At 46.0% G+C, this 60,948-nt stretch overlaps 1 protein-coding gene across 1 annotated transcript; it reads left to right on the forward strand.

The window, feature by feature from the left end:
- Positions 1-33,898: 33,898 nt before the first annotated feature.
- On the forward strand, positions 33,899-39,360 carry KCNK18 (potassium two pore domain channel subfamily K member 18). The gene is made up of 3 exons (XM_009809475.2): positions 33,899-34,115; positions 35,211-35,357; positions 38,549-39,360. The coding sequence occupies exons 1-3, from the start codon at positions 33,899-33,901 to the stop codon at positions 39,358-39,360; spliced, it is 1,176 nt and encodes a 391-aa protein (XP_009807777.1).
- Positions 39,361-60,948: the final 21,588 nt, after the last annotated feature.

Consider the following 60,948-nt stretch of genomic DNA (forward strand, 5'->3'; position numbering starts at 1 on the left):
TAGTTGAAGATGGTGATTTGTTCTAGTGGGAATCAGCTCCATCTCCTGCAAGTGAGCCTAGACAATGATCCTCTTCCCGCACAGGTGAGCAGTATCCTTGAAGAACAGGACCATGTCTTTATCTGGAAGCTTTACACTGTCTTTGAAGAAAAGGATTGAAGTCTTCGACTCAGTTCAGCTTTCTGTGTGAAGTGGAAGATAAGGCTGTCATGTTTGTGGTAGCCTACATGTCTAGAAACAGTACTAATCCCACTTTCCCAAGGACTGATGCCCCGGTACATTTGTGTTGTTCAATGGCACGTGGGTCCCTAGATCATGATATAAAAGACATCGCATGGTGTGTTTTATGTGAAATTAAATGTCACAGGCTTACAGGAACAACAGCATGACAAAGACAATTTCTCTCTGTTTTACAAGCCCACAACACCATCATACATTGGTATGAAATAGGGATGCAGCTCTGTTTCCAAATAGGCTTCATCAGCTTTTATGCAGGTGTTGTGTCCTTCATGCCAGTGCCCTCTATATTCCTCTTCGAGCAAGCACTCTGCAAGACAACTGTTTAAAATAAATAAGCATATCCAGACACCTCTTTGAAATAAAGTATCTGATCAAGAGGATATACGTTATTCCTTGTAGCAGTTACATTCCCATGTTTTGCTATACTCCTGCTTACTAGCCTGATGCAGAATATAGAACTAGCTGCTTCTTAATTTTCCTGCATACTTTGCCAGTAATTGCAGTATTGTCTCCTCCAGATACTAAACTGAGCGTATTGGCAGGACTCAGCAGTGCTCTTCTGGAGGCCAGTAATAATGAGCATGGGTATCACACGTGTATCATGATTAATCACGTTGTGGTCATTATGAGCTGCCCCTTACAGTTATCAATCTGGACAGTAGATTAATGCAAAGCTTCATTGCCTGTATCATGCCCATGGCATATGCGAGCCATCTGAACAATGGTGAGACACGATTCTTTTCATGAGGGAAAACTGTGAATTAAGAGGAAATACTGTTTGTTCTCTGACAGCAGATTGAGAGCCTTTGGTTTCAGCCTCAGCTGTGTCACTGACTCCCTCTGTAACCACCAGCACCTGAACACTCAAACTCCCTCTGCCTTCATTTCAGTATTGGCTTTACCAGCTTTGCTTGGGCACTCATGAGTATTTACCACCTCAAAAGCTGTTAGCCCATAAGCCTTTACTGTCGGTGCTAAAGCTCTTGCAATCCTATTCATTCCCATAGTCAATACAAGGAAGCTTGAAGGTTTAAACAGTACAAGAGGAGAAGTTTGCAAAGGTGACTTGTTCAGGGTAGTAGATGTGATCTGTACTCTTTTCAGTACTTGGAGTTTTGACGTTGAAAAGCTATGCATCAAAAGCAAAAAAAATACTGCCATATTTTGGGTTAAAACAATTCAGTTCTTTCATTTTAAAAGCTTAAGTCGGATCAGACTGAACACAAAGCATGTCTCAAATACTCAGAATCATGGTCTCAAGGAGCCAGGGGAAGGCTGTACAGCGCAGTCTGGCTGAGCTGAGTCTGTTCCTTAGGTACCATCTAGTAACTAGAATGACATGAGACATCAGAAGCCAACCCTTCACTCTGGAGTGAGATCAACTCTGCCATCATCCCAACGCTGGTGTGGTATGGTGGCTAGTAGACACGGTGAAAATCTTGAAATTACATGTTTTGCTTTTTTTATTGTTGGTTTTGCCTTATTATCAAGTACTTCTCCCATGTGAAAATGGGAAATGTCAATGGAAGCCACAAGCACAAACCATAAACAAAATAAAATCTGGTTTGGAAAGGTGTGTCTACCTGGGTGCTTTGGTTGCATCCAACAAACAAGAGGCTAAATAGGGAATTCTTGAACTACAGGTTTTGAAGGTTAACTCATACCATAAAGAGAAATGTGGCTACAGTTTTTGGACTGAATGTGTAGCTTGAATACTCACAGGATTTTGTTACCTGAAATATGGTAGTATTTCAGATGGATACCTGAAGTAACGGTTCGATATACTTCCTAACACTTTGTCAGGGAAAATGATGGAAAAGGTAGGCAAAAAATCAGTGCAGTTTGGTTTGTTAAACCCTGTTGGAGACTGTGGGTTGGTTTAGGGTTACTTCACCTTATGGTGAATGCTTTACCTGATGGGTTTAAACACACTGCGAGGCTGAGCATCAAGATGGCAGACAACTCGGAACATGGCTAAATGCAAGGTAATGCAAATCATCAGTGATTAGCTGTATAGCTCAAATAATCTGAAAAGCCCTGAATTTCCAGGAATCTCTGAGGAAAAAGAAGCTGCACCAGGACTCATCAGTGTCTGATTTACCTTGATCTATAGCAGCAGCTTAAAAAAAATAAAAAGATTATTTGGATTTATTAAATAAAGATTGAGCAGAATGCCAAAAACCATCAGGATAACACAGGATTATACCATAAATCCACACTAACTCTGTGTTCATTCTTTTTATACTCTTCTCTCATGAGGTATATAGCAGAGTCCAATAGTGTTCAAGAAATGAGAATAAAAATAACTACAGAGCTTCTAGGATGAATACACGAGAGATATAGCAAAGTCTAGAATTATTTTGCTGGGAAGGAGAAGATGAAAGTGGAGCTGATTGTGGAAGTCAAAATTCTCAAGCACATAGCATCAGACTTTCTTTTTGTTTTAACACATAATGTGAGAGCAAACGTCAGGTTAAATTAAAAAGCAGCAAATTTAGAATGAAAAGTAAATGCCCAGACACATGTCTCATCACCTATGGGAGTTGCTGTTGCAAGAGGTTACTGAAGCAAATACCTTGGCTTGATTTTAAAGTGAATTGAACGTTGTTAGGATTACCTCATTACACAAGGTTGAAAACAGCGATCAGCGTGATTGAATCTTGCACCCTAGGCTGGGCACTGGTCACACAAAGGAATGATGCAGAAGCAGAAGCACATTATTTGGGCTTTAGTTTGTTCCCCGAAGTATCAGGAGTAAGATATTCTATAATATATCAGAAAGACTGATGGCACTGTGTAGGAAAGGCCGAGATTACTATATTTCAGACAGCAGTCAATATTAATACTTATTATTACCTTAAAAGTAAGGTAGAAAAAGTGGTAAGAAAAAAAGTAAGACTGTGATGAGTGGACAAGACAAGCCACTTGGCATAACCACATCATAGGGGAGGTGGGAAAGCTTTTAATGAAACCATTTTGTCTTAGGAGTCCCTTCCGTGGGAAAGCATGTTTTAGCTTGAGCTTCAGCGTTAGTGGGAAAAGCAAAGGCATAAGGATTATTGCCTCCCAAATACGCTTCTACGAAGCAAATCAACACTTCGCCACTAGTTTTGTGCAAGGTTGGGACTTTGGAGGTAGAAAAGTGCAAGACATATCTAGTATGCCATGAGGCTAAGGGAGCAAGCCATCTTCTGCTCGTACATTATCCAAAACGTGGAGGACAGGTCAGCAAGGGATGTTCTATAAAGCCATGTCTGTTGAAGTCTGGAGCACCGGCAAATGCTTTGGGACTGTGCTTTGTGTTTCCGCAGAGCACAGGCAAGGACAAAGAAGAGAAGAGAAAGAAGAAGAGATCTTTTGTACTGGCGGACTCCAGCAGATTCCTTTGACAAAGGGATCTACAAAATTTGGAAACCAAACTCCTTGGGCACCTTTATGGTAGAAGGTGCGTTCCACCTCCAGGCACAAAAAGAAGGATGATTTATTATGTTTTCAAGTTCCTAGAAGGAAATAATCCACATAAGAGAATAAGACATCCTGGAGTCCGGATCTGTGCTGGCTGAATTCTAACGTTCGCTTTTGCGTGAAAGGAGTAGTGATGGGCCCATAGTAGTTGCACTTTCAGAAAGAAATAATTTGGGCAGAAATACAGCAATAGCAGTCTTTTTAACATATCACTCAGTTTTCTATTAATGGATATAAAGGGGTTTATACATTGTTATTGTTTTGCTTATTAATTTATATAACTGAGAGATACAAATCTCAAATAATAGTATGTTTCTAAAGACTGGGATGTTTCTAGGATATTGTTTGGCCATTTCTATTGCTAGGATATTTCTACCACCCAATAACAGAAGAAAAATTAAGTTATATTAATAATATCTGGAATCCCCATACCTGTTTGTGCTCCTGATGGATTAGGTGCTGTGCAAAAAGACTGAGTATGCTTTAAGACATTTACAACCTGAACAAGACTAATTGGAGAAGAGAAGAAATATAGTTTCTTTTGTTTTTATAGATGGAAGAAAATGTTTTCTTTTATTTTATAGGTGACAAAAAAAGAAGCACAGAGAATGCTACGTTTTCCCAGTGGTGCTAGAGGGGCTGAATGAGATTCTCAGGGCAGTGCTCTAACTGTGAGACCATCCACCAAGCAAAGAAAAAAAATATTCAGGAAACAGAGGGGTTATTCAGCAGGAAGCTGAAAAATTGCCAAGGCAATTGAGTTCTAAGGTGTAGAAATGATGCTACCCACTCCCTGCCTTTTAATATGGCACATACAACATCCACGTGGTGTCTAGCTGTGAAGGACAAATGTTTGACATGTCTTCAAAGGGCATGTTCTTGAAACACTTACTCAGATCCCCACGTACCAGGTAGGAGAGGCAGAGGTCCCACCATAGCAACCTTTTCCAGTTCAGGAGGACGCACAGCTCTGAGGACCGATTCTAAGCTCTTCCACGGAGACACGGTGCTACTGATGTTATTAAAACTGCTCGTGATTTACACTCCTGCCAGATTAAGGTCAACTCCAATGACTGCTCAGTTAGCAACCTACTGCCTAGTTACTATGAAATTTTTCCATGCGATTTTTTGTCTTAGTTTTATCTTTTTGTCTATTACACCTTCATTTCCTCCTAATGAAGAGTGGAATTGGAACTTTTGGTGTCTGTCTCCTTTTATCATGGGAACTAATTCACTATTGTGTTGGCAGCATTCCTACTACTGTCAACGGGAATTATGTACTTTGAATGAGGCCATAACTGTTTAAGAATTATGCTATTAAGACAGCACAATGTGTTTTATTTTTATATAGAGCATTCCATATGAAGAGTCAAAACCGCTTTGTGGAGAAAAAGGATAATAGACTGTACTTCACAGAGTTGTTTGGAGTGGCGCTCCGATTCAGAAGGGAAAGGACAAATGACTGTACAGATGTGAAGAGAATAGCAAAAAAGCTGGACCTTCAAGGCAATAAAGCAGTCAGCAAGTTTCTTGACAGAACAGGCATGGCAAAGGGGAAATGGAAGATGAGCTACTGAAAAGAGCTTAATGTCAACTGGGCAAAAATGTAAAGATGTTGTAGAACTTCAGGCCGGAGTAACCCCCTCAGTCCTCCACCTGCCAAGTACGGACCAGTGCTTAGCCTTGAACTAAGCACCACAGGTCAGTGCCCATTTACATGGAACATATTTTCGCACTGTTATCTTATGATTCCACCTGCTTCTGTCATCTCAAGACAAGACATGCGTTGGGGAGATGCTGCACGATGCAGCCGCCCACAGAACGGGCCACCGCAGCATCCTGCCAGCACTGGCTGGGGGGCAGAGGAGGCAGGGCAAGGTGGGCAGCGCAGAGCTGTGCTGTCCCGTTTGTTCCTGCACAGTCTTTCCAGTTAGGGAAGAGCATCACCCACTTGCCCAAATTTGTTGATAATGTCTTATCAGCAGGTTGCTATTGAGTTAGGCTGCAAGCCTGAGTGCAGTGGACGGCCACGCGCTAGGTTGCCGGAAGGCTGCTCGATGTGAATAGTTGCTTCCTTATCAGACGGAGTGTCAGTTGTTGCGCTGCGGGAAGGCGCAGACAAGGGTCCTTTCAGGCAAATGAATGCCACATCTGGATTTCTTTTCATTTCATTATGTTCCTAACCTTTGTGTACCTCCCTCCCATCCGCTTCCTTTTTAACGGGATCCATCCAGTTGCCTGCAATCTGACAGGAATAAAAGGGACATGTGCTTGCATTGCAGCCATTTCCATGCCTGCAGCTTGTGCAGCGGGACGTGAGCCCGCTTCCAGGCAGCTCCAGTCCTGCCAGCAGCGTGGCAGACACAGCACCCGGCTCAGCCTGGGGTCAGAAGCCTTGGGAGCTGCAGGGAAAAACCGTAGCGGTGCTGAGTTTGCTGTACCTGACTACCTGCCATGGGTCTACGCCGGCTACAGTCGCCGAAGAAGCTGAAATATAGATGAGCCCAAAGGCTGTGTCTTCCTCTAGGCAGAAATCTCCGGAGGATCCGGAACCATGGCATGTGCTGCATCTCTCAGCCCGCCTTCCACCCCACTGCTTCCCAGGCACTTCCTAGCTGGTCTGCACGGCTGGGTGCTAACGCTTCTGCTTCTGCGGGTGCTTTTCAGCTGTGTTTGAAACCCTGCCTGCAGCAGGGCAGGTGGGCCATGCACAGCCGGCAGCACGGACCCTGCCAAAGGAGTTTTTAGAGCAGATGAAGTGTCCAAACAAAACAGTCCAAGCCAAAAGGATTTCACAGAAAGGGCCATACAGATGATCACCTCAAACATCTCCCTCGCACTGCGCTGTGTGAGGAAGCCCAGCTTGCTTAGGTTAACTCACCGGGACTCTCGCTGCTGCACCTTCGTTGGAGCTCAGTCACCCAGGATAACAGGGCTCGTTCTCAGAAATGCTGAGAAATGTTTGCACAAAGTGGCTGTTTGGTTAATTTGATCCCTAGGGCATGCAGAAAACTCAGAGAAACATATTTTGCCCAAGTAGATTTGCGATCAATAACCTCTTCCAGCTTTATTTTTTCCATAGAAGCAGCTTTTGGCATTTTCTATTTTGAAATCCCTGTCCAAGCATTTACTAGGCAACTGCAGTGAGGTAAAGGAAATGTTTATGGTTGTCATTTTTGCAGAGTTGAGATGGAGCATGGGCAGGGGAAAAGACTTCCCTAAAGTGGGATATTGAACTTGTAGCAGTGCTGGAGCGGAGCCTTGCAGGGCTTTGCTGCTCAGTTCCATGTTTGCAGCACTTCTGTCCTGAAGCCCTGAGTAAAACAATATAGACTAGTAACATTTGAAATAACTAATGCGAATCATTAAAAAAGTATTTGTCAGATGTTGGGATTTCCCTTTCCACTCTCTTTTAAAATAATATTTTAATATAGCATCCAGCAAGAATCCTCTTCCACTACATACAAAATTTAAAGTCTACTACTGAAATGAAATGTAAATAAAACATTCAAAGAGTTCCAATACAGCAAAGCACTTAAGTGTGTGTTTATCTTTAAACACATCTGGAGCCCCATTGACTTTGACAGGACTACTCATATGCTTAAAGATAAGCCTGTTTTTGTTGGATTATGGCACTGAGGACCTAAGTGCTGGGGGAATCATTTTCATGCTCTCCAGAAAGGGCTTTAAATCACTCTTGTTTAAGGAGAGCTAACTGGTTGGACGTAAACATACCTAACAAACCAATAGATCAAGATTAACTTTTATGCTGAGCCACTTGACATATCTCTAGAAATTACTTACTGCTGAAGTTCCTTCTTAAAGAAAATAACGATCCAATTATTTTTTAAATTAAATGGAGCTGTAGGAAAACCTTGATACCTCCGCATGGGAATTTTGTTTAAGAAAAATAGGAGAATAGAGACATAGCTGTGTTAAAGGGAATGCAGTGTGCACGTCTGAAGGGCAGGAGAGTTAGGTGGATTATTAGATTTCAGCACTTGAAAGGAGAAGCAGTGTGGTACATAATAGGACTTTGACAGATCATCTGCTGTTGGTTTTGCTGTTTTGCTGGTGATGCTCCGAGACCAACAAAACAGACAAGCAGCAGGGCAATGTGGCCCTAAAAAATAACAGTTGGCTCTAATACAGCATCTTTCATTTGTGGATGTTTAAGAGTCTAATCCAAAGTCCTTGAAATCAGTGGAAATGCTCTTATTGACTTCAAGGAGCTTTGCCTCAGCCCTGCACCGGTCATCTTGCCATGTTACACAGGCACTCAGGTCTGTTCAGATGTGTGGATCCGGCAAGGTCAGCGCTGCGCATCCCCTTGGAAGGTGCACGCGCACACACCGGGGTTGGGATCTTACCCCTGCCCTTGACATACACACCCCTGCACTTGAGAAAAAAAATGGGAACAGCGCTTCTGACCCAGAGTCTTTGTATGTTTTCACTTCTTCCTGGTCCACTGCAGGCCGTGGGGACTCCGCCACGCGATGTGGTCCCCACAAGCAGGGCGGCGGTGCTGCCTCCCGCCTCTCCATCACCTCCCACAGTCCCCGTGTGCCACTGCTGCCTGGGGCACCGCGGGGTCTCAGGACTGCATTGCAGGTGCAGCCCATGCACTTCAACTTAATTCCTTCCCGATGGTGCTTGAAATCATAATAACAAAGAGTAGTTGTTGGTGTTGGGTTTTTTTTTTGAGTAAAAAGCAGAATTGTTAATACTTCATGAAAACATTGCTTTTTAAGCGTTGCCACCTCTGCTCTGTGCCTCATTGGGAGTCTAGGTCAGGAAAGCAATGGGAAATAGAAGATAAGAAAGCCCTACCATCTAGGCCAAGCACAGCAATATAACATCGCTTCAGCAGTAATGACAATGGAGAAGGAACAGAATGCTGTCAGGGGATAATGGTGTCCTGCTGGCAGCTAAATATGAAAGCCAAAGCAGAGACATTTATAAAATAAACAAGCATCAGGGAAGATGAGACATTTATTACAGTGCAGGAAATAGTGATCCTTAACAATGGTCCTTTCTGGTTTCTCTCATTGTTATAGAAATAAAGTGGTGTAAATGAATGCTTTGTCTCATGTATGTTTTATTGTTTCTCAGGCAATTACCAGACTGTATTCGGTTTAGTCTAGGGGAGGGAATTGCACGTCATCTGATCGGAGCGCGGTTTATGGGGGCAAGCAGGCCAGGAGTAGACATGCTTGTTTCGTGTCTAAATCTGTGCAGTCTTCTGACCACCAACAAAAGCGAGAGGCCGGGCCGTATCACACCAATGTATGACATAAGCAGTTTTACATGATGACGGAAAGATGTGCTGCAGCTTGACGACGTCATTTAGGTGGCAGAGCCTGGTTAAGCAGTTTCTCCACCCCAGCCCTGCACATCATCATGCTGTGGCCACTTCTCCCAGTGTTGCCAACTACAGCAGTAAGTATCTACATGATGAAGCAGATGGAATAAAACCACCAGAAAATGGCTGGTTTCTCCCAGTCAGAGTCCTCTGCGTCTCTGTTGTATCAGCCACACAGGTTGGGGGTGTGCTGGAGGAACAAGTGCAGGGGGGTAACGGTGAGGTTGGAGACAGGGATAGGAGATCCCTACGTCAGGAGGAGTTCTGCCAAGGAGAGGGTAAGGAGGACCATACCTGTAGTCAGAGGGTAAAATTACGTTGCGACTGTGACATAAAATGCACTACCCTGACACAGAAAACCCCCATATGCTGCCATACCGTACATTTGCTCTCTATGGGGTATCAGTCCTGTGTAAATGTTTTGTAGAGAAAACAGCAGTGCATGCAGATTGGGGCCAAATCAAAGAAATTTCCAACTGCTCCTATCACTTCAGTGAAAAAACCTGCAAGAAAGATTATGCTTCTTGCCATCAATGTGCCAAATGGGGGGGGGGGGGAAAAGAGCAAGAATTTGGACATAATTAAGTAGTCAAGTTCCTGTCTGGAATGAGGCCCACGCTGAACTTGCACTCTTTTATTAACCTTCCGTAGGGCAAAAAAAAAGACATTAAAAACATGGTAGGGTTATGGTGACAGGTGCACAGATGAAGAAGAGAGAACACATATTTAAGTTGTCAGAGGGATGTGTGACTTAAAGCTATGGGATAAAATAAAACCTAAAGAAAGAAAATACAGTTGACCATCAGAAAACATTTTCTAGCAACCCTTTTTTTTTAATATTGTCTCTCTTTTCTGAGCTATCTGGTGGTATAACAACCTCTCAAGACTGCGGAGTAATTCTCATGGATTGGTTTTAAATTTAAAGCTGGACTGAAAAGTGTAAGAAAATACCACTGAGTGAGGACAGATTAGGTAGCCTAATAGACCATTTTCCTCTCTTAATTTCCATTAAGGTGCTTAGCTGGAATGTTGCTTGCAGCATATTAGTGGAAAAACACTGGAAACAGTCATATAGTGGATCCAATATCTCAAAATTATGTTTGTAGTAATAACAGTGATATAAAAATCCATCTCAGGTATTTATATAACTCTAATTGGCACCTGAGTGAATCACAATCTTTAATGTATGCATCTTGCAGCACTCCCCAGGAGAAGAGATTTGTATCAATTGTTTAAAAGAAAAGGCACAGATATAAACAGGGATTTGGTTGTCTGGTGTGCGAGGACAATCAGGAAAATTAATCTGAATTAACCGAAGCATGAATTTAATTTGGATCCTTCTGCCAAGTTACATTTTGCACATAATCCTCATTCAGAAGGAAAGTGTCTTCCACTGAGTGCAGAGTATTTGGCTCTCGCTGCATACCTGTTGACATCGATACCCATTACCAGTTTAGAATGGATTAGTTGCAGTGTCCAGGGACTATTAAATAGAGAATTTCTTTGCATTTTTTCTGTGCTCACGGTTTGACAGGCAAGCTGCCAAGCATTTTAGAATTAACTACACAGCAACATCACCTCCTCTACGGTGGGGAAAACAGAATTGGCAGGGCTCGGTTTGGTTATTCAGTCCGGTCCTGGGGAACCGTAACTCACATAGTACAAGCAGGATGCCACAGCTAGTATAGCACAGCTGGACCCTGGGTCAGAGCAAGGGCCAGCTAGCCCAAAAAGCAGTGTCAGATCAGTGTGTTAAATAGATCACGGATGGAAAAAAAATGACTAACAGTCTCGAGAAGACGGCAAGAGGTAGTGCTTTCAAATAACTTCTTTTTTTAAAAGAACACTTTCATACTTTCAAGTATCTGCCACATAAACCCCTCCAGTTCACCTTCTCCCGTGGCCACATCCTCATTCCGATGCTCTCTGCTCTGCCTGGCTGAAACATCTCTTCCTCTCCCTGCGTCCTGCTGCATCAGGCACCAGCCAAAGGTTGGGGGGTTATTGTAAGGAAGTGTTTCATTGGGAAAGTGCTGTTTGATGCTTAGTGTTTTTAGTTTTATTTTAAATTGTGGTGAATTAGCGCCAGGAAAAAATCCAAATGGATTTATTGGGGAAAAAAAAAGGGGGTGGTGGGGGGCAAACAAAAAGCTCTTCTGAAATGTGGGCGATGCCGACGCCCAACCTAACGCCGCTGCCCCCCAGGCTGCTGCTCTCGGGGCAGGGAGCGACCCCCCCATCCCAGGGCGGGGTGGGAAGGGGGGAACGGCCGGGGCTGCCCCCCGCCCCCGGCCCGGGGAGCAGCTCTGCCGGCCCGGGCAGCTTCCCTTCCCGCCCTGCTCCCGGCTCCGCGGGGCCGGGAAGCCCCGGGGGGGGGGTCCCGGGGCAGCACCCCCAGCGGAGGGAGAGCGGCGGGGCCCCGGGTCCCTCCGAGACGCCCTCGCCAGGGCGGCGATTTACCCGCCAGGACGGCGGCTGGGCGCCGGGACCGACGGCACCGGAGCCCCGGCTGGCATCTGCGCGATGCCTTGGCCGGCTCCGGGCCCAGGCGGCCGGGGCGAGGAGGCTGCGGGCGGCGGCAGGGAGCCGAGCCCGGCCCCACCGACGGCAGCCCCGCTCACCCACCTCCCCGCACCGCGAGCAGGCGGGGTGGGCGATACCCCGCCGGGACCGATGCCCACTCCAGGGCCGCCCTCTCCTCCCTCCCACGCGGGATCGGCCGTGGCCCCGCACGAACGCTGGGCCGCTCCTCCTCCGGCCGCGCCCTGCCGCGGAAGCCTCGCCCGCTCTGCGCTCCGGAGCGCGGCCCGGGAGGAGGCCCCGGCCCGGGGACGCCCGCCCCGACGGCGCCCTCCGGGCTCCGTCCCGGGGACCGTGGAGCGGCCGCTGCGCGGGGGCGGGGCGGGCACTGCCGGGCCCTCCCCAAAGGGCTGCCCCGCCCTCCGACCGCCTGCCCACGCGCGCTCCGCCCGCCCCGCGATCCACCCCCACGCGCGCTCCGCCCCCACGCGCGCCCCACGCGACCTATGCTTCCCGTTCCCACGCGCGTCCCACCCCACGCGCGCTGAGTCCACTCTGCTCAGAACACCCCCACGCCCGTCCCGCCCGTCCGCGGCCCACGCCCACGCGCGGTCGCCCCACGCGCCCTCCTCCCGTCCCTCTGAGATCGGGCGGACGCTCCGCGCTCTTGCCCCTCTGAAGGGGGAACGGCGGGTCCCGCCGGCCCCCTGCGCGGGGGGGGGGGGAGCCGCCGCCGGGATTTCCTGGCCCCGGTCCCCGTCCCCGGGCGCGTCCTCCGGCCGCCGGTTCCGGGGGCAGCCGGGAGGCACCAGGCCAAGCCCCCCCGCCCGCCTCCCCTGGCCCAGATGCTCCCGGGGCGGGCGGGGAGCCGCAGAGGTTTCTATTCAGGACACAGGCACAATGGGGACACAAAACCCATTTCTTTTCTTTTTTTCGTGCGTGCCACCTCCCACGATGGAGCGGGATTAGGGCTGCGAGTCCCCAGCACTTACGGTGATGGTCTCCCTGCCTCTCCCCGGCCAGGCTCGCTCTCAGCACACACGGTGATGGGCTCATGCCTCTCCCCGGCCTGGCTCTCCCGCAGCGCGGCCAGAAGCAGCCGAGGACAGTGAGCAACGCGACTCACAGTGCCTCGGAAAAAGCGTGGGCTTGGGTTTTGTTCAGCTGAGGGGAAACTAGGAAAGAAAAGGCAAACATCAGACTGAGTGCGTAATTTTTCCTTTATCCCGGCTAAGAGTAAAAAGCACGGGTTTTACGGCAGGAAAAGAAGAAAAAGAAGAAAAAAAGAAAACAGTGCGGGAAAGGAGGCGAATACAGAAAACGAGAAATACTGCTTTAACATGCTCTTTGACATCCGAAAGGAATTAATTTATCTTGAGTAAACACAATTTTGGAGAGATTTGCGAACCTCCACAACACATTTATTGACACAATAATGTGCCTCGCACGTGGAAGCACAACTAAAAACGTTTTAGGTGGCGGTAGTCTGTTTTTTGAAAGTATTGCCTCGCATCTAAAAACCCACTCTGATATTAAACAGCTTAGAGGCACTGAACAATTTAACGGAAGGATTTTTATTTTAATAAACTGAGACATTTGACAGGTCACTAGTTGCTTGAAAATCTCTCCCCGTAGCGGACCGTCGAATTTTACCTTCATTGAGAGACGGTTTTGCGAGATTTGCTTTTGTCTTTTTGCACAGCCGGTGTCAGGGCTTGTTTCTGAAAAGCGAAAACCACTGAATTTTTTTTTCCCCCATTTTTTCCGTAGAATTGTTTTCTTCTCTGTCGTCGATGGTCCTTGGGCACCGCAGCAGCACCGGGAGCGCGGCAAGGGACAACCGAAGAGAATAACCGAGTGTCTTTCGGGTAAAGGAAGGAAAACTCAAATACAGTAAATCAAATCGCGCCATCAGACGCTACAGATAATGTTTTATTTGTGCCGATTTAAGAGAGCGATCGGGCCGGCCCCGAGGGCCGTGGCGGGGGTGCCCCGCTGCCGGGCGGGAGCGCAGCCACCCAGCCCGGGCGCTTGCCCTGCGGCTGGGCCGGCCGGTCCCCAGCACCGGCTGATGCCTGGAAACGGCCTTTGGTTTCCAGGGTCTCAGACCGGAGCTTCGCCGACCTTATGCGTTATTTTACGCGTGGTTTGGAAACCCGGACTGAAGCGTTAATTCGCTCCCGAGAGGCGCTGGACCGCAGCCTCTCCCCAAACCCGGCTTCGTGACTCCTTCCGCGGGGCAGGCGGTCGTTACAGCGAGAGGACCCGCGAGCGGACACCGGCATCACCCCCCACGCAGGACCTGGCCCGGCACTGCCTTTCCCTCTGCGCCGCGCCGCCGGCGGTAGAGCCGCCGCTTCCCAGCCAGCGGCTCACGGGCGGGGGGGGGCACGGCCAAGCGCGGGGTTTGGGTTTGATTTATTTTCTTTATTTTCTCCCCAGGCTCGGGCAGGCATCCCTCGGATTTGCGGGCCCGGCCGGGCACACGTCGGGGCCGGGCCGCGGGTGCCCTCGCCGCGCGGGGGGAGCATCCCTCGGGGCCGGTGTCGCCGGGGCCGCCCGCGGCGCTGCGCCTCTCCCCGGACATCCCGCCGTAAAACCAGCAGCAACGCCAAGAGGCAGCAAACCCACTCTTGCGCCCTTTTCCAGCCCCCTCAGCTGGAAAACTCGAACGAGGGGACCCAAACTGGGGGACCCCGGCCCTTGCGAGGCGGCAGCTCGGTCCCGGAGCCGCACCATGGCCGGGGCAGCGGGCAGCCGCCCGGGCACCGAGCACCCCGAAGGGCTGGAGCGCTTCTGCCCCCGCCGGGGCGAGCGGGGCTGCGGGCCCCCCGGGGCTCAGGGGTCTACCCCTCCGGTGTAGGCAGTGGCCCCGTCCAAGGCGCCCCGGCTCCGTGCGGGTGCCGGGCGAGAGCTGCGGAGCCGGCACCTTCCTTGGTTCCCGTTCACACGTCGCCATCACCCCCACCGCAGGGGTGACAGTCTTGCTGCTACTACCTGCTCGCACCCTCTCTGCTTCCCTCGACGTCCCTCCGAGCCCCGCTCGCCCCCGGCAGTGGCCGCTCCCCCGGGGCCGGCGGAGGGGCAGCTCCCGGCGCCGCCGCCGCAGCCGGGCTGGCGATGGGCCCCTCGGCGGCGGCTGCGGGCTGGGGACGGCACCGGCACCTTCTCGCCCTCCAGCCGCTGCAGCGGGGAGCGGGGGGACAAGCGGCAGCACGGCACCCCCCGGGGTTACATCCTTTCCCTCTGGCTTTCCGGGATCCTTTGAGATCTGCTTGCTCGGGCATGGCGGTGGGGTTTTATTTTAGCCACACAAGTGCCTCTCCCTGGGGCAGAGCGAGGGTCCTTCCCTCACCTCTCGGGTCGGCATCTGCAGGTCTCTAGCTGCGGGAACGCCTGAAGGCAGGAAGACCCTCTTTCTCCCCATTAAATGTGCACGGGGGTGGGGGAAGAAGGCTTTTCCAGGGGGGATGAAGACGCGGAGCCCAGGGATCCGGCAGTCGGTCCCTTGGATAAAGCAGAGCCGGTTTGCCCCAGCCAGCCCTCGCCCCCAGCGATTAGGGTACCCCCCTGCACTCTGCCCCGACCAGAAGGGTGGATTTGCTGCCTCATTCCTTGAAGCAGAAACAGCCCTCTCACCCTCCTCCAGCCAGGCCTGGCGTTTGCCTGGCGTAGACCCCTAGGCTCAATAGTTCTGCTCCTGTTAAAGTCACGGCCATCTGAGAAGTGGAAAGTTTCCTTCATACCTTCACGGGGGCACTGGCGAGATTCAGTGACAGCTTGGAGGAGATGGAGCCCTCTCGTCCCCACCCAAGACGACACGGAGATGCCAGCACAGCCACGGGCAGGCCTTTCCCATGGCTCAGAAGCTGTGCCCCCAGCCCGTCCACCGGGCTTTGCAGGGAAACAGCAGTTTTCCTCCCGGGAGGGAGCACCACCCTGCCTTGCACATCTCAGCATGATATGTGTGTGTGGGAGTGTTCAGCTCTCCAAACAACTTCCCCCTCCCACCCCATTCCCAACCCAGTCATTGGGATGTCCTGATGTCTTCCAGTCCTTACTATACTCTTTGCTCCACATTCGCCCAGGCCAAACCTGTCAGCTCGGATGCTATTTGGAGGGGAGGAGGCAAACTTTACCCCCCAGAGTCCAGTGACTTTCCCTGTGGGGCCCATGGGAAAGGATCAGTGGTGAAGGGTGGTACACGCTGTGGCTGCCCATTGCTTGGACCTCTGTGTCCCAAGTCCCTGTCAGAGGTCTCCTGGGCAGGGACCTCAGCAGAAAATCTCTTGGAGACCTTCACTTTATTCCCTACCAGAAGGGGCAGCTCCCTCCCTTCCTTCCCCAGTGGATTCCGGGCAACAAGGATGAAAGGAGGAATTGGGCTAATTCCGCCCCCCCTGCTACCTGTCAAAACATCCACAACCCTTCCCAGCCCTTCCCACTATCATGACATATTGTGATGCTTCACTGCCTGGAGCTGTGTCTGGCTCCAGGAGGAGCCCTCTGGAATTCTGCGGCAATCCTGAGTGTGCACCCGGTGATTCCCATGCCCAACAGTTAAGCCACCGTGGGCATGCAAAACCTGGCTGCTGCTGTAGAAAAGCCTGTGCCAGGTATTTGTGAGTGCTGTGAGCACACAAGTGTGCTGGAGCTTAGAAGAAGGCTTGGAAGAAAAAATAAGGCTGTGATGGGAGCATGGTTTATAGACTCGGGCAACCATCCACCATGGTAACTTCTTCCTGTGAACTCTTATAGGTGAGGGAGGATGCTGCAGGTACACTAACAGCATAGAGCTGCGGAGACTTTCAGCCATCCGAAACGCAGCAGTTCCTGGGAAATGTTGCTGTTCGCACCGACTTGGCTCAGGCATCTCTGCTTTCCTTGCATTTAACATTCATAAAGACAGAGGAAAGAAAAGGGCTTGGAAAGGCACAGAGTTTCATCATGGCCATCACAGATGACTGCCTCGTTGATACTTAGTTTATATGAAGTCCCTGTATGTGGATTCAACCAACCCTACCGCACACACAAAACCACCTTCTCACATGGGGTGACGAACCAGAACTCTCTTGTAAAAGAGGCCAAAGTGCAGAAAACATTTCAGGAGAAGAAGAGAAGGGACTAAAGGAATTGCCACTGTAAGAGGGAATTGTTAAGGTGCCATTCCCAGAAGAGCCTGGGTAACTGCCCGAAGAGCAGAGAAACCGAATGCAAGTGCCTTTCCCCTCCTCCCAAAAAGCCCGTGAGTCCTTGCCAGTCTTACCTAAGGGAAAATGTCTTCCTGACCCCAGCTCTGGTGAGGCCACAGGTACCAAGGCATTATGTGAAATGCATCGGTCATGGTTGTTCTTGGTGTTATCCATGCTGTTAAGTGCTCATTCCTAAACATATCCAAAGGAATACAGTCGAGGCAAAGAGAGCTCGATCAGGAGCAAGCTAACCTCCACCTGCTCTATTAGGCAAACTGGTATTTTTTTACCAAGCATCAACAGGTTAAGAAATAAAATGCATATCAGTGCAGGCTTTGGAGAACTGTATTTAGATTTACAAACAACATTGTAACAGGATCAACAGGCTATAATTAGAATTTAATAATCCAAGTGGAGGAGTAATATGCCCGCTGCTTGAAAAATTGGAGCCTTTCTTTTGCAGTTCTGAACATTCAGCTCTGCAGATTGGACTCCAACTTGCTTGACACAATTACTGTCCTAGTGAGGCAAACATGTTACAAATAAGAACAATAAGATCAACAATAGTCTAAGCCTAATACCATAAACAAAGGGAATAATCAGAACACCTCCTGCCCCAGTGCAATCCGTACAACTGGGACAACCAATTAGCATGGTTATTGGAAAAAAAAATGCAAGAAAATATTATATTTTACAGACTTTTGAAAAGGCTTTAAGGCTGGCAAATATGTTACAGGCAATCCCACGAGATGCATCCGTGACTAGTAGATTCAGTCCTTGCATTTATTTCTAAAGTCCACCTGAGACAGGAGTGACACTCAGCAGAATTGATGAAGGACAGAAAAAAAGATCTGTGGAAACCTGACATTATATTCAAAGTATTTAGTAGCAGGTGGATAATTAAACAACAAAAAAAAAAAAATCTAAGGGTTTCAACACACAGAGTAGGATTCAACACAGGGTTTCAACACACATGCGCTGAAATGGGTCCAGTCCCTGGGCTGTGTTGGCATCCCAACTGCCTCTGGCAGGACACGGGCACAAAGCAGACCCCTGGCAAAACCCCTGAATGTTGCAGCTCAGGCCAGTTTCGAGTCCCAGATATTAAAAGGAGACCTCACCTCTCGTTTTGCTTGCTAAGCATACGTTGAAAGAGGTTACCCACCTGGCTTGAGGCAGGACCTCTTTCCAGCCATCGGCCAAGCTGGAAGAAGGCAGTCCCACTTCCCAACAGAGCTGCTGCAGCTCTGCCATCTGTGACATTTGGGGTTTCCCGAGTGCATCTGGGATCTCTTTTAAATGAATGGAATAGTGGCTCAAGGGAAAGGGAGTAAAAGCAGCTCTGATCCCTGGGTGAGGGGAGGGACTACAGAAAGGAAAGTTCTTAGAAAAAGTTTTCCTTCTCCATACTTTCTGCCACAATAATAGATGTATTTTCCCATTTTACTTAGAACAGGCTGAGAAACCTATTCTAAAACTCATGCCAAAATCCAAAGGGTAGTTCTGGAGGTATTACATCTGTCTGAAAACAAACCATGCACTATTAGCTTTCATTTCCCATAGGTTTATTTCCACAGGACAGGAATAATCTGGAACAGGATCTGGCTGGACAGTGATTGGCAGGGACACCCCAAGCAAAAAATTCAGTTGAGAGGATGTGATCAGTTGAATGAAACCCTTGACAGAAAACATACATTCTCCAGTCTATTTTAAAATTGTAACTTCATTTCTTTACATGCACTGACTCATATTTGGCTTCTTGAAGCGCTTGGAGATTGCCATGAAAGTAATGATGTTGGGAAGTGTTTAAAGAGACTTCAAGGTGAAAGTCTATGCGTGTCCTATTAGCCAGGGGTGACTAACCCAGACACAGTATGAGGATGAATGTCAACCATCACTAAGGCTCTGAGCCCTTCAAGTGTGTCAGAAACAGCCGCACTGTCCCTGGGTGCTGGTACCTGCTCTCAGCCCGCTGAGCTGGCTGAAAGACCTGTAAAAATCAACTCATGTGAAGAAAGCCAATTCCCCGTTGAGGGTGTTTCTGAAGAAATTGAGGTGCGTTGCTTATCCCAGCAAGTACCTGGGACATCCTATAGTTTTGAAACAGGCCCAGAAGCTGGTGTTTTAGTTGGCGGCGTGAGAGTTTGAGGGGACCAGCTGAGGCTGGAGGCAGCCAGGATTGCACTGGTTCCCACGCGTCTTCTGGGAGACAGCCGTGGTCTGATTTAGGTACCTTGCAGTAGACATCCCTTAAAGCTCATCATCGTTACATGTGCAGAGCTGAAATCCTGCCCCTCAAAGACACCCCAGGTTTCACTGCCAGGGGTACCCCGGCAAGACGTGCCATAGCAGTGTGTTAACTGCCAGCTCCTTTCCCTGCCGAAACAGAAGCAGGAGAAGTGGCGAGGCTCTCCATCGCTGGCACTAGCGCAGGGCCTGCACAGCTCTGCGTGGCAGGGGCAGAGCTCGGGGGGATGTCCTGCGTGACAGAGGGGAGAGCTGGCGAGGAGCATGTGTGAGCAGATGCTCTTAAGCTAGGTGAGGGGAGATAGAGCTTGTAGGTTATCATAATGTCTCTGTCCCGCTTTCGTCTCATACTAGCCTAGACATCAGACAGGAGTGAGTGAGATACAGGTGAGATTCAGGGGAAAAGTTAATGTTATCTCAGGTTCTTGTTTTTTATGGTTAAAATGACACTCCTCAGACTAGCTGGATGGCTGCATGCTGGCTAGGGGGAGAGCCAGAGAGTATTTGCCATAGTTACACTTGCAAAATATAGTTTCTCTGGAGATTTCCTTTCTTGCTCTCTCTCTCCCTTGCCTGCAAAACCAGGGGCTGCTCTTTTGGTGGTGCGCTACAAACAAGGGCTCTCAAAAAGGAGCCAAGGCACTCAGGAAAGCAATGGCAAGCATACATATGGCACAGTGCTACATGGCTACAGTGTACCTGATAACAATTTCGGGCTGGTATCCATGTTGTCCTCTTGCTACAGTTCACAGCAGCTGAAGATCGAGTCCCTCAGAACATGCATCTGGTCAACTGACCCGGTATTGCCAGGCCTTTAAATATTAATCCACAAGGCAACACGCAAGGGGAGGTAACGTGATTGTGCGTATGCTTGCCTGTATTTGGTTCCAGGAATTCACCAGCAAATTCGTAGAGGCCCACTGCTAACGCCCCTGCTGCGTTTGCTGACTTGCTTTCCAAGGAAGGACTTTTACATAAAGTCACAACCGGTGGAGATGTGGCTCTGGAGGTATTCAAGGAGCGTGTGGATGTGGCATTGTGGGATGTGGCTTGATGGGCATGGTGCTGTGTGGTGTTGGGTGGGTTGTTTTTTGGTGTGTTGTGCTTTGGGGTTTTTTTTTGTTTTGTTTTGTTTTTTTAGGTTGGACTTGATGATCTTACAGGTCTTTTCCAACCTTAGTGATTCTGTGATTCACGCAAAGACCCGCTACAGAGGCTGGCCGAGCCGGGCGCCAGCTGCCAAAACCTCCCCGCAAAGCCGCTGGCTCGCCCCCACCCCAGCCTGCCTTCCCAGCCCTCCCCAAACCCGCTGTTTAGAGTAGGTGATGATTTTGGGCTCTCCAAACTCGGGGCGGGGCGGGGGGGGATGCGCAGCATCCTCCGGGGGTTGCAGCCGGGGAGGGCCCGCGGCTGCTCCGCGCCCGGGGGGGCGGCGGGTCCCCGCAGCCGTCCGGGCTCCCCGCCCGCGGGCTTTGAGCCCCCTCTTGCGGCCACTCGCCGCTATTTAGGACCGGCTTTTCCCCCCGGCCCCGGCGCTGCAGCAGCCGCCTCCGCCCGGCCCCGGCCCGGGGCCGCTGCCGGGGGGCGGGCGGGTACCCCACCTCCCTGCCTCCGGCTCCCAGGAGCTGCTGCCGTGGCTGACCTGCTGTTGCCTTTGCAGACTCCAGGAATCTCTCTCGGAAACCAGTTCTGAAGGTGGATAAAACGCATACGAGCCAAGCCCGGCCTGGAGGCAGGTTTTCCCAGCAGATGCCTCCTCTCCATTAACTCCTGCTTCTTTCAAGGGCTTGGAAATACTTGAAATTATTTCCTTGTCACAGAGATACCATCTGCGGCTCAGGAAGTCCATGAACTGCAAATTGCTTGAGGCTAAAAGACTGTTCTGGGAAAATATCGCTCCACACTTGCCCTGTTCTCGAACCCTTTCCTAAGCAACCACAGATGGAAACAGAGGACGGGGAGAGACACCGGGCTCGGTGGATCTTGCTCTTGCCCTGGTGTAGCTTCTCATGACACTTCGGGCAGGGCTGACAGCACTGGCAGACGTGCTGTTCAGGAACCACTTTGCAATGGGGTTCTGCAAAGAGAGGTATTTGTTGCCAAGGTGCATCTCTTCACACAGTTGTTTTTTGGCTGTGAATCCAGCGCTCTGGCTGCGCCACAGTTCACCCCCTTCTGGGATCCAGTGCAACTGTTTGCAGAAATCTGCTGTAACATGAGCAAAGTGGGAATACACATGTAGAGGTGAGAGCATCTTAAACTGGTTTTCTTCTTGAGGAAGGCTTCCTCTTAAAGCAGACGGATGTGCACCGCAGTCTCAGTGGCTCAGCTTCTTACGTGTCCTATCCTTACAACTCCTCGCAAGGCCGCCTTGCACTTGCTGTTCATAAGAACCTGCTTTCTGTTGCTTGCCGTAGGGAAGGTCAACCAGGTTTTGCTGCACAGAAACTTTCTCCAGCACAGTAGGGCCATACACCCGAGTTACTCATTCTTAGCAGGGTCAGTGCTTGTATGAATATCCTGGGTATGTGTCATGTAGCTCACATGCTCAGCTGAATCTGTGCAGGCCCTGGAGTTGCTCTGGAAGAGCTTGGCTGGGAATAGTTTGCTGTTGCATGAACAATTTAGATGTCCTGTTCCTTACCGACCTCTTTTCTTAGGGCCACAACGTCAACCTGGTCCCCCTGGACTTTCCTTCAGGGGTGTCTCATAGTGACAGGAGGAATTGCATGGTCCCAGGAAAAGAAGGTGGCCAGAAGTATCCCCAAGGAGAAGCAGGTTGTGTTTTTTCTAGAAGCACGCTCACAGCTTAAAGGTTCGGACTGAAATTCTCTGTATCATCTATCTGCTGCAGAACTTGCTTTTGATAAACAGACCTAAAGGTAAAATAAATATTGCATAGGTGTTCGCTAAGCAAACCATACTCATTCTGTGTACTGATTGAGGCCATGGTCCTGACAAAGTTATAGGATGACTTCATGTAAATTAAAGACATTAACTCCATGCAAATGCATAAGGGGATGTGTCCAGGTTACAGCCTTAACACAGCCTTTGTACTTTTGAGTACTCAACTTAGACATCTTAAACATGTCTTTAAAAGAGAGTATAATTCTGCCCTGGTCTGGGATTTCCCTCTGTAATATTGTATGCTGTATGTGTTGCACGTTTCTCCTACAAGACAGAAGAAAGCAGCAAGTTCTGGGACAGGGGAATAAGAGAGAAGCCAAGCAGGAGACAGGAGTATGGTTTGAGTGATGAATCTACAGCTAGAATATCTGCAATGACTTATTAAAGAAAAAAGATAATTCTGCTTTCATATCCATTAAACTGGGTTACATGAGTTTAAATGAAAGCAGAGTCTGACCAAATTCTGCTACAAATCAGCTATATAAAAGCATTAGGTCGAATGCTTAATTGGTATAAATGGCATATTTCTGCTATTAGTGTTGGACTGCAAACAACCTCTGTCTCAAATTAATGAACAAAAAATTATGATCATTGCAGAAGGGTGAAGAAGGTCCAAAACTACAAAGGGCACTTCCCAAGATAATTTACTTCTACTTACGTAAACACCTGACCGCAAGGAAGGAGAGAGTTTCTCTGTACTGCTGGAACGAAATTTCAGGAAGGAAGGCCTCTCTGTCCTTTGACAACCTTCTTCTTGTGCATTTGGAAACAAACCTCAGTTATGTCCAAAGCTCCTGGTTTTAAGTTGCCTCAACCAGCCCAGGTTATAGAACACCCCTCATGCAGTTCAGAAATATTTTTAAAAACATTCACCTGTAGCAAACCCTGGCAGCTCTCTACCCAGGACAACTGGTAGAGGAATCAGTAAACTCAAAGAAATCCGTTATTCACCCGCGAGCAGTATTCAGAGAACCTCATCAGCAGGTAACACACCAGAAATTACTGTGTACCATCTAAGCACTTAGGAGAGGATCCAGTCCCCTCTGCATAAAAGAGGGTTTTGAGCAGCTCAGCTATGAGGCGTTCAGAGGTCGGGTTTGCTGTGTTGCAGCAGCTTGGATTAAACAGTAGGATCCAGGGTCCGGGCTCCAGCATCAGGGAGCGAGCAGTTGGGCGTGAGGGCTGTGGAAGAGGATCTTCTCTTCCCATCCAGATGCAGGGTGAGATTCAGCTGGAGCAGCCGCACACACCTGATGTGCTCTGCTTGGGTAGGGAAATGAGAGCAGAGGAAAGGAGGCACACGCTCCATGATGGTGCTCGGTGCTGCTGTGACTGGTGCCCAGCATGGGCTGGGGTTTTTTTGGCAGTTGCTGTGAGCAGGCACCCAGGCCATGACACGAGTTCCCTCCGTGAGCAGAGGGGTTCAGGGACAGGGGTGATCCTGTCCTCTCCTGTCCTCTGGATGCGGCACACTGATCACAGTCACTGGCACTCAGAGGACTGCAAGCCTCAATGTGCCCAGAGATGCTTCTCTGCCTTCAAGGTTTGTTAGCAAAGGACGGTGAGCCAAGGGCTGTTAAGACATACCACCTACAGCTGGGTTAGTAATGGAAGTATGAATTTATGGTTAAAATAAGGGAAAATTGTGGTTTGGGTCAAATCACTTTTTACATGAAACAAATATGTAAACAAAAGAAAAATAGGTGTCTGGTGGTCCTGGCCCCCGTGATCACCGGTGCCGCCCCGGTGTCCAGTGCCACTTGATGCTGCCCGACGGTGGCCCTGGTGCATGGAGCCAGCACTGCCCCGCTGCCCCATCTGTGAAACGAGGGCCTTGGCCATGCAGAGCTAAGGGTGAGGGCGCAGAGCTCCCTTCTATGCTTTTGGGCTCTGAATGTGGGTTGTGATGCTCCCTCCTTATGTTTCCCACTTCTGCACAGCTATCCCATTTGCTCCATCGCAAATGTTTGCAGCTGCAGGAGGCACGTTCAGAAAAAAATACAGCTCCTTCTTGTTTCAGGGTTCCTGCTAGAGTCTCGCTGACCTTTTCAACCCGGCTTCTTGCTGGAGTTTTAAAGAACAACTCCTATAACCCTGCAGGCTTTGCAGCCACTGTGCTGTGGAAGATTTGATCTAGTAACTGATTAATTTCTTAGAGATGGCTGTTTTCTAGTAGTTGTACCTGAACAAGAAACAAAACATGCCATGGTCCTAGAATACATAGAATTATAGAAGAATTTAGGTTGGAAGAGGTCTCTGGAGGTCTCTAGTTCCAACTGCAAAAACATCAGGCTTCTCATGGCCATATCCAGCTGAATGTTAAAAGTCTCCAAGGACTGAGATTTTACAGCCTCTCTGGGCCCCTCTTCTGGTCTGTAACCACCGATCTTGTGGGTTTTTCTTTCCTCTTGTATCTAATTGGCTTTTTCCTTGTCATTGCCTCTTGTCCTTTTTCTGTGCATCTCTGAGAAAAGTTTGACTCAATCTTCTCTGTAATCCTCTTCAAATGGTTAAAGGCAGCAATTAGTTCACCCATAAAACTTCTTTTCTCTGCACCAAACCCCCCTTTGATTCTTCAGGGAATCTTCATTTGTCGTATGGTGCAGACACTTAAACCTCTTAGCAGACCTCCACTGGACTCTCTCCAGGTTGTTGCTAAGATATTACATCTACCTCAATTTAATGAGTTGTAACAAACATGGCAATAGTAATTAAATTTTTTTTTCAACGTAGTGTTCTTAAACACTAGCCCATAGTTCAACTGATACATTTTGGTACATGCACCTTGAACGACCGCTGAATTGAGGAGCTAGACGGTAACTGCTCATCAACAGGTAAAGCACATGAAGATTAGCTAGAAAATCTGAGTAAGAAATGTATCTGACCTTAAAAATGCAGCATTTACTGCAGCTTTTATAGAAAAAGAAATGGATGAGACAGAAATACTCCCAAATACGATCGAAGAAAATCCCTACAGAGGGTCTCTCAAGAGCAAAAGTAGTGAGATGCTAGCTCTGAGGCAGTGTGAATGGCCTCTTTCTCAAGAAATATTTGCTTAAAAGGCAAAAAATAATTTAAATACGAGCACTTTCAACTAAACACCCTAGTAAAAAGCAAGAATGACAGCTCTCCACCTTTTCCTGTGTGTGATATCCAGCAAGGAGCTAGGCTTTGGGAGAGGAGCATCTGTGGCTTTCTGTAACCCCACACCAGGAGCAGTGGGATTGGGGAATGCAGTTCCCATGTGTGCCCCACTGAGGGATAACTGATGCCACAGAGGGGCCGGGCATTAAAATCTCCCAGTTACCTAGCACCAGCTCCCCTCCTTGAGCAATATGCTCTCGCTAGACCTAGCTGTTGTCTACAGCAGAAGAGTCTGTGGATCTGTAGCTTTTGCAGGACACTTACTTTGGAAGTGGCCTTTAGCGGTGGTGTGGTATATGCCAGCAAGATTTACTGAAAGCATAACTACACATTACCCTGACCAATGGTACTGAAGCCAATCTATTGGCTTGTTGAGCTCTACAGCAGTGTTTTTTGCTGGTAAAGAGCCTGAGTTTTGTTTTGGACACATCTGCCAATACAGTTATGGCAGCAATATTTAACTGAGGGGGCTCTAGTCTGGCAGAGTTTACTGAAGCAGTTATGCTCTGTTTCCAATCTTTGCATGCAACTGGGACCCGTGACACGTTGAAAAGAGATGATGGGCTTTGTGCTCTTCCTGCGTACTGCGCCTCTGAGCTATTTCAGATGTGGTTCATCAGCCAGAAAAGCTGATCTGCAGGTGTAATGTGATGGGGGTCTGCTCTGGGGCAAGCATTTCAGCCACCTGCTAGGGATGTTCTTTTAACACATTGTTCAGTCTTGTGACCAGATATTTCTTCTCTCAGGGCCTTCTGGGCACCAGCAGCCTTCAGGAAGGGAAGAGGCTCAGTGGGGGAAAGGATCCCTTTGACCTCGCCTTAAGGAGACTGTGATCCAGGGAGAGCATACTCAGTTCTGCATACTACTGAAATTCGGTGCCTATGTGTATGCCTCCATAAGGAGAGGTCTTCTATAATCTGGAAGAAAGTCCTGGCATACAGACCGAGAAATCCTGGCAGGCGTGATGTGATACCCAACAGCTAAAGTCAGCCAATGCCCTTGTACTGTCAGGTAGAGATAAACGGCTGAGCAATAACCTCTTGAGGAGCGCATAAGAGGGCAGCACGAGAATGGCTACCACTGCAGTTCTCCTTTCATCAACAGTTAGCCTGAAAAAACGAGGAAAAGGCAGCAGCATCCACAAGGCAGCCTGCCAGGAGTCTTTGCCTCGCTCCGTGCTGAGGACTGCTGGCAGCACTGTTGTGTGGCACTTGTTTTCCAGCCAGACTCCTGGACTTGGACATACTCCTTGGGTGAAATACGGCTGTTGTGCTCCATACCCCCTTCTCGCTTGTAGCATGAGGAGGGCAGTGGCGGAGCAAAGGCGTCTGGTGCAGTAGGATTCAGGAGGCTGTGCTTCTCCTCACGGCCAGCACTGCCACACACGTTACTGGATGGGGACATGCAGTCACCTCCAGTCCTGCCTCCTCCCTTCCCTGTGTGTGCAGGACCTTCAGGGTTCATCTGAAATCTCTGGTACAGCACCTGTACAAATGTTTCTCTCAACTGCTCAACCTTTCCTTTCCACTATGTTTCTCATGTCTTTTAGTTTAGATAAAACATAGAGTCCCCACTTTCCAGTCCAAGCTTGCATCTAGCTATTGGTCTGCTCTAAAGCCCCATCTCTTAGAGTACGATACAACCACCTGGCTTTGGCTGCATGGCAGGATTCAAGCAATAACCCTCCCTGAATTTATATTCATCCTGCAGTTGAGCTACTCCATCCACACTTCTCAAATTCCCAAGTGACCGGGGAGAAGGTCAATGCCATTTAGATGGCTTTTTGCATGCAGTCAGAGCGTCGGGCAGCAGTAGCGAGTGTCGCTGGTGACAGGCAGCCTGGGTGCCAGGCAGTCTCGGGAAGAGCCCGCAGCCCCTGGGTGCAATGTGGGCTTTTTGAGTCTGCTGGGTTCACTACGCATGGGGCCTGTGGCCCAGATGACTCATTCAGAAGTGCTACAAGATTTTTCTTTTTTCTTGAGAAGAGTGGGAGAAGAGACTTCATTCCACCCTCAATTTTTATACGAAATTGCTCACAAATGATGGACAATTTTCCATGCATTCCTTTCCAGCCCAAAACATTTTGCAGAAGGCACTTTCATAATGCAGTCTTACTCATCAAGACAGGCAGGGTCACATCACCAAGGAATTGTGGCTTAAACTAATTAAACATGTGAAGCTACACTTGACAGGTCTAGAGCTTGAAAGAGTGTTCCTCACTAAGGTGGCAAAATGTTGTTTACTGAATCACTAAAAAGCACTTAAGAGCTATTCCCATGACTGCTAAAAACATTTAAAGAACCAGCGTTACAAAGGGTAAGCTAATTAATGGTGTGTTAGCTGGAATGGGTGGGACAGGGTTTTAAAAGTTCATGTATGCCTGCTCAGAGCCAAGGGAAATCAGCAGAACTGAAAGAAATTTGAAGACAAGTGTCAACTCGATGACGTCCCAAGGCACACCCATCTGTGAAAGCATCTTCCACCCCTTGAATCCGCAATGGTAGGATAATGGGTTTAAAACTATTGTAAGAGTACTTCACACAAAAGGGGAAGACAAATTACTTAGAGTGTCATTAGGAAAACTGGGATGAAAATAAGTGATGGAAAATTTAGCCTGAAGTTCAAGAAACTCTGAGCCACTGACATAAATCCATGTCCAGTCCAATTGCCAGTGACGGGAAGCAGAAAGAGGTGTCTGATTGTCGGCATCTTACAGACTCCTGCTTGTGGTTTACAAAGTGCAGTGGATGCCTGAGGGCAGAAAATACTGTAAGCAGTGTTCTTTGGGGATTAATAGTCCTTAATGACCTCGGAGCTGTTCCAAATACAGGTTTGACCTCAATGCTATCAGTAATATTTGGCCAATACTACAGCCTGCAAAGGATGACTGCTTGTCGGTGTTCTGTTTAACTGAACATGTATATGACATTGGGAACAAGATCAGTAGATGGTTTTTTCATTAGTATTTTGCACGCTGAGAATTGAGAGGGTCTATGCCACTCACAGAGACAGTCTCGGATGCATGCTGGTGGATATTTACAGCTAAAAGCTTATTCCTGTATTTGAGGTTTTAGATTCCCCTCTTTTAAACTGCTTATATACATATGGTGCCACATTGATAATAATAAAGAAAAAACACCATTTTTTTAAAGAGCAAAGTAGACTTGTTATCTTGAATCTAAGGGTTTTTTTGCCAGTTCAAATAGTGTAAAATTGCTCTGTTGACATGAATCATGATGCTTAGCTTTTATGCAGCATATAATCTCACATGCTCTAATGTTAATTAAATTCCAAAGAAGCAGTTTTCCGATCTCTCCACAGGGAGCTTGTTTGCCTTAAAATGAAACTACTGGGCTGAGATAGTCTCCACTATACTAGCATTACGTTCACTACATTAACTCAGTAAAGACTTTGGCATAAGACATGTAGCTGAACCTCAGTAATCCCCTTTGCTTATCTGGAAACCCAGGGCTCCTGCACCGTGTCTCATTTGCGGCGGGGTCTTACACTGGTGACTCATTGCGATATTAACCTCTCCATTTGTTATAACACCCTGAAGCGTTATCACAGCATTCAAAGGAGTCACGCAAATAAATGAGCAACGTACACATTGCCATGAGGTGACGGTGGCCGAGCTTTGTTTGCAAAGCCTTCCCCATGCTGATTAAGAATTGTTGCACTGCATTTGTCAGCGTTTGATTTTACTTCTCCGCAGCCCTTTAGAAAGGGGTTGGAGGAGTGCTGTCTGTCCAGAAGCAGCTTCCCCTCCCAGTCCCAAATGTATTCTCACTTAGCACATGGTTCAGATAGCAGAATGAATAGAAGGAGGGAGAAGCGCCTGCCACAGAGCTCTGCTGCGTTGGAAACCTGAGCTTTGCAGCAACCAAACCCTCCATGCATGCTTGCACCCCTGGCTCCTGGGTGCAATATACATGAAGCTTTGGGAGAGGGAAGACATTCAGGTTACAAGTTCCCTAAGGAGGAAGGGGTGATATTTCCCCCATTTGGGGTGCGTGCCTGAGGGGGCAGCTCTGCTCCTTCTAGACTATTGCTGGTTGCTGGTTTGTGGAAGGGGTGAAAGAAGAGGGGCAAGTGAAGTCTTTCTACCCAGGCAATGATTTGGGGGTGGGGAAGAGGGGATGAAGAAGTGGCTGGTTAGCTTGTGAGTGAGCGAAGGCTGGTCCTGTTTAGTCACCAGCCAACAAAGCCTCCCATCAAAGGTGTTTTCTGGCTGTGTGACTTCATCTGTGCTGAAAAAAGAGGAGGAACAGAGACTAATAACCAAGCCTTGGCTGCTCCTGGGGCATATGAAGAGTGTTTGCATCTCGTAAATGAAATGATGGGACCACTTGCTCGGCTTTGGTGTGAACAAAGAATGAACTAGGAAATGCTCCTATTCAGGGTGAGAGTCCTGGACATCTTTGAATCCACTTAGCATTATATGCAGTGTCAGGATGCTAGTCCTGAGTGCTCTCAAATATTCCCAGAGGTTACAAGCTCAAGCACTTGACTCAAGCGAAAGCTGAGACTTTTAAAGATGGATACAAAAGAAGCTAAACCTTCCCCTGGGGTATCCAATAGACCCTACGCAGCCAATTAGTGCATTTCTCTCTCCATCCCAGCAGTGCGAGGTGTAAGGGGACAGTGGGAAGAACAGGAGGCCTCAGGGGAACTCGTACTCCAGGGGAATATGGTTGGGGTTGGGAGGAGAAAAATAATTGCAGGGTGCCTGAAAAGCACATGTTGCTTATCCAGTAGGATATATATGCTCTGCACAAATGTCATGTATCTGTGTTGGGGCTGGGCTTGGGCCAGTGCTGCTTCGGGGCCCCACTGTGGGCTGAAATCCCACAGGGACGGGTCTCAAGAGCCTGAGGGATGGGAGGGATGGGGTAAGCATGGTGGGTGGAAGGTGGAAAGAGTCCTCTGAAAGTGCTCATGGAGACTACTACCAAAACCTCACTGACACCCCCCTAGCCTTCCTCACCGAGTGGGGTGTCTTTGTGTCTGGAGAGCAAATCTAATGTGTACACAGCCTTGAGATTGCTCTCTTAATACAACTACTGCTGCTACTTGTTTTTTGTTGGTTTGGGGTGGCTTTTTGTTGCTTGGGGTGGATACCACCTTTATACAGAAACATTTGTTTTCTTGGAGAGCTTAGGTATATTAGTGCATTCTGGAAATACTTTCTGGGAGTATATGCTAGAGCAATAGATCAAATCTTCCGTGATCCTTGTTAACATTCAATCTTGAACTAAACATTTTTAATTCTCTTTGTCATGAAGTACCACCATGTTGAGGTCTTAGTCCTTTATCAAACAATATTCCCATCAGAATCAATGCTGGATGCAAATAAAAGCAAACAATTTAGTTTTTTGCAATTTTTTTTATAAGGCACTTGCCATCCTTCGAGTCACTTCTGTTTTGTTTAAAAAAGGAGAAGGCGTTACACTATTGAATATTTGTCAGTACAGGATGCTGAATCCAACAGTGTTTCACAGAAGAGAGGTTAACACAGCAGGTCTTTGACAACATAGTAGATGACTTGATGCAGGAAGAGTTTTAATGATTATTGAAAAACAACTCACTGCCCAAACAATGACCTTCTTGGTTTAACCTTTGTAATCCAGGAACATCAGCTAAAGTAGGAATTCTAACACACGTATACTTGTACTGGGATAATTAAACCTCACAGCTGTGGTCACAAACTTTCCTTTCAAGCAGCACCTTCAGAGCACTCACATTTGCCCTAATCAAAGAAATGGAAGTTCAGAAAAGTGCTGGTTTGCTGTCCATTAACATGAATAGGAAATGCGTATTGCAAAAATGTCTCTCAATACAAGTACCAGTAACTCAATTTGGAATAACTTGTGGTTAGTGGGATTTGCTTTTAAGAAACTGAGTTCAAATATGTAATACAGCAATAGTGGGAAATCGTTTAGATTAGGCAAATAATGTAAAAATCATTTCTGTATATGTTTTTATTAAATTTTCTCATTGTCACAAGCTCAGATCCTGATGTTGCAAATGGCTGAGAAGCTCCTGGGAATTGCTAAATACTTTGCAGTCCTACCATGTATAAGAGGAGGCTGAGAAGATTTTAAAGCACTTTGGAGGAAAGGAGTTTATATCTGAGATGTAGATGAAAAAATCCGCAGGACAAATTGTGTCAGAATTACCATACTGGGCAGTGAAAACCTTTTTTAGAACATAAATGTGAGTATACTGCCTCAGACATAGGGTCCATTTGGCCCAGTACCCTGTTTCACTTTTCCAGCTGTGAAGTATTTTCAGTTCAGGGGGTTATTGAACAACTTTGTGGTTTGTAGTCAGCATTAATGATTGTTCTTCTAAACACCTCTGCATCCTCTTTAAAGTATGTAAACCCAACATTCTCTGGCAAAGAATTTTTCAGCTACGTGAGAAACCATCCTGTTTTATTTGTTTTGAAGCAGGTTTCTACTTGCTTCATTTGATGGTCCCCAGTTCTGGTCCCAGAAGAGACTATGAACAGTTGATCCCTCATCTGCTCTCTCCAGACCACCCATGAGTTTGAAGACTGCTGTTATAGACTCCCTCAGTTATTGTTTTTTTTTCCCTGACCAAGGGCCCTACTCTGTCATTCCTTGTCTGAAAGGTGTCCATACCTTCAGTCATCCTTGTTGCTGTTTGAAATTTTCCCAGTTTTAATATGTGTTATCTGAGAGCAGGGTACCAGAACCACATTGACTCCTCCAGGTACGTGCAAGCCATGCATTTGTACAGCAGTATACAGATGTCCAATGTTTTAGTCTCTATTTTTAACTCATAATTCCCAACATATGCTTTGCCTTTTCACCACGATCAGTTGTTGGGCTGATGTATTTGTGGTACTGTTACGTTGTACCCCCAGACCTTGCTGCTGAGTGGTGACAGTCAGCCCAGAGCCCATCATTTTGCATGTGAAATTAGGATTGTTTATCCCATTTTACAGGTACCTACATTGCTTTTACCTGCCATTTCATTGCTAGGCATCCTCAGGTCCTCCTACAATTCCAATCTGCCCTCAGTCTCACTTCTCTGAACAATTTCATGCTATCAGCAAACATTGCCATCTCCCTGTTTACCCTCTTTCCAGGTCATTTACGAACGTGTGGAACAGCAGAGCTCCAGCACAGACCCACGCATAACTCCACCAGCGATCTCCCTCTGCCTTTTACTCCTGCCCTCTGTTCCTCTCTATTAAGTATTAATTTCTTCCTGCGAAGACTTTCTCTTATGCCGTAGCTGTTTAATTCCCTTAAAAACCTTTGGAGAGGGACTTTGTCAAGACTTCTTTAGAAATCCAAGTAAACCCTATCAATTTGTGTAACACTGGTACCCGCTCTCTACAAAACTCTCCAAGAGAAGCCAGCTTTATGCTTCCAGCATGGAGAACCCCACTGCCTACAGCCACTTCGCTCTTCCAGCTGCCCCTTTGACTTCTCTGTGTCCCTTGCTCCTCTGGTAAGGACACCAGACCCAAGTACTTTATCTCTAAGTACAACCTCTCCGGAAGTTCCTTTCCTTTTGATTAATTATGAACATTAGCAGTTTTCAACCCTCTGTTTCAGGTCAATGAGGGGGAAAAAAAAAAAAAAAGAGATTGACTGCAATAAGAGGATTTATAAATCTGTTGTCAAAAATCAAGACCGAGTCAACGAGGCAGATAACCAGAAAAGTAGCAAGCACACAGGCTTATTTTTGTCTTAGCCCTGAAAGCCTCTTTTCTATAGTGGAGGCTTCCATATTGATGAGCATATGATATCTTGTGATCCACTTTGCTGAGAGTTTGACCCAGAAGAAATCACTGTAACCATGTAGGATTTCTTTGCAGTATGAGCATGTTGCTTGTATACAGCTCAGGAGGTCTTGAAAGGCTGTTTCAATTTTTAATGAAAGACTCCTAGAGATGAAATATTTAACGCCTCTTTCTGTAAAGTCCAACTCCCCTTACTACCGCTACTAACATTGTAAAGGGCAGTGATACTGCTCAATGCTCTAAGTGTTTTAGAGTGATGGAGGAAAAGAAAGGTTTTATTTTTAAACTTGGATATAGTTTGCAAAGATCACTAACCTTGAACTGAATCCTGCAGTTCTTACTTACTAAGGTCAGTGGGAGTTCCAATTAATAGGAAGATTTTAATCAAGTGAGAACTGGGAAAAACCTTATTGACTCTTTTTTGAAAAAAATCCTTCAACATTCAAAAGAACCCCCCTACGAAGATTACATGGTATATATAGAGAGATTCTTTAAGCCATCTGAAAGAGAAATTAATTGTTCTACAGTCTGCCCAGAGGCGACAACAATTAGTGCCAAACCCTTCTTTTGATTAATTTTAAATTTCCCTGTTAATTTCTGGGAGAAATCTTTAAAGAAATCCATCCCTTACAATGTGAATTTTCCCTCCTTGGAGTTGGAAATGTTTCTATTGTATCAATGGGAAACTGTAGTTCAGAACGAGAAACTTCAAACATGAGTTGGCACCAATGGAAACCCACAGAAGCTGGTAATCGGTGTGCATTACAGCGCTGGCTGATCAATAGTAATTCAGGGCTAGAGTGGCGTATCATCAACTGAGAAATATTGCAAGGCTTGATTAGTTGTGCTTCTTTTCCATTGGGACTGTAGTGCAATCTTCACTTATAAAGACATGTGATCTGAAAGCCTGAGGTAGAACAATCCTTGTTTTCACAGGAGAAGCTTTTCTAGGATGCAAAAGCTTTTACATCCTCATCCTTGTTTCTAAAAGCTGTGTCTTCTCCACAAAATTTAAAAGAAAAAAAAAAAAGCAAGCTTAGGATGGCATCAACATCACAGCCTCTGCGAGGTAAAAGGACATGTAAAAAAATATTTTGGGCAATGTTTCCTCATGCCTGCTTCATTCTGTCTCTTGTGATCTATGCTTTTCTTGGGGCTCTCATGTTTTCCCACATTGAAGGTAACCGGAAGGTCAATTTAAGTGAAGAATATAGAAAATTTCTGCAGAATCTGTGGTACATCTCCAGAAATTTATCAGGTATGTACTGGAATTTCAAAATGACTTAACTCTACAGGGAGTTACTCATTCTGTTGCTTTTTGAATGAGATTTTTGGCTTTTGAAGACATTCTTCAAAATACTAACAGCTGAACCTGCAAACAGGATTTTCCCTCTGCCTAGCTAATGACTGCTGTTGTTTGCTTGTCTTCCTTAGCTGTGATTTTTGACTGTAAGCTTCCCCGGTCCCTGTGTTCCTGCCTGAAAAGACTTTTCCTGAGGTGCCTGTGTTCTCCCTTTTGCCCAAGTGACCTAAGCTCCTTAAAGAACAGCTGAGATTCCCGTGGTATTTCCCTCTGATTGCTGGGGACTGAATCCTCTGTCTCAGAAAGTCTCTCCCAGCACCCTCTTCCCAGCTCTGAGCCTCCCTACCAGCCCTCTGGTGATGGGATGCTCGGATGGAGGCAGGTGCAGTGCTGTGCCCCTGACCCGGTGGTGCCGATGGAGGGGGTAGAGGGGAGGAGAAGGGGTAGAAAACCTCCTGGATCTTTGTCGGGGCTTGTACACGGGCTTGGACTTTCACTCAGATAGCTGTGCTGACACGATGATCTGTTGGGGGCAAGCATCCCTGTAGATAATGTCCTTTCAAGCAGAGCTCAGCCATGGGGAGGAGGAAGGAGGGGTGAAGGCTCCGGGATTCACAGCAGGGCACGGGGCAGTGCCGCCCGCGTGGTTCATATCGGTCACGTACTGACGACCCCTCATTTCTAGTGTCTTTGGGTCAAGAGAAGACTAATCTCCTGGGGGGTCCAAAATGAAACAGGGCATTCAGGCTGGAAGCTGAATAGTCAATCTTCCTGCCCTGCTTCTTTTTGCTTATTTTTGTGTCATATTTTGACTTTGTTGGAGCACAGCTTGTTTATTTGTTCCTTGTCTCTTTATTCACCGAAGCCACTGGACCCACCTGGTCTTTTCAGGCAAGGGGGGAAAGGGGAGGATGAGGTGAATATTTTTATCTTCTAAAAGAGTATGAACAAGTCCTCAGCTGGAGTAAACTTCACTGCAATAACAGGCTGGCTGCCCCCTGAGTGGTGGTCTGCAAACACTTACCATATCTCCTGTTGTTACTGTAACAGATAACATGACAGAAAATGAGGAGATATTTAAGGAAAAAATCCATGCACTGCTCAACACAGCTGAACGAGACTGGTTCGTCAATCCAAAAGATATATGGAATTTCTTTGGGTCTCTCTTTTTCTGCTGCACAGTATTCACAACTGTGGGTAAGTTCCGAGGCAGAGTAACCCCCTGCAAAATCAATTCCTACTGCTGCTTTCTCGAATGTATTTCTTCCAAGGAATTAAAAAAAACAACACCAAACCCAAAAAACAAATCCCCTTGAATTTTTCTCCTGAGTATTGACAACGAGGCTGCAAGGGGTTCTGCAAACACAGATTGCAGAGATGTAGCTGAGTCACAGAAGGAAGGCAGAATTTAGTAACTAGTGATGGTACACGCTAATTAGCTGCATCATTACATGCACACTGTAGCAGGTACTCATATATGACATTTACACAAAACTATTATATTAAAGTAAAAAGAAAGCTCCATTTTTTGGTCAAACCTTATCCTTCCCACTACTGTGTGTTATGTTGGGTAATGTTTTCTTCACTGGGAGGGGTAATTCTTTATGCGTATATTGTTTTTCAGTTGCTTCCCTGTTATTTATGTCTAGCCCAGCTTTGTAAATCTATGGCTTTATAATTAACCATGCTGTTGTTGTTCACACTTCCCTGGGTTAACAGCACACGGCAATGTTTAAGTCACACCTCTGAAATCTTTCATTCTGACTTCATATTTCAAAGGAGGACCTAGATCAAACAGAAGCATCTGCTCTGGTTTTGGCTCCCTCTGCATCGCTGTATACAACTCCTCATGCTCATTCCCAAAGCTACTTTTATCGCTTTGCTAATCTTTCTCAAATGCTGGCAAGGACAGACGTTGACTATCTAAATTTGTCAGAATCAAAGCTGAATGGGAAATAGTCCCACAGCATTGTATCAAATTGCAAAGGGATTAGGATTTCTCTGCTGCATTAGGATATACTCAAGATCCCAGCACGGGTGTGCATCTTAATGCAAAAGAAGAAATGAACCTTAAAAAAGAGCTTATCCTATACAAGGTATAGCGTGAGAGTTAATATGCTCGCTTGGAGCATGTAGAAGACCCTTGTGTGCTAAGTCACAGCAGAGGCTTGAAGCTCAGACTCTGATGTCTTAGGTGGCTGTTCAAACTCAGCTTCTTGCAGCCCCTGAGTTTGAAGATAGTCATCTAGGTCGTCAGAGACACATAGTGGAGATGCAGACCTGAATCCTCACCCCGGTGAGTATTTCCTAGTACAACACAACAGCTAGGAATGTATGAAAGAGGACCTTTGACTTCAGCAAACTGATGACAAAACATATTGTTGAAAACTTCTTGCCTGGCTATACTTACCCATCTCCATTAACATGGGACTTTACAAATGTCCCCATACACACTGACCCAACATATTTATTTCTAAACTGCCATTATTTTTGGCCTTCATAGCGCTGAGCATTAACACAGCTTCCTCAGGGTTTGAGCTGAGTTTTGGGATCAGTAGGAAGCCTGCAATATTTGTTGCTACTAGGTGGCTATTTCCTTTGCAGTGGGTTTATTATTTGCAGTATTAGGAACTGATAAATCACTTCAGGTTAGAGTCAACTTAGCTGCTTCTAATTATCTAGGAGAAGCGAGGCATCTAGTCTGAAGATCGGTGGTCTGAACTGCCGTCTCTTCACTGCCCGAGGAGGTTGCCCAGTGGCTCAGCTAGGCTAGATTTCTGGATAGCTAAATTTAAGCTGAAGGTAAGTTTTAACCCTTGAAACTGCACTCGGTATTTTTAATGCAAGGAAATTGAGAAAAAAGAAACTAAAATCACTCTGTACAATAACTACAATAACGAATCTTCCGCAGTTGCTTCAGCAGCAAGCATTAGCATTCCCAGTTAGCCAGTGGGGAACAGAGTGACAGAGAATAAATAGTTTTTCAATGCCTCACAGCGAAGGAGGGACCAAGGCTGGATTCATACCAAAGGCTATGGCAGCCATTAGTGAAAACAAACATGAAGGGACGACGAAAATGAAGGAAACCCTACCTCAGCATATGAGCTAATAATCTTACAGGCTACGCACCTAGCCTGGAAGATCATCTAGAAAAGAACAATGTTTTTGAAGGGAGGGAAGAAATGCTTTATGTCTTTTTGAAGGATGAGAAGAAAAATGGTTGTTAAAATTTAATACAATTAATATAATGCTGATGTTTTCTCCCGCTGTAATGGAAAAGCACTAACTTACAATTTAAGTTTCATATCCATTATGTTAAAGGAAGGAAATATAAATACCCAAATTGAATTTAGGAAAGGGCATATCTTCCGCTACCATTTTATGTATCATAAAGGCTGTGCGTCTGGTAGTACTTCCCTATTTGTTGTCATTGATATTTGTAAGTTTTAGTACTCCAGAATAAAACATATGCTTCCTCACTTGATCCTTTGTTTTTCTGAGTACATTTAAGAGACTCTGAAAACTAAGAAGTCAGTACAAACAGAAGGTCACTACAACATATGCCATTAGAGCTAGGTATGATGAGCTGGGGACAATTTCAAATTCTGTTATTAGCTTACCATTTGTCACAAGTGGTCTTGGCAAAGAAATGAAGTTTGAGATATGGGTCTCATTGTCCCAGTCTGATCCATAGTGCTGTCCCAGTTTCAGAATTCAGACAGTCATCCAGATCTGAATCTTCCCAGAGCTCAGGGAATTTCATGCCCAGAAATCGTTCAGCCGTACGGTGAGATCCTGGAGGCTGGCCAGGAGATGATCCCCCAGCTCCTCAGGCACAGTCCATTAGCTTCCCCCAGCATCAGCTGTTGTCCCTCTGAGCTGAGCCCTCAGCTCGACTTCCCTGCGGAGGGACCCATGGGCCCAAGACCTCTCTTGCTGTCTTGCCTTTTGGATCCTTCTTAACCCAGATTCCCAGGTCAGGAAATCCTCCTGAAAACAGTCTCCAGCAGGACAGAGGCTGCACACCGGTCTTGGGCTGGCCCAAACCTTTTGTTTCTCCTTCCTAAATAGCCTCTTGCTGTCAGGCAGTTAAGTCAAACAGCCGGTAAGGTGCAGATAAGGTAGGAAGAGTTAATTCAACAGAACTGGCAAGCTCCAAGCCTACAAGTTGCTTGAAGGGGTAGGATGCCTGCATTAATAACCAGCATTTGAGACTCAGAACTTTTAATAGCTTCAAAGCAAAGCCAAAAAGAACAGTATGCTCTGGACTAAAAGTTGACTTTTAAAATTGACAGCAATAAAAAGCTCAGAGGACGTGAATACCTAATAAGTCACAATGTTCTCCCTCTCTCCCTTTCCCTCTTTTCCTCTTTTTGTTTTTGTTCAAGGTTATGGTAATACCTATCCTGTGACACGGATTGGAAAATACCTCTGTATGTTGTATGCTTTATTTGGCATCCCTCTGATGTTCTTGGTCCTGACAGACATGGGAGATATCCTTGCGACTGTCTTATCCAAGTCTTACAATGAATTCCGAAAACTACAGTCAAAAATTCTAGCCTCTAAACTCTGTTCTGCATTCACATGTAACAAAGGGGATGAACTGAAATCCAGAGCACAGTCTAAAGTAGGCATCAATGAGCCCTTGACTATTATGGAAGTGCTGAAAAGTCAGCCAGGTGTTAAAAGGAAGCCAATCAAATATCGCAATGCCGAAATTTTTGAAATGTTAATTGCCAGAGAAAATGAACACACAAAACCAGAAAGAAATAAAAGCATTGAGAGATGGAGTTCATGTCCTGAACTAGCCAGGGGAAAGACAATGTCTAGAGTAATCGAGAATTTTGACAAAATCGGGAAACAGTTAGAAAAATTAGATGTGCCCATTGTATTAATGGTGCTAGTTATATTTGTGTACATCTCCTGTGCAGCTGCTATTCTTCCAAACTGGGAAACCAGGTTGGATTTCCAGGAAGCTTTTTATTTCTGCTTTATCACCTTGACAACTATTGGATTTGGAGATACACAACTGGAACATCCCAAGTTCTTCTTGTTTTTTTCCCTCTATATTATTATTGGCATGGAAATTGTCTTCATTGCTTTTAAGCTGGGCCAAGACCGCTTAATTGGTTTGTATAAAAAGGTGATTTCATTTTGTGGGGAGAAAAAGATGCCATCAAAGAAGGTATATCCAAAATAAGAGCGGTCATTTCTCCTTCGCTTGTAAGCATTGGCCGCTGCAATGAGATGAAACTGTTCCTGTGCATTTCTGCCTTGGGCTGGCAGGAGGCATATTTTATTCTGACTTCCTCTGAGAATCTACTGTAAAATGGCTGAATACCTCAGGAGACACTTGGTGAAGGCATCTCCAGGGAGTACTTTCCAACAGGGTCCCATCTCCTAAATAATAAAAGAAGATGACGCATGATGAAAAAGCAGAAGGCGCTCCCTGCCAGTGCTCCCCAGCACCTTTTGCAAAGCTCTGACTTTCAGCAGCCTTTCTGTCCTCTCTCCCACAGCAAGCCAATTTCAGGTATTTTTTTTCAGCACTTGTCCAAGCAAGGCCCAGGTCACTGTCTCATCCTGCCACCTTGTCTGCAGCCAGGGACAGCTTCGTTGTGGCTGTCGGTACTGAACTGTGACAGCATGCTACTGCAATCTGACTCATCATCAGAGTTGGGGAGAAGAAGCATGAACCCAGCTGCTCTTCATCGTGACTGCATGCATTGCAAACATTGCACCTTTGTGCAGGCCAGAGGAATTTTAAAGTGAAAGGAAGGACACCAAATTTTCACCTCTTTCTCTGTCCGCTGTCCAGAAATGGGTCAGAAAACTGTTCATCTGTTCAGGGCTGAAACCACTCCTTTGCCGCCACGATTTCTCGTATCTGTACTCAGCCCAGAGTCGGTATGTGTCTCATGCTGTCCAGCTATAGAAGTGCTCATGACAAGTTCTGCTCTTGAGATGGCCACCTGGGGGAAGGCACGCAGCAAACCTGCAGGTGACTGCAGCTGTGGAACGAAGCTCCATCTCTTTGCTGTTGAAGAAACATGACGATCTGGGGACCCCAATCCCAGAAGTCATCACTCCTAATCCAGGTTTTACTCTGCACAGACTGCTTGACTTCTGGGAGTTCCTTGACCCACTCATAGAAAGAAAAGCCTACCTGTTTCACTGGGATGTGCTGAGGATCCTGTCGTTATATACTTGTGGAGCACGTTAATACCTGAATAATGCTGTTTCTTCAAGATTTTGCTTATATTATTCATAATATGAATCAAGCTATCAATGATAGATATTTTTTCTGTCAAAAAAAATACACACTCTATCACTGACTTTAATTAACCACCTCTTAACTTGTAAATTATATGCATGCCCACTGAATATGAACAATATCTCTAGATATGAAAGCATGCTTGATTATGACAGAATGTATATTATTGTCCATCATAAATTTGCCATTTGAAGCGGAGATTTTCAGAATATTTACGTGACATCTTATCTCTGTTACACTACATGTACATGGTAATGTGTATTCAGTCCTTATTAATAATTAGTTGTGATTAAGCACTGATGATATGCAAAATATATAATGAATGATGGTACATAGAAGAGTGCTTTATAAGAATAACAATAAAGAATACAGCAGCTGGAAGGAACTCTGGTTAACTTTTTCATGTTCGCCATGACTTTGGCTTCACATACAAAGTCCCTCCGTTCAGACTACTCTCATATTACATTATTTTATGTCTTTGGATTAAAATCAGTGTAGAACTTTGGACCTGTGGCAGAGTTCTCAGAATGGAAAGACTTGGATGATTTAGTGGGCTTTGGATTAGAGAGCTGCACTTCCTGAGCCTCAGGGTTTTTCCTTGTGATACGCCTAACACCGCCAGCATTAGTAAGAACTGGTCTTTATATCATTTGACTAGTTTCTCACATATCAGTGGAATCTCATTTATGCAGAGGCATTAATCCTGAATTCATCCCCTGTAGATTTCTCATTGACGTGCTACCTTGGTACCTTCACATTTACTTTTTAGATTTAGTCAGGGAATTTTGGTTGGACTTGCAGTAAGGCTTCTGCACCAAATCATTCTAGTTATGGCCAAGGGATGGCAGTAAACAGCTTTCCTTCATATAGAACCTGTCAGTTACGGGGGATAAAAATGTATTTTATAGAAGGAGAGAGAACAAATCACATCACCATGACCCTCTATAAAACAACAGTGTACCTGCCTCTTGAATACAATGCACAGCTCTCATCCTTCACCTCCCAAAGCATATGTAAAAATGGGAAAAGTTTATAGGCCAGAGAAAAGAATGAACAAAGATAGGGAACAACTTCCTTATGAGACAGGTAGAGTAGCTCTCTAGTCTGGGAAGAGGTGAGAGACTAAAGGAGAGATGTGTAACATTATGAGGGCATGGAGGAGGGAAATAGGGAATGATGGAATGATTGTTAAATGTCTTTCATTATGAGAGCTAGGGCTGCCAAATGAAACTAGCATGTGGCAGGTTTAAGAAAAGAAACAAAAAGAAGAGAAAATGGTACTTCACACAACATGTAATTAAGCTGTAGAAACTCCTTGGCATGGGAAGATGTGGCGATTAAAAGTTCACATTAGATCAATGGGAGATGGGTCAAAATCATGAAAGAAAAACTTGAAAAACAATTAAATACAAAGATAGCACTTCTGGCTCAATAATCACTGAGTCCTAAATTGGCAGATGAGGAGGAAGCATCTCTGCAGACTTTCCTGTCCTTGTGTTCTTCCTTTGCAACCGGATATCTCTCAAGACAGAATACTGGTCTGTACGATCTTGTTCTGACCTGATTTCAGTGCCTGTAATGCATTGAAACAGATTGTTATATAGCTAACAAAATATTCAGTAAATCTGATTTCTGAAGAGCTATTTAGTTTCACATTTGCATCCAAGGTAGATAAACCAGCACACTCTGATTCTGCAAAACACATCACGAAAAAATACGTTTTAGGCAACACAACACAACCAGCCTGCAGCAAATATAACACGGTCATTTGTCTTGTGTTGTGGACCTAACGGAGGGCGGAGAGCTGGACACACACCCACATGTCAGGGATAAAAAGGTATTTATGTTTTCTCAGGTGCATTGAAACATTGCTCCCACAAAACCAGGAATATCTGGCCCTAATTTTCTTCCTATCAAAGCTGGAAGACAATTTTCCAGCTGACAGAGAAGCACGCAGCAGCCCTGCACTGACAGTGGTAGCAGCAGTTCGGTTTGTATAGCAGGACCTGAATGTAGCTCAGTAAATACAGCACCAGAGTTAATGAAAATGAAACAAAGTAGTGAGTAGTGCTCATTTAGTGAGCCTCAGGCATAAATATTTATGAGCTGACTGCTCTCCTCATGGTCTAAATCCTAGAAGAATTCACAGTCTCTGCCCCTAGAAGTTTTTATTCAACAAAATTGACATGGAAATCAGCTTTGTTTGCATGAAAGCAGTACAAAATACTGCTTTTCATAACTTTTTCCATCACGTGCTGCATGAGATGGTGGATTAGCCGTGAAGGGCTTCTTGGAAGAACTTTTCTACCGGGGAAGACGTGACTGATGGGGAAAGAGTTGCTTGATGTGTAACCCACAAAGGATATGAGTTATTACAGACCCAGCTGGAGAGCTTTGCAGATCAAATGCAGTTGGTGCTGAAGGATGCTGGATCAATCACTCCTGATTGGGCCAAGATGGCAGCTGTCACGAGCACTTAGGAGTGGAGAGGAGGGTATTCCTGGTGTGGGAGTTACAGAGGGACGGATGGAGGAATGAACGGAAGGGGCAGAAAATAATCTTTGGGCAGAAGGCTTAGCGGGGGAAACAGCAGCAACGGCGGAGGAAGGAGACGTTTTCAGTATAGACAGAGACATGACGAAGAGGTGCTTGAGAGGTACTGAAAATATGGGGAGGGTTGGTGCTTCTGGCCTGGTGAAGGTTTGTGCAGCCATGGTCAAGAGAGCCCTTTGGAGATCAGCACGGTGGTCACAGTTGTTGGGCTCCAGCACAGGTCTCTCCACCAGCAGCCACAGGGAAGGCAGAAGAGTTTGTGCAAGGAAGCCTCCTGAGAGATGAAACAGTGGCAGACATAAGAGACAGGGACTGGACTGAAAAGCCATTAATGAAACCATCAGAAATATTCCTCATATTCTTTGCTTTGACATTTAAAGAACGACAACTCATGCAGAAGCATCTTTCACACGAGCAATATGTCTGAGGACTCAGGAAATTCTTAATGGGATATAGGACTTGTCATCTGCGTGCCAGTAGTTCAGATGTAGTCCAGATTTTAGTGGGCTCAATGTTAGTAACATCTGATAGCCCTTTGATGGCCTCTATGCTTTTTCAACTCGTTCCAGGTGGAAATGCACCCACATCACAAAAACACTCTCATATAATGAATGCTAATAGCACGCGTGGTGGCAGGCTCAGCAGAGGCAAAGGCTGAGACTCCAGCTGAGAGGAGTCCCTGCAGTCCCCTTTGCTTCCAGGTTCCCAGCATACCTTGTGATCCTAATTTCCAGACCACAGGGTGCATCAAATGTAGCATGTGTGGCTGTTGCATGCAATATGAGTGTTTTGTGAACCCAGAATGATGGGTCTTCTTATTTTCCCTGGCTTTCACAAACTGAAGACTTTTATTTTTATTTATTATTTTTACTTATAATTCTTATTAATTATTATTATTAAAAAGCAGCTTCACAGCCTGTACTCAGCTGTTCTACCAAGATATATTATATTCTAAGAGCGATTTCAAGTATTTAGTTAGGCTACCTTTCCCTTTCTTCCTTCTCCGTGCCCCACATGTGTGGTAGAAAAAGTACTTCTCAAGCCATCCAAAATGATAGCCTGCATTACACACAGAGCAAGGGAGATCAAGTTGCTCGGAATAAATTTCAATTATCTTTGTTAAAGTACACAGGCACAGATGGTGACAGAAATACTAGGAATTTGCTCCATCACTCATAGTAAGTAATAGCTGCGTGAAGACAACAGATCTTTCATATATGAGGCCAATATTTTTAGGATAGTGGCCCCAGGTCTAAGTGCAAACCTTCATGGACAATGAAGTCCGTGAATGCATTGCTTGTACGTGCCAATAGCTGGTTGTCTGCACGTGGTACTCATTAGAGAGTTTTAGGAAGTGCTTGGACAAATGTTAGTTGGCTTGTGTGCTCACGGTTTTGCATGTGAATCAGAGCTTTTTCTTTTTTCTGCTTTGAGTTAAAAATCAGTCTCTCAGTAGATAAAATCTAGTTCTTTTGAGGTTAGTTCCGACTTTTTCAAGCTGATGAAGCTCTCAGTGTCTGGGCACAGCCAGAATCCTCCTGACACTGAACTTGTGCATAAAATTTTATGTCTGTGCATTTTCAGGATGTACCAAAGCCCAGAAGAAATGGAAAGAAATGGGCAAGAAGGGAAGGGAACGCAAAGCAAGAAGAAAAGAGTGGAGAGATTTGACAGAGAAGAATGAATTGCTGTGTTAAACACCTACCAATGAGAAATTGGGGTAACAATGTTGTCTAACAACATTGACTCATTACATTATCTGCTTCCACAAAGTCCTGTGTGAACAGCAAAACTGAGAGAGAAGACACCACAAAACCAGCATGTAAAATTGCCAGTGTAGTTGATGTGCTGCTGGAAGAGAGCTATTCGATCTGCCGTGCGATGCAGACTGTCATCGTGCTCTCTGATCAGTGTCCTGTAGAGGAAAGCCACCGTTCGCTGTCTTTTGTCACATGTGACAAAAAGATTTGAGAAGCAATGCCGGAGTTGGAGGTTGGGGCTCTGACTGTGGGGGTAAGACACTCAGGTTCTACAGTTTTCCCACTTCACACTTTTCTTGTGGCGAGTAATGGAAGTTGTCGCTGCTAAAAGAATTCGGGAGTTTGGGGAATTTAGTATGTGTATGGAGCCCTCTACCCAACGGCTTGATGTTACACTTGGTTTTAGGCTGTTTTTCTCTCACACAAGTTTCCAAAGTCTCGGGAGAGCCTAGATTTCATCAATGCTTAACAAATAGTTTTCCAAATACACTTGCCAGCCAAAAGCACAGGGCTGGTGTGCTTCCCGGACAGCAGAACCGGCTGATGCCTGGATGAAAACTTCAGATGAGACTTAAAAGAAGTTTGAAGAAAAGAGAACTTTTGAATATATCACAGCAGCATTTTCATAAAGTGTTTTCAAAGCAAATCGGAATTTGCAGGAGGATTTTTGGTTGAACTGCAAAATGTTGATGGTCAAAAGAGGGCTTTTGAAAAGGTTTTAGCAATTTCGTCGTTGAATAACTCTCTGAGATGAGCCATTCGTGTGAGTAAGGAGGGAAGGACCTGAAAGATAAAGCTCTTTGTGATCCCCCCGTGCTGTTGCTATAGCTCCAGCTTCTCACAGAGACGGTGACGTGTCAGGTCACCCTGCCGGTAGAAGAGGACTGGCTTTCTCCAGGGTTGATTCCAAGTTTTTCCATATCTCCCAGGAGAAGACCAAACTCTGGTATGATCTACTTCAGACAAAGCAATTTGTGGCATTCTTGTTAAAAGATGTTTCTCAAACAGTTTAAATAGTCTTACATTAAGACAGCTTTGTAGTTACTGGGAAGAGAAAAAAAAGAGCAAATGAAGGCTCATGAACTTTCCTTGGAGTTTAAGAGCAGGGCATGATTTGCTGTACTAAGAAGTTTGATTTACTGTCTGGGTCTGTAAATAAAAAGTGCGTGCTTGGGCTAACATTTGACAGCCAACAGCACTTCTTTTCTATCTGCTCTGCAAGGAAAGCTATGCTGCCAAATGTTTTTTACAGCAACTCACTATGCCAATGAAACAAATACATTTTGTGCTCAAATAGATTAAGGACTGCCATGTATACATCTTTTTACTTTATAGAAAAGTCATTTCTAAATGCTACCTAAGAAGCAGAGGGCTGAATTCTGATCTTCTTGAAATCCATGGCAAAGCTCTCAGTGCCTTTAGCAAAACCAGGTTTGGAAACAAGTGACAAATAGACTATGTGTTGCTATTAATCCCTTTGATCCTGGTTTTAGAAGGGCTGTTTCATGCCTAAACTGCCATCTCATGGAAAGGTTTTTTTCCACACACAAACTGGCTAAATTCCTGATGGTTGTTGCTTGCCTTCTCTTTTTCTCATTAAAGGGGTGGCTATATTTCTTCGCTATCAGCAGTGACCCGCAATCAGGACATAATCGCAGACTCTGGAGACAGGGAAAATGCTCAATGAAATAAATCCAACTTTTTCTTGCCCAAGAATAGAAAAACATTAAGATATGTCTTATACCTACATCAAGCACTCTTGTGGTTATTAATTATTTTTCCTGTGGCTGTATTTTTCACTGGTTTTGGGCAGAGGTCCCCATCCCAGTTCCCGTCAATGGCCCAGCATGCCCTCAGGTCCCCAGGCAGAACCCGAGACCTGTAACGTGCTCCCTGCGACACTGAGGCTCACCCTGTGATGGGCCAGAGGTTCACTTCTTCCTTGGAGAAGCATGGAGATTCCCTCGGTTGGCCTTGTTTTCCATTAAAAGGGAATAGGAAAACAGAAGCACTGATATTAGCAATGTTATAAACACAGCAACTAAGGAAATCATTTAACTCCAGGCAATTTTAAAACATATTTTAGGGATGATGTTCAAATAAGCACTTTGACCAACCCTTGAGCTTAATTGAAGCCCAGTGTTTTTAAAGTCAGGTATTTTATTTTTTTCATTCATAAGCTTTTACTGATGGGAACAGGAAACCATGTCAGAAACTGTTCTCAGTATTTCTACTGTTTGGAAAAAGGTGTCATAAAAAACCATTAGGGAGTCTGTTCCTGTAAAATTCTCCAGCCTACCGCTTCAGACAGAAGGATTTGAAGTGGTTGAATTTGGTAAAAGCTTGTTTGATCTAAAAATCTCACCTGCTTTTTAGTCTGAATAACGTCACTGAGAAGCTATACAAACTTTCAGAGTAGCTCAATTATAAATAAGGAGGACAAAAGATTTGAGCCCTGATTCTGATTTAACTTTCAGCATTTTCAGAGGGAAGCAGCTCTGTCAAAGTCAGCAAAATCATTAAATTATAAACCCAGCATGGGATTAGGGTCAGACTCCTTGAATTCTGCTAATAATTATTATTGCTGGTGTTTATTATTTTTATTATGGCAGTTCCTTGGAGCATCTTAGATAAGGACCTTAAGTAACCACCATTTATCTAAGAGTCTCTAGCTGCATGCCTGAAGCAGCATGCATGTCTCTCTGTAACTAAAGCAGACCTTATCACTTCCTGCCTGTGCTGGCTAAGCAAGAAAGAAAAAATCTTTATGGCGAGTGTACAAATATGTGTCACCGGGTGATTGAGTAGATCTGTGAAGCAGCTGCGGTGTATTTCAAAAAGGAAGAAACCTAGTGAAATAGGAGCCGTGAACGCAGAAGCCTCATGCAACACAATGAAATTTCATGACAAGGAAAGCGTGTACGTTGCCCGGTTGTCCTGTTCCAGCTGTGTCACTTCATCCTACCAGCTGTGGTCCAGCTCATGGGCACTTGACCCCACCAATCAATCAGTCAATGCCTGACCAATGCATTATTTTTGGGTGTTAGCATTTGTAAGTACCTATCGTGATCTCTGCATAAACCTCTTGGATCACTCCTCTGACTATTGGGAAAAGCATGAGTTTGTCAGTCTTCAACTCTTAATTTAGCATTCAGCAATGATCTGGATAGCTCTCATTCAAGGTGCTTGCAGCTGCCTGGAAAGCTGGAAGAGCGGGGTGATCCAACAGAGCACACATTTGACAAGCACAGAGCGAGTAAAACACTTTCCCCCTCTCCAGAGTGGAGAGAACAGAGAGAACTGTGATAAACTTGCAAAACTGCAAATCATGGAGCACATTTTATGAAACTGGACTAGAAGGTATGCATGTAAGAGAAGTGCTTATATAGAAGTGTTTATGGTCATATTATTGTGTTGTCAAGATTATGTGATTTATAGTAAGAGAATCTGTATTCATGATTCCATGAGCATCACTTGTTCACAGATGAGCATTGCCTTGGAACCAAGCTGGAACACATGCAGAAAAGAGATCAGTCAGGAGAGCAACCGCACTTGAATGCTTGTGATTTGGTGAGAAGAGACTGAGAAAGACTGATAGATCCTCAGGGGAGAAGATATGTTTCAATTCAGAGCCTGTCTGGCTCGCTCTTTGATATAGATGTCAAAATTGGGCAGGCATACGCTAAACTGGGAAAGACCTTCATAGCAAGTCCCAGAGCCTTTCCAACCAAACAGGCTCCTTACCACCTCCTGCTTGTGCAAGGTAAAGAGAAGCCAAAATGCCAACAGAAGCGCAAAGCAGAGGAGCTGGTCACAGCCTCCCTCTGTCTGGGTGCTGAGAGCACTAACAGGCCATAACATCCCTGTCCAGCACCCCCGGGGCTCCCCCCACCCTGCCCAGGACCAAGCCAGGGCCGTCAGTCCCTGCCCCAGTGATGGCATAGGATGCCGATCTCCAGCTCCCCACAGCCCTGCTCTGCACGACCACGGACCTGCTGAACTGGGCTGACCCGCAGGCTGACATCCCAGCCTGGCCTCTAGTGCTCATGATATCAGCAATTTCTGTGTCTACCTATTATGCATAAGTTCTACACTCTTGTAGAGTTTTGGTCACTATGATATTGGGGGTGTCTTCTAATTATTTATCAGCACACTGTCCTCGTGCATGCAGGAACTCCTGTCTCTGTTCCGCAGAGAAGAAACAGAGGAGTGGAGAGATGAAATGACCTTGCTTAGGGTTTGAACCTAAATGTGGTGGGTGTTCATGTGGGCTTTTTCATTGTGATGTCCTCCTTCTGAGGGGAGGAGCCTACATGTGTAAAAACCTCACATGAGTATCTGCTTCTGGAGCCTTTGGTTACAGGAGGATGCTCCCTGCCTTGCAAGTGAACTGCTTCCACGCCTTGCCACCATGATCATCTTCATGTACTCTGTCACTCCCCCTGCTTCTGGACACGCGGATTTTAACTGCTCTTCCCATGGCAATAAAAGCTGAGGTGTCATAATGTACTGTTGATCTATCAAAACATTTTAGCAATGTCAGATTCATTCTTCTTTCAGCTGAGGGTTCTTTAGTGCGCATACGCCTCTGCTAGGCATAGGGCAATCTTCAGAAGGGCAGTCAAAACAAGTAGGTTATGGCAACTAGTAAGTGCTTAAATTACACAGAATCACAGAATCACTAAGGTTGGAAAAGACCTGTAAGATCATCAAGCCCAACCATCAACCCAACACCACCATGCCCACTAAACCATGTCCCACAATGCCACGTCCACACATTCCTTGAACACCTCCAGTGATGGTGACTCCACCATCTCCCTGGGCAGCTTATTCCAGTGTTTTACCTCTCTCTCAGTAAAGAAATTTTTCCTAATATCCAGCCTGAACCTCCCCTGGCACAACTTGAGGCCGTTTCCTCTTGTCCTGTCACTGGTCACTTGGGAGAAGAGACCAACACCCACCTCTCTGCAACCTCCTTCCTAGAAAGGCTTTCCAAGTTGGTGTGCACTTATGCTCTGACATGATCAAAGGCTATTCTGAGTGAAGGATATCATTCACAAAGAACTCAGACCGGGTGGTTTAGCAGGCCATGTGCTTAGCTTGTAAAATAAATGGAGTCATAAATATTAATAAGTATTCTGAGTCCGGACCTAACAACTCTGTGCTAGGAACTATTTTTTTTACTTCAGCTTTTCTTTTTAGTCTGGAACCAGAGGCCTTTGGTGGAGGGAATCACCTAGGTAGGGCAGGTAGGTTCTTTGGGGTACCAGGGACCCCAACATGCTAACTATATGCCTGTGGTTACAGACAGCACTTCTAGTTTGATGGCTGGTTCTTTGAAACTCATCTAGACGTGAGCATCATCAAGATGCAAATCCCAGCTATTACATCTGTCCCCCCCAAAAAAAAGTTTCACGTTTCTATTTGTCCTGAGGGACATAAATTGTTTCTTAATGGGTGAAGCTCTACTTTCTATATATACCATACTGTCCTGATGAATGAATCATTTGTATTTGAGGAAGTCTATAGGCATCCATTGAATATAACCTGGAACTTCACAGCCAAGTGCCTCTCTCAATGCTTCCTGGATGCTTTACATCCTCTGACATGATTCAGATGGATCTCCATGGTGAGAGGACAAGGCGCTGCTTGCATAGCTCAGGTAAACTCCCAAACTCGGAGTGACTGACACCAATTGCAAAACTCTTATTTTCTTCAAAGGAAAAACAAAGACCTTAAATGTGACCCTATCCCTGAATAATGCAGCTCCTGCCATTTTAGTTGTACTGCTAAAGTCCTGGGAGGTGCCTCAGTGCATTTCAAAGACAATACCGTCATTCAAGCCAAGGGAAGTATTGACTCAGTAAGGCCTCTGGAGTCAAGGCCTTTAATTGCCCTTTTCTCTGTAATTGTGTGTGCAGAAGATTCCTGGTGATTTCCAGCTGTGGGCACTCCCCATATCTGCCTCAGCGTCCATTGCAACATTAATATGGAAAGTCACGCACTGGAAAATACGCAACAATAATATTCTATATTTCATACAGAGTATAGAAATAATGCTCTATATTTCATGAGTATTTTTCTAAAGCTCCCTCAAACCTAAGCAGTTACAATTACTTTATGAAGTGTGGTGAGGAGGGATGTGGAGGAGTGAAGGAGTGAAGAGGCATGCCTGAGGTCACCCACTGGCAGGGTGACCTCAGCTGCCAGCTGGGCTCCCAGTCCTTGACCAGAGACACTTAATCTTAGGAAATTTATGTTTTAGTCCTGCTTAGTGCTGGATTCGGGGACACTCAGTTTACATTTCTGCTGCCTACCCTAGGCAAGGTGGGAGGAAAGAAAGGGGGGGACTGAGAGGTCATCTTTCATTGAGTTGACTTGAGATTAATCTGGAAACACACGGGATGCGGTGAACCAGGCTGCTCTCCTGAGACGGGGCACTGCTCCAAGCCTTTATCCCCTTCTACAAGAGAGGGGAACCAAGCGCACTCGTGCTTGACTCTGGGTGTCACAGAGCTACCCACCGTGCGCAGAACAGCTCTGCTCCGGTGCAGGCAGCTTGCTCTCTGCCTTGTCTTGTCTGGGCAACAGGTATGAATCCAAGGGAAGGTGAGAGGAGAAACAGGGCAGAACTGTTCATACAGAAGTTTGTTCTCGCACGTTGGGTCAGAGACCAAGTTGTCTCCTGCTGCCAAAGACTGATTTTAATATTTTGGCTTTGGCTATCTGCACCTCTGAGGGCTTGTGCCCCTACCAAATCTACATCTTCACTGCTTCTCTTCGGTAGCACTGGCATGAGCAAGGTGTGAGGCAAGCACTGACGTCAGTAAATACGTCAGTGAATTTTCGCACTGTGACAGCACATTTGGGATGGGCAAATGCCTCAGATTTGTGCTAGGCACTTGCTTTTTATGTGGTGTGACAAGGCAAGCTGTGCTGACACGAGGTAGCACTGATCACTGTAACGCTCTCAAGACCGCAGCAGGCTTTGAAGGAGCAGAGCTGGGAATTTCTAAAATGCCTTGAGGAGTCCATGGGAAAGAGCTTAGCCAGCCAGAACATCCCTCCTAATGGGCAGATCTTCCAAGAACTTCATGGTGGGGATTAAACACCGAAGGGATGCAGGGGTGCTTCTTCCTGCCACACAAAAACTTGTCTCCTTGGCATAGGGCTGGTCCAGACTGCACCAGTGGTCCTACCGGTGCCAGGACCTGCTGAATATCGCTGTGTTGCTATGCTTTGCCACATGCCTCTGCCAGGTCTTACCCTCCCTCTCTGAATGGTTGGACTTGATGATCTTACAGGTCTTTTCCGACCTTAATGATTCTGTGATTCTGTGAATACAGTTGAAGATTTAGACCTCGGCCTATGAAGCTTGCAGAAACGAGAGTGAAAGGCTCAGAGGTATTTACTTCTGGGAATACTTAGGAAAAAACGTAAGTTATTTGATCCCAACACAAGCCATCCTGGTTTTGGATAATGTTTTTCAGTATGATGGTTGCCACTGAAAAATAGTAGAAATGTATTTATGGGAAATGATCTTTTTCTTTAACATTTCTTCCTAGAAATGTTTCCTTCCCTTTCTTTCCATTCTTCGCTCAGTAAGGGGGGTGGGATGCTCTCTGCAGCGTCCCTTTCACAGCTCTACCCCCCTCGGGGTGGGGTGAAGCTGCTCCTAAGCGACTGCAAAACGAAGGATGCGTGATAATGATTACAGCCCGACCTCCATCATCGCGGCCCTGGGAAGTGAGGATGGACTGAGGCCTTTTTTGGTATTCTTGTGGAAGAACCCTCCTTCTCGTTTCCTTTCTTACGGATTCTGCTTTTTGTGCTTTTAACGGCGATAATAGGAAATAAAAATTGGAGGAAAAAAAATTAAAAACCCCACGATTAAAAGGTTCTCGTGGTGTTAGCGTAGGTAAGTGAGCTTCCCGCACTCCCCGGCGCTACCTGCCCCTGCCAGCCCCCCGCCTCTCGCCGGCGCTCGGGCCCGTCGGTCGCTCGGGCCGCCCACGGACCCGCCCTTTGGCGCCGTTACCTGAGGCCACTAGATGGCGCCACTCGACCTCGTTCCCGCGGGAGGCCGCCGCCGCCGGCCGGAGCCGGACCGGTCTCTGCGCCGGAGCTGAGGCCGACGGCGGTTTGAGAGCGCGGCGGGTCCGGCCCGGCTCGCGGCCCTCTGCTTCGGCTTCGGGAAAAGGCCGTGCAATGCCAGGAACAGGTTTCTCTGCGTAGGGATAGCGGCGTTGGTAGGTGGCGACTGCAGCGGGAGGAGCGGGTGAATCAAGGTTAGGAAGGAAAGAACAGCAAAACACCTACACTTGACATGGAACAGCCCATCCGTTATTGAAGTGAGACCACAACGACCCTTTAGCGCGATGCCCCACGTTTACCTACGCAGAGAGAGCGTAGATTTTAGGCTGCTCCTCGATCAGTTCTTGTTTTAACCTTTCTTTTGGACAAAAACATACAGGATGTATCCAAGCACCTCAAATTTAACCACGGCCATACGAATGCACAAATTGAGGCACAGAAATCTCAAAGCGATACAGCACCAGAAACTGGGGCTGCTGGTTCCGCAGGGGTGCTGTCCCCCCGCACCCCTCTCCAATTCCTCTTCTAGTCCTTACAAGGTGAAAAAAGAACTTCCTCCCGAGGAAGGCACAAAGCGCCCATTCCTCAGCCAGACCCACCCAAACCCATACGGGAGGCAGCCAAGGAAAACCGAGGTCTTCGCAGCCCTTGTTCGAGGATGAGGAAGGCCAAGAGGGGTACAACCACCGCCCACGAAGCTGTGTGTGTCGCTAGGGAGACCCACCGGATGATGGAAAGAAAACAGGATACAGAGCTGGGCCCTTTCTGCTCTGTTTTTCAATTTTCATCACTTTGGCTGAATGACCTAAAGCAAATTACAGCCTTCCTTGGCTTCGTTTGCCCTCATCCATTGAAGTGTGGTAATAATACCTTTGAGGACTGTGGCGAAGCCTAATAGGCTGTTTGTTCAGCACAGGATAAAAGATTTAATTAATACGGGAGGAGGGACTAGATTCGAATTCTTTGTTCTCAGAATTGATCTCTACAGGCCTTTCTAGCATTAGAAAATGAACATACGGAACATCTCAGACAGAAAGACTTATTTTGAAGTTTTTCTGTCTTAAAGTGCCAAAAAATCACTGGATAAAAAAAAGGAGGATATAAAAAAGGCAAAACAAACCACCACCCATCATACTAAAACTAAAATAAGGTCAAAACAAACCCTAACACAGTCAGAACAATGTGGACTTCAGGGTGTCACTTCTCCCAAGTGACGAGTGACAGGACAAGAGGAAATGGCCTCAAGTTGCACCAGGGGAGGTTCAGGCTGGATATTAGGAAAAATTTCTTTACTGAGAGAGTGGTGAAACACTGGAATAAACTGCCCAGGGAGGTGGTGGAGTCACCAACCCTGGAGGTGTTCAAGGAACGTGTGGACGTGGCATTGTGGGACATGGTTTAGTGGGCATGGTGGTGTTGGGTTGATGGTTGGACTTGATGACCTTACAGGTCTTCTCCAACCTTAGTGATTCTGTGATTCTGTGTGTTGGAAGACAGGGGAGCTCTTGGAAGCCATGTCACCAAGCATACCCCGTGGTGGAAGGTGGGTAATCACTTCAGGAGTTCAATGGAAAGGTGTTTGCTATCATTTCAGGATTAGGAACAGAGCAAGAAAGAAGAAATAAATCCTTCGGTACTTGATTTTCTTTGAGCAATATCCTTCTTAAAGAAGCTGCAGGAGCTCACCTTGTCTGCTTTCTGGAAATAGTTGAGGAACAAGAGTAATGTGAGGTGGGTAGGAATATGGTTACTCCAGGAGTTTTGTTTGGACCAGGAGTGCCCTTGGAAGTTGATCTCTTGCTTGTCCCCACTTGCTGCAGTTGGATTTGCACCTCCGAGTGGGTCCTTGGGAAGCTGCAGGGTGCTCTACCAGGAACGTGCCTGAAGCATTTCCATTGCTGATGGCAGCTGGGTCGACAGGAGCAAGCCAGACCTAATCCACGGTAAAACCCCTGAAACACAGCCAGCGTGGACAGAAGTCCCCATTGCCTGCTCTGCCACCTTGCAGACCTGCTCCCACTGCACTGCTTTACTTGCTAACATAGACATGTAGTAACTGATGCTGAATCCTGTTGGAGTCAAGGTCCAGGAAACTGTCCTCTGAAGGTGATTACAAATGGTGATATTCATCCTACCTACCTGGAGTGATTGGAGTCATCAGAGGCATGCAGTCTGAGTCGTGTCAAGACCTCCTCTGTGGTCAGAGGGGAGAAACTGGCATTTCCAACCCACCTCTCAGCACTGACGAGGGAGGGAGCTCAGACATCTTCCTTCTTAATGGATGAAACCACATGAGACATTTCTGTGCACACATTCTAGCAACCAGCTATGCCAAGACCATCATTCGATGTTGTAAAGTGGTGAGCGTTGGTACCATGGCATTTAAGGTCTTGGCCCTGCCTTGCCTTTTCCTCCCTTTCCCTTCCATCCCATGGCCCTTCCAGCCCATCCGTGCCCAACGTTACCCCACGCCGCTTGTCACGGCACTTCTGCTTGTGCAGCTGAGCTGGGAGCCAGATTAGGGAATGGATCCAGTTGAACGATATCCCGAAAGCACAAGTTTTCTTTTCAGACAGATCGGTTCCCCCACCATGCCCATGAAAACAGCTGCAGGGGGAGGATGTTCTCACAATGACCCCTTAAGCTGGGTCACCACTGAGCACTTCTAAATGTCACATAGCAGTCGGCGGGAGAAATCTCCACTCAGATTTCACACTGAAATAGCAACCCTGAGATAGCCCCCTCAATGCACACAATGCCTTTTTTCTGCTTCGGAGTCCTGGCCTTTGTTGGAAGCCTCCAAACATAATTTTTGCTTTACGGGTTATCTCTGAAGCAAACTCAGCCGTTTCCATCCCCCTGCAAGCAGTGATTTTCCTATTCTGTAGCCGGTCAATATTTGAATTGGCAAGAAGGTGGGTGTTTCAAAAAACAGACAATCTTTTGTTTGTTCTCTTCCAACCTGGCTCATACTCGGCCAAGACTTCACTTAAATGTCGCCGGTTTCTCTTATTATTACTATTTTTAGTGGAATTTACGTTGCAATGGTAGAGGCCATAGGGCCTGAATCATTCCAGCTTATAGTCTTGGTAGCATGGCTGATTGTAACTGCATGAGGCAGATCTGATGTAAATACACAAAATGTCAGCTCCTGCACCGCAGCCCCATCCTGGAATAACACCGACCTTACCACCCCTTTAAATGCTGCTCCGGCCACTGAACTTTCCCTGCCCTGAACGCAGGAGGAAATACAATGCACAGGAAAATAGAATGGCTGCCAGCAATGGCAATAAATACATTGTGGATGACTCCGTTGAAATTGGGAAGGAAAAGGAGATGTTAACCAGGGGCGACATGCTCCTAGGTGTCATTCCTGGGCCATGGAGTACAGTGTGTGACCTTGGGGTACCTTTCTGTGAGGAGCGGGGAAAACGGGCGCAGATCCCTGCCGATGGCCCCACGCTGCCTCTTTCGCCTTCCCCGCGGCTTGCCGGTGCTGCGCGTTTGCAGGGGTTTCTCTGTATTTGCTTTTGAAGGGGGGGACGGGGCAGGTGCTGAGCGTGCAGAGCAAACACAGCAGCCACCATGCCCTCCCGCTGCACCCATCCTCCCGCCTGCCTTCTCCCCTCTGCCCCCCGCCTCCCCCCGAGCAAATCCCACTTCGGGTCAGACAGAAATCCGGGCAGAAATTAATGTTGCTTAGAGCAGCGTGAACTTGCCAACGAAGGCTTCGGAGAGAGAGAAAGAGAGCGATGGAGACCAGGGCAGCCTAAGTGCTGTGCCGATCGGGCTGCTGTGCACAGAAGGGTGAAAACCGACCCAAATTCACCTCCCCGACACAGATTCATCACTCTGGGCTTCGTCAACGTCCCCATTTACGTTTGCGCAAGCTGTATTTGGGGTTCTGTGACTTGGAGCTGCAACAGGCCGTATTTTCCCAGGTGGTGGTTATTGTCAGATAAGAGTAAGAGAAAACAGAAGTGCCGTTCATACGCAGAGGGAGATGGTGGCTGTACGTGTACAGAAAATAACTCCAAGTATTAATTTTGCGATCTGCCCAGTGAATGTTGCTTCTTTTATTAGAAAGGAATGACTGGAAATGACTAATAAAGTGCTCAAGAGTTATACCAGAGCAAGCAAATTATTTTGGTGAGTATTCATTAACATTTGTTGATTAATTTGTTTTGGACAAACACAAATTTTAAAAAGAGCAAGATCTGTTCCCTACCATTTGAACACCTATCATCAAAGCATTGTGCTTTAAATAGTGTCATATATCCTTGGACAATTCCTGGCAAGACTTACGTGACCCAGAAAGGAAATGTTTAACATTTAAAAGATGTCTTTGTTTCTGTTTATTGATCTCCTCTATGCACTTCAGACCCGGTTCTCTTTCTGGTTCTACAAATTCTGTATACAGAACTGACAAATAGAAACAGAAGCGTGTTATCAATGTAATCAAATAGAACTAAATCACATCATAGAAAACAGATTCTGATATTATCAGACATTTACACTGAATGGCTTGTTGTCTCAGAAAGAAATTCAAATTAATTACAATAATTGATAAATACCAAGAATGTGTGCTCTTCTTGTGCAAGAAGTTCCAACTACAGAATATTGCTTCTGCTTTTGTAAACATTTTAAGTACAGCACTGCTAAATGGTTAATAGAAGTGCTGTTTGGACTTTGGTAGTGATGTTCAGTCTGCAATGAAACAAACTGCTCAGCTCGGTGCTGTCTAATAGAGGGGTGTTGCTAACAGTAATGATAAATCCCTATTCATGGATTAGTATCTGTATGGAGGTGGCTTGTAGTCCCAGTCCAGGACTAGAAGCCCTTTATGTCCTGCACTGCATAACTAAATAATATAAAGGTAATACCTGCCCCGAGTAGCGTATAATCTACATCAAACAGAAGAGAGGCAGGGAGAGCGGCATTAAGGAGCACAAGGGGAAAAACAGCATCATCTAATGATCAAGCAGGCAGCAATTTCTGCGTGCCAGCGGTCCATCTGCTGGCCAAGATTTTTCTATTCCTCATGGGTGGAAGGAGGACAACAAAGTTTCTTTAATTCTTCTTTGGAGAACGCTTTTGGTGTCAAGAATAGCAGGAGAGACAGCACAAGATATTTCTTAAAAACATAACGAAGTCTGAGCATCAGCAGCAGAGTGGAAGCATGCTGGTGGCCTCGAAGTGCCCAGGGACACACCTTCAGCCAAGCTCTGTGGGTTTTCGTAGCAGCGTGGTTTACTTTGGTATTCATGGACACAGGCACTGCACTTTCCAGCAGGTGCAGTAAATGCAATTAGTTGCTATGGATATTGATCCTGCCTTTAGAGTCTAACTTTGAAGTTGTTTTGGGTTATCTGAAAAACAAAGATGTAGCATGATGCTTTGCCTTAACTATGATTGCAAATTATTTCTTTTATCCGTGCTTTTTCCCTTTATTACTTTGCTTTCTCTCTTTTATTTATTCTTGTGAAGAGAGAGCCTATGCAAATATTGTGATTTGAAAATACAGGCGATGGAGGCAGGCTGTTGAAAGCTCTTTTCATGTAGATGCAGGCTCTAGCAGAGCTAAATTAGAGGCCATTTTTTGCAAAAAGTGGAAGTTGGAGTACCTGGTTATTTTTGACAAAGTACATGGGAAGCAAAACATATAGTCTTTAACAACAACCGAAATCAGAGAGATGTTTGGATTTGGAGTGAGACTGAGAACAGTCCAGAATTCAGAAGATGTCCAGCTCCTAACAAAAACAAGGGCTATTTACAAATACCTAGATGTGAGTTCTGAATTTCCATCACTCCTGAAGTTTACAGGAGCTTGATTCTCAGATCCTTGGCTTGGGTCTCCTCTCTCTGAAAGTACGTGGGATCTGCTGCAATACACTCACATGACAATCTAAGAAGATACAAAAAGAAAATAAAGTTTCTAGAATAACAGAGGTGTACTTGTTAGGTTAATGGAGGAGAAGATGCAGTGCTCCGTGAGATAATTTTGCATCCAAAAAGTGCATTGAATTACCAGGCCTGCATTTGAATGACTGCAATCCAAACAAAATATTATTTCACTACAGCCAGATGGCTGACAGTGTGTTGTTTAATATTTAACACAAAATATAGCAGAAGGATGTGAGGGCTCTTGCAGATACAGAGGGGGAAGGAAATTCCAGTGTTCACCCCGGGCCTGATCGATGGTCCTCGAGAAAACGAGGAAAGCCTCTTCAGAAATGATGCTACTTCAGGTTTCGTCTGCTGCAGATCTGTAGTAGACGATCAGTGGTGTCCAGTAGATAGAAAACTGGCCAGGGGAATTTTGGAGATATAAACAAAGGTGTGGGCAAAATGTAAGCTACATTTTAAAAATCAATATTTAATTTTGGAAATTTATCAGTTACAGATATACAACGTTGAACAACTATGTTCTGTTAATATTTTGGGGCTTCATATTTTTTATCAGAAGTTTTTTCTTACGGTGATGGTTCATAATATACTATTTCAAACATCCTTCCTTTCCCAAAAAAGGATTTTTAATGAGACTACCAGGAAAAGTTATTGGGAAAAACATCATTACACAGAAGCCAATTAACACCTTCATCAGTTCTTCACCTTCCTTACCGTAGGCGATCTAGATAGTTAATTATAATTACAGTTACAGATATAATTTGCAGCTTTCAGTGGATATAGCTAACCTGGATTCCTCAGATTGAAAAAGGCGCAGAAAGAGAAGGAAAAAATGAATGAAGATATGCACTGCTGTTAAAATCCAGAACCTTTTTTCCCTACATGATGGACTTAAATAATGAACTAGACCAGACTCACAGAAAAGATACTCATCTTTAGTACAAGCCAGTGTACTGCTCTGTCCGTTTCCATTTAAATCCAGAGTATGCCCTCAAAATGGACAAAATGGGATTTATGCTTTAAATCTGCGTATAATTCTTGTGTGAAGCACCTGTAGTGCCTGGATTTCATCCCACTAACTGTAGTCATTTCTGAAAAATGCAAAGCCCACTTTCTTTATGTAAAAATTTCCTTTGATAAAAAACAAACAGATGTAGCCTGTAAACCTGCAAGTGCTTATCCATAAAGCTATTCTTGTCCATAACTTCACATATATGATGGGACTGCCTAGAAGTTAAAATCAATCAAGTGTGTGCAAATATTCGCTGGCGTAGAGCCGTAAAGCTCAGTAAAGGACCTGAAAGTTGTAGGGAAGACATTATGAAAATGACTGTCCCTTAATTTAACCGAACGACGCAAACAAACCTTTGCAAAATGAAAATGGGGAAATCAGGTAATGAATAACTATAAAGGCTCATTAGAACTTAGAAGTGCTCCCCTCAAATATAATTATGCTTAATATGATTTCATCAAATGTCACTGAAGAGCTGGAAACTCATAATGATGAGACACTTTTCGCTCCTTCTGCCCTTCAGTGAGAAGGTCTTATCAGGCTTTATAAATATTGACAACGACTGACTCTTCCTGCGGGGAAATCTGGTGACTGGAAAATGTGGATGCTTAATCTAATACATAGCCCAGCCAGCATCACACGCCGGGTGCGAGATCGAGCCTCTTGGCCCCACGCCGCACCGCTCAGCCGTGGTGCCTGCGTCCCACACATCTGCAGAAAGCCGCTGCTGCCTGGCTCGTGCTCCAGCACCCCCATGTCAGCCATAGATGGTTTGCAGGTTGACCTGCTGTACCTGGCACATGAGATCCTGGGCGATGCTGCCCCATGCTTCTAGTAACGTGCTGCTGGAAGGCACTTAAGCAGATGGGACCTCCGATGATGCCACAGAGGTAGGAAGTTATGTATGTCATCTCCACTCAAGTAACTGAACGCACATCTCAAATATCAGGGTGCTAAACATTTGTCAGATCCGAATATCTAACTGTGGAAATTCCCTCCCCCAAAACATTTAAACTTTTCAGTGATTAACTAACCTGCATTGGATCAAAACTTCAACTGTGGTGAGCTGCCATGGAAAGCAGAAGAACTAGAGTGATTTATGACCAGGGCAGAGCTGGCCCCAAATATTTCATATGTGATTGGCTTTGTTCACACAGAAAAACTGAAGGGGAAATAATATAAAGCTAT

Source organism: Gavia stellata, chromosome 9 (genome assembly GCF_030936135.1).
Source record: "Gavia stellata isolate bGavSte3 chromosome 9, bGavSte3.hap2, whole genome shotgun sequence".
In the NCBI taxonomy this organism is placed as follows: domain Eukaryota; kingdom Metazoa; phylum Chordata; class Aves; order Gaviiformes; family Gaviidae; genus Gavia; species Gavia stellata.

Excerpts from the sequence above, each read along its gene's own strand:
- KCNK18 (XM_009809475.2), top strand. The coding sequence starts at position 33,899 with ATGGCATCAACATCACAGCCTCTGCGAGGTAAAAGGACATGTAAAAAA. Across the intron at positions 34,116-35,210 it reads CATCTCCAGAAATTTATCAG|ATAACATGACAGAAAATGAG; the intron begins GTATGTACTGGA and ends TTACTGTAACAG. Across the intron at positions 35,358-38,548 it reads CACAGTATTCACAACTGTGG|GTTATGGTAATACCTATCCT; the intron begins GTAAGTTCCGAG and ends TTTTTGTTCAAG.